Raw genomic sequence first — 68794 nt, 5'->3', positions numbered from 1 at the left:
TTGCTTACGCCTCGCGTCCGTTTTTTTCCAAGGATACGAGAAGCTTAGGGTCGAGACGGAAATATTTTGAAAAAATATTGGCGACTTTTTGGGGACGTTAGGGGGTTCCCCCCGTAGTAGCCCCCGAGGGAGGCACGGCTTTGCCGAGGGTAAAGCCGAGCGTACCTCAATGTTCGTGTGCACCCGAGCCCTCGAGGGTCCGGAAGGTTCCCAAAAAGCAATAAGTAAAGCGTACTTCCTTATTATTTCGGGAAATTGAAAATGCGAGTACGAACAATATACAAATAGCTTGAAATGCTAAGGATAGAAGCGACGTAGCTGTTGTATGTTCCAAGCGTTGGTGAGGACTTCGCCGTTTTCGTTCGCCAGCTTGTATGTGCCGGGTTTGAGCACCTCGACGATTATGTATGGCCCTTCCCATGGAGGTGAGAGCTTGTGGCGGCCCCTGTTGTCCTGTCGGAGCCTAAGCACCAAGTCCCCTTCGTTGAGGTCTTGGCGCCGGACCCTCTGTGCTTGATACCTTCGCAAGGACTGCTGGTAGCGTGCAGAGTGAAGGAGCGCCATGTCTCGAGCCTCGTCCACTTGGTCCAGCTAGTCTTCGCGAGCTCGCTGGTTTTGTTGCTCTTGGTATGCCTTGAGCCTTGGCGATCCGTATTCCAAGTCAATGGGGAGAATGGCCTCGGCGCCGTAGACGAGGAAGAACGGGGAAAAGCCCGTGGCTCTGCTTGGGGTCGTCCTCAGGCTACAAATGACCGAGGGTAGCTCCGTGAGCCACCTCCGGCCGAACTTGTTTAGCTTGTTGAAGATTCTCGGCTTCAGTCCCTGGAGGATCATGCCGTTGGCACACTCCACTTGCCCGTTCGTCTGTGGGTGTGCCACAGCCGATCAGTCCACACATATGTGGAAACTATCGCAGAACGCCAAGAACTTCTTGCCTGTGAACTGGGTGCCGTTGTCGGTGATAATCGAGTTCGGGACCCCAAACCTGAAGACGATGTCGGTGAAGAACAGAACTGCTTGCTCGGATTTGATCTTGCCGATGGGTCGAGCCTCGATTCACTTGGAAAACTTGTCGACCGCCACCAGCAAGTGGGTGAAGCCACCGGGCGCCTTCTTCAGCGGACTGACGAGGTCTAGTCCCCACACGGCGAACGGCCACGTGATGGGGATGGTCTGCAGAGCATGGGCCGGGAGGTGTGTTTTTCGAGCATAGAACTGGCAACCCTCGCAGGTCCGCACAACGTCGGTGGCGTCGGCGACCGCGGTGGGCCAGTAAAAGCCTTACCGGAACGCGTTACCCACTAGGGTGCGCGGCGCAGCGTGATGGCCGTATATGCCGGCGTGGATGTCGTGGATCAGCTCCTTGCCCTCGGGGACGGGGATGCATCGCTGCATGACGCCCGAGGGACTGCGCTTGTATAGCTCGTCGTCGATTAGAACGAAGGACTTGGCCCTCCGGGCGAGGCGCCGCACCTGAGCGCGGTTCGAGGGTAGGACCCATCGAGTCATCCAGTCAATGTACTGGACGCGCCAGTCTCGCGAAGTGGGGGCCTCATCGACTTCCATTGCTTCGGCCTCGTCAGCGGAGGTGGTCCCGAAGTCAATGTCCATGGGCTCGACCTCGTCCGCCGAGGAGTTCCCGCCGGAGGGTCCAGCGGACGAGGGGCCTGGCTCCGTCAGATCTTTGAACTCGACGGAGGGTTTGGTGATGTCGCGAGCGAAGATGTTCGGGGGGATGGTGGTTCGCCCCGACACGATCTTGGCTAATTCGTCGGCGTCCTCGTTGTACTTGCGCGGGACATGATTGAGCTCTAGGCCGTCGAACTTGTCTTCGAGGCGGCGCACTGCATTGCAGTACGCCTCCATCTTCGGGTCGTGACAGCTAGACTCCTTCATTACTTGATTGACGACGAGTTGAGAGTCACCGCGTACGTCGAGGCGTTTGACGCCGAGCTCGATGGCGATGCGGAGGCCACTAAGGAGGTCCTCATACTCCGCCATGTTGTTCGACACAGGGAAGTGTAGGCGTATCACGTATCGCATATGTTCTCCGAGGGGTGAGATGAAAAGGGGGCCGGCACCGGCGCCAGTTTTCATCACCGATCCGTCGAAGTACATAGTCCAGCATTCGCCCTGGATTTGTGGTTGGGGTAGCTGAGTGTCCGTCCACTCAGCCACGAAGTCAGCCAAGATTTGGGAATTGATCGCCTTGCGGGGGGTGTAGGTGAGTGTTTCTCCCATCAGCTCCACAGACCATTTGACAATTCTACCCTCGGCTTCCCGGTTGCGGCTATCTCTCCCAAGGGGAAAGACGAGACCACGGTGACGGGGTGAGCCTCGAAGTAGTGGCGCAGCTTGCGCCGAGCCAAAACCACTGCATAGAGCAGCTTTTGAATCTGCGGATAGCGTGTCTTAGTTTCAGACAACACCTCGCTGATGTAATATACCGGTCGTTGGACGGGCAAAGTATGATCCTCCTCTTGTCTTTCGACCACGATCACCGCGCTGACCACTTGGGTCGTCGCAGCTACGTACAGATAGAGGGGCTCGCCGTCCGTAGGTGGTGTGAGAATGGGGGCGCGAGTGAGCGACGCCTTCAGCCTTTCGAGGGCTTCTTGGGCTTCGGGGGTCCACGTGAAGCGCTCGGTTTTCCTCAAGAGTCGATACAGGGGTAAGCCTTTCTCGCCGAGACGCGAGATGAAACGGCTAAGGGATGCTAGTCATCCCATGACCCTCTGTACCCCCTTTAGGTCTCGGATTGGTCCCATCCAAGTGATGGCCGAGACTTTGTCAGGGTTGGGTTCGAGGCCCCGCTGGGAGACAATGAAGCCCAAGAGCATGCCTCGAGGCACCCCGAACACGCACTTTTCGGGGTTGAGTTTCACCCCTTTGGCCCGTAGGCAATCGAACGCGATTTTGAGATCGGCAACCAGGTCGTCCGCCTTCCTGGATTTTACAACGATATCATCGACATATGCCTCTACGCTCCGCCCGAGATGGTCTCCGAAAACGTGGAGCATACACCGCTGGTATGTGGCTCCGGCGTTTCTGAGGCCAAAGGGCATCGTAACGTAGCAGTACATGCCGAAGGGTGTGATAAAAGAAGTCGCGAGCTGGTCGGACTCTTTCATCTTGATTTGGTGGTAACCGGAATAGGCATCAAGAAAGGATAGGAGTTCACATCCCGCAGTAGTATCTACAATCTAATCAATTCGAGGCAAAGGAAAGGGAACCTTCGGACAGGTCTTATTTAAACTAGTGTAATCTACACACATCCTCCAGCTTCCACTCTTTTTCTTAACTAATACTGGATTAGCTAGCCACTCGGGATGGAATACCTCTTTGATGAATCCAGCCGCTAGAAGTTTCTGCAACTCCTCGCCGATCGCCCGGCGCTTGAGCTCGTCGAAGCGTCGCAGGCGCTGCTTCACCGGCTTGGAGTTGGGTCGGACATCAAGGGAGTGCTCGGCGACCTCCCTCGGTATGCCAGGCATGTCCAAGGGGCTCCACGCAAAGATGTCTGCGTTGGCGTGGAGGAAATCGACGAGCACCACTTCCTATTTGCCGTCGAGGTTGGCGCTGATCTGCAACGCCTTGTCGTCGGAGTGGTTCGGATCGAGGGGCACCTTCTTGATACCCTCGGCGGGTTCGAAGCTCCCGGCGTGTCGGTGCGTGGAGTCCAAGGCCTCGCTTGCCATTTTGTCGAGGGTGGCTGCGAGGGCCTCGTCCTCCGCTTGAGCCTCCGCGCACTCAACGCACTCAACGTCGCACTCGTAGGCGTGCTCGAACGAAGAGCCGATGGGGATCATGCCCTTTGGACCCGGCATCTTGAGCTTGAGGTAGGTGTAGTTGGGGACGGCCATGAACTTGGCGTAACAAGGACGGCCCAGGATGGCATGGTAGGATCCTCGAAACCCCACCACCTCGAAAGTGAGTACCTCCTTGCGGAAGTTGGCTGCTGTGCCGAAGCACACAGGCAGATCGATCTGGCCGAGGGGTTGGACTCGCTTCCCCGGCGCGACGCCGTGGAATGGCGACTTGCTAGGGCGAAGCTTGTCCAGTCCGATCCCCATGAGCTCCAAGGTAGGGGCGTACATGATGTTGAGGTTGCTGCCTCTGTCCATGAGCACCTTGTAGAAGCGAGTGTTGCCGATGATGGGGTCGACAACGAGCGGATACCGCCCCGGATGCGGGACGTAGTCGGGGTGGTCCTCGCGGCCAAAGGTGATGGTATCCTTTGACCAGTCGAGGTAGGATGGCGTGGCTTTGGTGACGGAAAAGACTTCGCGTCGCTCATGCTTGCGCTGTCGAGAAGTCATATTCGTCGTTGCTCCTCCAAAGATGAAGAAGGTGTTCTCCACTGGGGGGAACTCGTCATCTCCACCTTTGTCGCCAGCATCCTTCTTCTTGTCCTCGTCGCGATGTGCGACGCGGTTGTAGTATTTCTTGAGCATTTCGCATTGCTCGAGGGTATGATTGACCGGGCCCTTGTGGTAAGGGCACGGCTTCTTGAGCATGTCGTCGAATTGGCCACCACTGCCTCGAGGGGGGCCTCGAGGTCCTTTGCGGTCTGGGGCGGCGGCGAAGGCCTCCTCGGAGTCCTCTGCCTGCCCCGACCCACGCTGGTTCGGTGGGACCGGCTTCTTTCCCTTCCTCCCCCGCTTCTGTTTCTTGGCGGGGCGTTGGGCTTGGCGTTGCTGCCCTCCGCGGGCGCATCGTCCTTGCGCTTGCTCAATTTGTTGTCGAAGATGGCACCAACGGCCTCCTCGCCGGCGGCGTAGTTGGTGTCAGCGTCGAACAGCTCATTGGTGTTGACGGGTCGGCTTCTTGCGAGCTCATGCACCAGGTTCCTGCAGGTCGTACCCTCGAGGAAAGCGTTGATGACCTCGACGTGGGTGACGCTAGGGAGCTCGGTGCATTGCTTGGAGAAGCGTCGCACGTAGTCACGCAGGGACTCGCGGGGCTTCTGGCGACACCCTTTGAGATCCCAGGAGTTCCCAGGGAGCACGTACGTGCCCTGGAAATTGCCCACGAAGATGTGGACCAAGTCAGCCTAGTTGTGGATCTGATCCGCAGGCAGGTGCTCGAGCCACGTTCGTGTGGCGTCAGCAAGATGAAGGGGAAGGTTGCGGATGATGACCGCGTCCTCCGTCGCGCCGCCTAGCTGGCACGCTAGGCGGTAGTCATTGAGCCAGACTGTAGGATCAGTCTCGCCCGAGTATTTGACGAGGGTGTTGGGTTGTCGAAAGCGCGGGGGAAAAGATGCAGTTCGAATCTCCCGGCTGAACACCCGGGTGCCCGGAGGCTCCGGTGACTCACCCCTATCGTGCTCAGGGTCAAAGCGTCCACCCCGTCGAGGGGTGTACCTCCTGCCGTCGATGACGTTGCGGGCGTCGCCGTCACCAGCGTGCCCGCGAGTGTCACGGATTCGCTCCCTTACGGGAACTCTCCCGATGCGCTCATGCACCGAGGGCGCCTTCGCACCGGGCGCTACGGCTGCCTTGCCCTTCCCCACTGGGGGTGTGTGCACAGAAACCTCGCGGTCCTGATGCGCAGTCCCATCACGCTGCTCGGGGCCTTCGAGCGCATACGAGACGCAGAACTCGGCCTGCTGCACGGCAGCTTGCTCGATGAGCTCCTGTGCCTCGTGGCGCAGGTTGCGGCCCGAAGGTGTCGATGGCTCGGGCATAGCTTGGAGTAGGTAAGCCGTAGCGACGAGCTTCTCGCCCGCCGACTTCAGCTCCGGAGATTTGTCGACGTTGTGGTCGGCCAGGATGCGCTCCCGTGCAACAAGTCCCGCCGCCTGGGCGTGTGCACCACGCGCGGTACGCTGCTGCTCGAGTGCGGCGCGCAGCTCCTGGGTTTGTTGACGCTGCTCGTCGAGCTTGGCTTGAAGCTCATTGAGCTGTGCCAGCTGAGCTTGTCGCGCCGCCGAGCTTGACGAAGAAGGGGAAGCAAGCGGTACTACCAGTGGGTTTGCCTGCGCGTCCGCCCCGCCGTCCTCGTGGTTGCTCGGGGCGTTGTCGTTTTGCTCGTCCGCGAGGTCCGCCATGAAGCACTCTCGGGAAGGATCAAAATCCCCCTCGCTGGAGTCTTCGAAGCAGGTGAGGCAGTAAGCTGTCGCCAGCTGGAACGTGCGGAGAGCGTCGAGGTCGCGGACCCTGGAGTAGTCCTCGGCCTTCTCGGCCGTAAAGTTCTTCATGAAGAAGCTGACGTCGTCGGCGATCGAGCTCGCCGTCTCGGGGTAGGATTCGTCAGAAGACGACGCGATGAGGCTATGGATCGACAGAAGATGATGACCCGGCAGATCCTCATGCTCGATGAAGTTAGCGCTGGTTGATGAGGCGTGGGCGGCAGCGTTGCGCATCCCAAAGGGGAAGGGCGACGCCGAAGTCGAGCCCCCCCTAGGAGGCACTAGTGCCGCAGCAGGTGACGATGTCGGCGCAGATGACGCCGAGGTACGTGATGACGAGGCGGTGGCCCCGCTAGTCGTGATGCTGAGCAGCGACATGCCAGCCTCGACCCACGCGGGGGAGTTGTGGCGTGCCGCGCGACGCCGCTCCGCCCGCGCCTGTCGCGAACGTTGGCCCGAGCGCCTGTTGCGCCGGGCTGGTGAAGTCGGGGTGACGGGGTTGCATCCGGGCGAGAGGAGCTGCATGAGGTAACCGTTGACGGTTGCCCTAAACTCGAGACTCCCAAACGAGATCACGCGTCCCGCTGGAAACGGATCAAAAACGCCCATGGGGTATGGGTTGGATCTGCCCGCCATCCCTGGAGATCAAATGGGAAAAAGAGAGAAAAATGTCACGCCGTGTCCCCTACCTGGCGCGCCAACTGTCGGTGTCCCGACCCAGTGGGCCCGGATCCCAACTAGTAAATGCGGCGTGCTTCCTCGTCCCAGATGATGATGCAAGAGACAACACAGTAACGCGCGGTTTATCCTAGTTCCGGCCGCGGGGCCATACGTCCAGCAAAGGGGGTGTGCGAGGGCACTGTATTATCTTGCACCCGGAGTGCTTGTAGCAAGGGGTACAAGCAAGGCGAGAGAGGGAGGAAAGCCCACAAGTCTCTGCTAGAAGTGGAGTCGGCTCAGATGAGTGCTCAGTAGTCACTGAACGTCCTCTTGGAAAAGAGAAGCCAGAGAGAGAGACTAACCAGCCAGCCGCCCCTGGCTAAAGGAAGCCCGCCCCCTCCTTTTATAGTCACAAGGAGGGGCGGGGTACATGAGTGGGGGCATAGAAGTCGTCGTTTTCCCCTGAATCGCGGGGTACAGTGGTTGGATACTGTAGGAAGTACACTGTGGGAAGGCGGCGCGCGTCGCTGTCGTCCTGGATTTCGTCCTTGGTTCTGCGAGGATCGCGCCGGTTGTCCTGCAGTGTCCCTGTAGGCGGCGTGGTCGTCGCTGATGTATGGTCTCCGATATACAGCGCGGTGGCATTTGGTGGGCCCTACGGATTAGGGTCCTGCATGCACCAGTGGTAGTGGTAGCGGGGCGCGTGGCGGCCCTGGACCCCTTGGTCGGTGTGCGAGCGTGCACACTAGTAGGTCCGGGGGACGCGCGGAGGTCCCGGATTCCACAAGGGGGGAGGTCCGGGGCCCCGCCCGTGCGTGCTGAGCGCCCCTCTCGAAAGGACACGTGACATCGCCGACCCCTTCCCCAGCGGGGAGGTGAGTCCGGATGGTCGGTGTCGGCAGAATGGTACGTGAGCAGTGCCGGGCCTGTCTTGTCCCGTATCACTGGTCCCACAGTGTTGCTATAGCAACTGGGATGGCGGAATGGTGACCGGAGTCAGCGGATGGGACGTCGGTCACATCCACTGTGGAAGTGGCAGTCTGACGCCGCCCGCCCTTGGTGCCGTGGCGGAGTGGCTGGCCTTCAATGCTTTCGTACGGCGAGCGGTTGGGCGGCGGGGTTATTTGTCCCTTGTGCCGAGAGACGGCCTCGAGCGAGGCGGAGATGAGTCACCCGCTCGAGGGTAGATCCGCTACCCTCGAGCGAGGCGGAGGTGTGTTGCGCGGTCGAGGGTCCCGAGGGGGGCCCTCGAGCGAGACGGAGATTGTCCGGCGGGCCCGAGAGGGACCCTCGAGCGCGGCGGAGATCGTTTTCGCGGGTCCGAGGGGGATGCGAATGGGCCGCATGCTGGGCTTCTTTGAGTCCTTTCCTTTCTTCCGGATGGGAAGCAGGCCGTGTGCCTTCGTGGGCCCAGTTGCCTTAACAGGTGTTTGTGTTTTTAAAGTGATCTTAGTACCCCGATTAGGGTGCCTCTAATCGTGGTACCCGACAGGTAGGTATCCTAATGATTACTAATGCTAACAGATAACAACGAGCCATTCGACGGCCGAAATTTTTGCCATGTGCTTCAAGTTGCAAAGTAGGAAAAACAAAAGACTCGCCTCACTGGTCTGCAGGGCTACAATTTAAATGAAGTGATTCTGATTGTAGAGATCCATTCTCTACGGGAGCTAATTTTTTGAGAGAAATGATTATGTGGCCGAAAGTGATTTTTAGCACAAACTTTTAAAATGAGGATGAAGAATCACTTCACAAAATTAGAAGAAGTTATTTTCCAGTTCTCAGCCTCTTAGTCATTTCACATAATCACTAAAATCAGCAGAGATCACTTCTCTCTAAAAAAATTGTTTGACAGATCTTCTATTTGATTTAGCAGAGAATCAACTCTAAGAGCTTTGCCAAAGGTACCCTAAATATTTATGTAAAATTAGGGCTACCATTTAAATGCATTGATAACCCTCTTGTACAATACAAGTATGCAATTACATATCACCAAATAAATATTTAGCCACACAAGAAATTAAAACGCTGTTGATAAAAGCAAGATAAAGATCGGGCCCTAAAAAAATGCAGTATGTGCTACTCAAAGCAGTGTACAGTGTACACCGAGAATTGTGCTCTTGACCAGCCGTGGATATCCAATGGACTCTTTGACTTGTCGGTCTGCTCTTTCCGCGTAAGCTGGACCGGATCGTAATAACCGGAAACTCCCAGGGACTAAAAGCCCAAAATGCTGCACCGCAGAGGACGCTCGGTTTATAAGCGAAGGCCAAGAACGCCTACAAGATGCGCAGGTGGGGAAGCAAGCCAGCGGCGGCCGGAGCATCCTGGAGAGAGGAAGGGGTGGTGGTAGGTGAAACCAGAGGCAACAGGAGTGGGGAAGAGGGAGGCGGGGCCACGTCACCTCGACAGCAGCGCCCGTGCGGTCGGCGGCTGCGGCGGCGGCGGCGGGGATGGGCGACTCCGGCGGCTCCGTCCTGTCAGTGGACGTCGAGCGCATCTCCTTCGGCGGCAAGGTTCGGGCATCCCTTCTACCTCCCATTCCTTTCTTCCCTGCTATAGTTGATTTCTGCTCTCCGTGAGGGGGAGGACACGGTTGGGGTGCGCGGATTGAGAGGTTTGGATTGGATGGCCGGAAGAAGCCAAGTTGGTAATCTTGGGGTTTAGTTTCGCTTTGATGTAGTTCCTTGCGTGGTAGGGTTAGCGGTTCCAATGGAAGCTGCGTTTCTTGAATTTCCTCCCTACTAGCTGAGCTTGCTTGTTCTGGGTGCATTGTAGTATGGGTTTCAGATTCAAGCCTTGTTTTCTTGTAGGATTTATCGAATCAGGTTTGTGGTATATTGTAGATTGAATTTGAAGTTGGACCATGCATGAGTTCGACCACCTAAATTATAATTTTGGGGCGGACTTGCTTCTAAATTAAATTTGGCGGTCCTTCCTGCTTTGCCCTCTTTGCGCTGCCCCTTCCCCACATCCGTATTGTTGTTTGCTACCACTAGCCTGTCACTTGCTTCATGCGCCTCGGTGTATGCTGAATTGGCAGCCGTCGTGTAGCATCGGTGAGGTGAAATTTTTTGGGTTGCGTCCTCAAGTGGGTGTTGGCCTCTACCTGCCTTTGCCCATGCTGATTTCTTTTCTCTGGTATATGGTCCTCGTTTAGTCATGTGGTCCTACACTCCTACATGATTTTGTGTACCTTGCTGATTCGATTTGAGTAATCAGTTGCCTGCTATGTCCGTGCTTATCGCCAGAAGAAAAGAAACCATAAAGATGTGATCTTGATGCTTTTGGGGTGTAGCTTGGGTGTCCCAATGCCCCTTTTATTTCTCTATAACCAATCATGTTATCTCCGATTCTTTAGTTGGGCTTTCGAGCACAAACTTCCACTAAATATCCCATCGCTTTCTTGAAGCAACTTAAGCTCTGGCCTCTAGGCATGTCTGCAAATTGAGTGGAAACAAGGTCTAATGGATTTAAGGTACCCTGTTTTCTGTATGGATGCTACTCGAACATTATTTGTTGATTGGGGGATGCAGAGTTTATACATGGTCTGTGAAATCTAATGCAGTTGAATTTGATCTTCCATATAGCTATAAAACTGTGATGTCAATATTTTATGATGAACTACTCATCCTTTGCTTGTACAGAAATAATTCTCGACAAAATCAGTAGAAAGGGACTTGGGAAAGAAACTAGGTTAGTGCAGAGGGGCCAAAAGGTTGTCTAAGAAAATCTATATGGTTGGCTAGGGATACTAAATTTATGGTTAGCTAAGTTTTTCCTATACCCAATTCTGGATTAGTGACTAGTGCACTGAGCAGACAAATCTAAAACTTGGTTTCATTCCACACACATAGATATGTCCATAGCAGATGCCTTCTCTTCTCTGCCAACTGGACTTTCTCCCAAACAACTGCCCAGGGCGGCCAGGCCAAAACATGATAACTATAGGATTATGATCCAATGGTTTGGGTTGAAGTTGCACTCAGGGTTACCTGAAAATCTTTTTAGCTCTGTTATTAGGAAAAATGGCTAATTTAGTGTACTAATCTCTTTCATTATAGGTTATTGTTATGCATCAAAATTGGATGGGTGTGGCGTTGTTGAATCATTACTTCACAACCACTTCTCGACATGCATATCCTTCCTTCGATGGAAAAGAACAGCTAATAATGTTGTCCTAGCATGTGCTTTTCTTGATAAGTATTGTTTTTAGCTATTTGCTTGGTGGACAGGGGCGGACCCAGTGGGTGGGCCGAATATGCCCCGGCATACCTAAAATATCGAGCCCTGCTTAATAAAAAACTCTCAATCATCAAAGACCCAAATCAGTCGTTGGTCGTGGCTGCACCCTCACACAGGCATAGCAGCGGAGCAGCTTGACGGCGTGACTCCGCGTCGGCACGTCCGTGGGGCAGCTGAGCGGCTCTGTCTGGACTTGAGCATCTGCCGCCGTTTGGCGCGCTGCGCGCGGCCAGTGGGCGGTGGGCTGCTGGCTGCTGCAGACCTAGCTGTGCCGCATGCATCCGCCGACCAACGGTGCCTCGGCCCTCTCCCGCTAGCTCGGCAGCTCCATTGCCTCACAAACACATCCTCTAGTATGAAATTTGTGAAACTCTAACCGTAGCTCGCTAATTTTTTATAGAGATTGAACAATTGGACAATTGCAAATTAGTGTAGGATATAGGAATAGAATGAGTGATGCTCTTTTTTTTATGATTGTCTTGTCACATTCATTAAGCGGGATATTTTCTTTGAGGTGGATGAAAATGACATAATCGAGACTTTTATGAAGTTTAGAAATCGTAGACCAGACAAGAAGTAGCTTCTTTTATTCATTTGAATTAGTATGTTTGAACTATTTGTCTTAACATCGGTATTTAACTCTTGAATTTAAAACTTGGAATGTAATTTTTATTCTTTGTACCGAATTTTTCGGTGAAATTTAAATTCTATTACCGACTTATATATGGATTATACCGAATTGGAAGTGGAAAAAATATTGCGGCATACCCTCTGTGAAATCCTAGGTACGCCACTGTTGGTGGAGGAATCACTTCCTGTTGGTACTTAGTGCTAGCTCCCCCTTTTTTCTTGTCCCTAGGAGATGTGGTCTAGGAAGCATCACTGCAGCATGTCATGTTTTAGTGGAGCTTTTACGCTTTTCTTTATCAGCACTCTGCAAGCTTTTAGGGTAAACGCATAGGAAACAAATGAACTTTGGTTCTGATTCACAGACTTTGCTTCAGTTCTGGTATACTCCTTCGTAGAATCATAGATTTAATTGCAGGACGTGCACATGGATTTTATTATCTGGTGTGAACTACAACTTTGTGGTTTAATAATTTTGTTCTTGCCATATTTTCTCCTAGTATTTACACTTTCCTCTTGATTCCTTCAGGAACATCATATACAAACAAACCATGGATCTGTATCTGTTGCCATATATGGTGACCATGATAAGCCTGCTCTTATTACCTATCCAGATCTTGCCCTGAACCGTAAGTTTTATAACATGCTTAACTTATGTTGGATTATTTAAGAATTCTGTTGTAATGTGACTGAAGTCCACTATTGTTGATCAGATATGTCTTGTTTCCAAGGACTGCTCTTCTGTCCTGAAGCAGCTTCATTGCTGCTTCATAATTTTTGCATTTACCATATCAGCCCCCCAGGACATGAGGTCAGTGGAACTTGCTGTTACCGTGAATGTATTGTTTTTTCATTTATCTTGGCACGATGCATCTGGCAATTTTGGAAGAATTTTTTCATGATTGCATGGTTTACTATACTTTGGGAAATCATGCAGTTAGGAGCTGCTTCGATTTTGCCGAGCACACCGGTGGCATCTGTTGATGACTTAGCGGATCAAGTCGCAGATGTACTTGATTTCTTTGGGTAAGGCCTTCTCATATTCTTTGATAAAGTGGTAGTGCTTGGAGATTTTCTTGAGATTTGTGAAGTAACTTCTTTTCCTTTTTTTATTTTACAGATTGGATTCTGTTATGTGTTTAGGTGTCACTGCGGGCGCATACATTCTTACTCTATTTGCAGTATGTATTTTCTTCCAAGCTATTGGCTTATATGCTGCTTGCACAAATGCTTAGTAATTTTGTTCTTTATTGCAGACCAAGTACAGAGAGCGAGTACTAGGACTTATCCTTGTTTCACCTCTATGTAAAACTCCCTCATGGTCAGAGTGGTTTTATAATAAGGTAGCTATTCAATTTTAGCTTCAAAAAGACCTTTTCCCTGCAGAATAATAATGTTGTGCTGATAGATCTATTTTTTCAGGTTATGTCAAATTTGTTATATTATTATGGCATGTGCAATGTGGTGAAGGATATTTTGTTGCAGCGCTACTTCGGCAAGGTAATATAGTGACCTTAGGTTATGTCATGTGATATTTGCGTAGCTGTCTGTTGAACCTTTTTGTTTGAATTTTCTCCACAGGGAGTACGTGGATGCTCTAATGAACCTGAATCAGATATTGTGCAAGCTTGTAGAAGTGTATGCCCTATGACTTTTCATCCTCCATTATCAATTGCCATGTATTTGTTTAAATTTATGGTGCTTAACTCTCTTTTAATTCATGAAGTTTCTAGATCAACGGCAAGGCATGAACGTGTGGCGGTTTATTCAGACTATCAATGAGTATGTCAATTTCCTTGTCCAATTCTTATATGATGAACTCATACCTGGATATGTACAATAAATATCTTGCCATGATTTATACAGGAGAAAAGACTTGACAGAAAACCTGAAGCAGCTGCAGTGCAGAACTCTTATTTTTGTTGGTGAGAATTCCCAGTTCCATGCTGAGGCTGTTCACATGACTGCAAAGCTTGATAGCCGATATAGTGCTCTTGTGGAGGTATCTATTTGCCCGCACATTAACGTCTCCGCACATTGATTTTGGGGGTTACATTCCAAGTTTGGTATCTTTACAGGTACAAGCTTGCGGGTCAGTTGTGACCGAGGAACAGCCACATGCAATGCTTATACCAATGGAATACTTCCTCATGGGATACGGCTTGTACAGGCCAAGCCAGATAAACTGTAGCCCTCGCAGCCCTCTGAACCTGTTCTGCGTATCGCCGGAGCTCCTCTCCCCCGAGAGCATGGGAATGAAGCTAAAGCCAATCAAGACTCGAGCCAACCTCAAATCGTAGGAACATGAGAAGATGTAGGAACTGATGTGTATTTCTTTTTTTTTTTGTGGTGGAATGACATAGCTGTTGTTATCATGATGTACATAGCCAAGAGTTAGGTCGTTGAGGGTTGGGTGGGGGGTTCAATTCCATTGATTGGTAGCCTTAAACAGCTGTAAATTTTCACAGATTATTCGTTGAAGAAAGAGAATAATAAGGGGAGATGAATTGTTGCCAAAAGTTGGGTCTTCGCTTTCGTCAGTGCCATGGTTTCCTTTTCATCAGCGTGTGAGCTAGACTGATGAACCATTTCAGCCTCCTAAATGATATTCAGACCTCAGGGCGTTGTTGCAGGACCCTCCAGTGTTGGTGGTTCTCTATTATATTGCTGGTGGTGCATTTTTTTTTTTTGAAAATGGTTTTTTGCATTAACTCAAACAAAGTACAGATATTGGGGAGAAGATGTCCCACTCAAAGTGATCCAGAACTTCCTTCACATTACACGATGGGACATGTGCTAAAGCCTGGCAAAAAAAGAGACAAGTATCTGGAATGGTAGCATGTCTAGCTCGCTTAGCAAGATTGTCTGCAACCCTATTTGCTTCTCTTCTAATCTTGATTCTGCAAGAACAGGCCGAAGCAACCAGTGTCCAGGTTGTAGGCGGCATGATCTTGTTTGGGCAGCCGAGGCTACGACCTGGTTGTCGGTGTGCAGTGTAGCAACCTGCAAGTTCAGAGCAGCAGCCAGTCTGGCACCAAGAAGGAGGGCATGAGCTTCAGCCTCCAAGGATTCCAAGACCTATGATGTTGCCACCTGAAATATCCGATGCGTGCAGCAGATCAGATGCAAGTTGGTTCGAAGAATGCTGAACTGGTTTTGTCATGTTGCTGCTCGTCCTCAATTATCCAACTCGTGGGTGATGTGTATATCCTTTGTCAGATTTGGTGATTTTCATGCAACCCAAGCGATGCAAAACTTGCTTGACAGTGCAGCTCTTAGCTATTTAAATCATGTTTGGTTCCAAATAAGTCACATATTTATAAGTCAGGTGACTACCAGTGACTTATAAGTTAGGGATGTTTGGTTGTTAAGTGACTTAAAAAATGTAGACCCCACGCAGAAAAGAGGGATTTATAAGTTTTAAGCTGGGTAGATCTGCTTAAAACTTATAAGTTGAGGTAACTTATAAGTTAGGATTGTTTGGCAAATTAAGCCACTTTTTTTACTTTTTAGCTTATAAGTAAGTGAATTATTTGGAACACATCGACTGTCTTTGCGTTGTCACAGTGAAAAGCACTTCGTATACTACGAGCAGGATTTGAAATTGAAAAATACTCACGCACCATGTGGTTCAGAAGTCACGAGTTGATAGATTTAGAGCCCTCCTATCCTTAAACTATTTTCCCTATTACACGTGCCTATAGTTTATAGTAATGAAAAATGTCAGTTATGAAGAATGCGGGTGTAGCATCTCTGAGGAAAATTTTATACTATTTTACAAAGGGCCCCTAATGCATATAAGTTTTATGGAGGCACTAGTATAGGCTCATAGAACACGCATGTATAATGATACCAGGTCGCATTGTTTGGATGCCATTCGCATAATCATAACTCATGGTGTTACATGTGTATGTATGCCTATGAGACTAATTTGCCACGGTAAGTTGCCTAGCTAGTTTTACAATTTTTTGAAAGACGAGATGCATGGTGTCTAAGTAAAGTCTCAAATCTCCCATTCCACACTTGTATGTAAAATTGTACTAATTTTATCCTAAGGGTTAGACATGAGTTAGATGGTCGTAGACCAATGCCTAAAAACTTAACTTTACATTTTTAGCAAATAAAGTGGCTAGGTTTCGAGGCGGCTGCCTAGCAGAAGATTATATGAACTGAATCTATTTTAAATAAATAATGGATATAAAGATTGCATCATACTAACACTTCGAATTATATATCCATATATGTTGCCATAATGACCATTGCATTTATTGGAGCACCAAATGTGTTTTGTTTTCTCTTAAACTAGGTGAATTCCCAGCGTGTGGCTGCGGGAATAATTGGATCATTTCAAATAAATGCTGGAACAATTGTTAAGTAAGTACACAAATATAAAGAGAGCCGTGCATACATGTCAAGAAGTGAAAGATGGATCTCTTAGTACTATGTTGAACATAGAAAAAAAACAGTGACAAAATAATTGGAATTCATGTGAAACCTTAAAGTTGTTCACTACAGAGAGGCATGCTAATAAATCAGGCACTGGATGTAAAGAAAATATAAGTAAAAGGTCTATTAAATGCTATCATATGAAATTCCTAACTTTATGTAATTCTACCTTCTTTTGGTTTTTCAGTATGGCCTAGAAAAAGAGAGTTGGTTCTCGTGCTCAAGAGCTACAACTTGCCAATTCAAAAAATAAGAATTTCAGGCAAATAATGGTTTTTTGTAGCTGCAGCGACATAAGGAGGGTCATCAGGTGATTAAAAAAAATCCCCTGCCAAAATTACAATAAGGATAGATGAAGAAGTACATACATTGGAAAGAACTGTCATAGGAATATTTAGATGGATAACCTGGGTATAAGGAACTACCTCAATGCGGTAGATCGTGCTTCTGCATGCCTAGTGAATCGACCAAGCGAGCATCCGTCAATCCCATCATCAAGGCCATTGGAGAATTAGAAAATGATGAAAGGGTCCGGAGGCTAATCTTAGACGCATGTGCTAGGAGAACAGAGAAATACTCAGTAATTATATACTACTATAATTCTTAGTAGCTACAGCCTGTGGCTTTACTGAAAATTGGAATGGATGAGAAGATGGAGAGATGTGGTGGCTGACTATTTGATTCGTTCTCCATGGAAGGCACCCAGGAGACAAATGACGTGAGTGGGAAAGAGGGCATTTTTGGGGGGTGTCTATTCATCGCTCTCTGAGATTGGATTTCCTCCCATTGCAGAGGCCAAGCGCCCCCGCCCCCGCCGTCGACCGCCTCCCCCGGCTCCGCCGCCCTCCACCACCACCACCACGCTAACCAATCTCGCCGCCGTGCCGTCCATCCACCACTGCCGCCACCTTCTCTCGCTCTCGCCGCCGCTCGCCACCCACCGCCCACCGGTTGTCAGGTCTCGGCCGGCCGCCGGCGCTCCCGCGCCGCCTTGCCCTCCGCCGGCCGAACCGCCACCGCCGCCCCCGGCCCCCTCCTCTTCTATAGCCGGAGGCCATGGGGCAGCCCCGGACCCGTATCAGGCCGAAACCTAGAGGCCGCTGTCGCCCGCCACCACCCCGGCCGCCAGCGACCTCGCCGGCGGCCGCTCCCCCCACCCACCACCCCCGGACCCCGGCCACCGCCCTCCCCCGACCCCGCGGCCATCACCATCGCGAGATCGAGAGGAAGAAGAAGCATAGTGCCGCGCGAGCCCACCTGCAGCGCTGCAGCGCCTCTTCTGCGACGCGTCGCGTCCAACTCACGCGCGCGATGAATAGAATCCCCGGCATTTTTGTGCCTTTAAATGTTGGTAGTCAAGAGCATGTACGTCAAGACACGAAGGAGTGGGAACGTGGATGATTGATGGGGGACTAATGCCATTAGTGCCATCAGCTGTGGTAGTCTCTTGATCTACCATGGTGCTGAGTAAAGAAGAGGGGAGGCTCTTGATCTGCCAATGAGGTGAGTAAAGAATAGGGACTGAGAAAATAATCGGATGGTTGAGGATTGGAACCCCCAGCACGGGGGCGAATCTAGAGATGAACCGAGGTGGATGGTGAATTCATGAATTTGCTGCTAGCATTATTAGGCCCTGTTTGGATTGGAGGATTTCCTAAGGAATTTTACATGAATCTGAATTCTACATTTTGCTTATGTCACATGTTGTTTGGAATCAGAAAATTGCAATTATAGGACACCAAACAATGTGCTTCGCAATTATAGGACATCAAACATCGACTTCGCTAAAATGAACTTTGAAACATTGACGCTTTATTATACATGACATTGGCGCTAAAATTGCATTATGGAGTATAATGGACGAAATTGCATAGTTTAGGGGGTAAATTAAACCAAGTTATAGTTTAGAGGGTTATCCAGACTTTGGGTATAGTTCAGGGAGTAATTTAGACTTTTTCCTTCTATTTATATTCTAGTTTGTATTTGTGACCCTGTGTTCTGGTTTACACTTGTGACCTTATTTAAGCGACAACACATCATGTATATATGTTTCAGTTTGTACTTATTAGTCATGATATGTTTTTGAGCGGTTTGTACTCGTAACTTTACTTGTGGTCTTATGTGGTTGAATTGCACTTAGGCTAAAATTTTCATCTATTGGAATTTTTTTATCTACAATCCTATATAATATTCCTTCAACAAAAACCACAATATCTATTTATATTCTGGTTTGTATTTAAGTCCCCTATTCTGGTTTATACTTGTGACCTTATTTAAGCGACCAACACATCATGTATATATGTTTCAGTTTGTACTTATCAGTCATGATATGTTTTCGAGCAGTTTGTACATGTAACTTTACTTGTGGTCTTATGTGGTTGAATTGCGCTTAGGCTAAAATTTTCATCTACTAGATTTTTAATTTGAAAGTATATCCTTGACGCACGTATATCTTTGGTATAAGTATAAAATTGTAAGGTACTAGATATTTATAAATATAAATATTTATTCAGTAGATTTTTGAAAACACGTGATATGAATATTTATTTTCATCACAGCTGAAACCTCATTGCTTATTTTCACTATATATAGTTTTTTGGGTCATTTGCAAAACTGCCCTTGTTTTGAGGTCCAATTGCACGTTTGCCCCTGTTTTTTAACTTTGCATGTTTGCCTTGTTTTTAGTATTCCAGTTGCTTGGTTGCCCATATTTTATTGCAAAACTATCCCTGTTTTGAGGTCGAATTGCATGTTTTAGGGGCAACTATGCAACTGGAAGACTAAAAGTATGGGCAAATATGCAAAGTTAAAAAAACAGGGGCAAACGTGTAGTTGGACTTCAAAATAACATCATCTTTGTAATTTTTCCTAGTTTTTTTAAATGCTTCTTACGACTAAAATTTAATGTGGTTATTTTTTCCCACCACTGTTCTGCCACGAGGGCGTGCATCCTACTAGTTTGATGAATGTATACTAGTTTGGTAGGCGCGCCTATATAGGAAATTGCTAACTCGAAGTGATATTTTTTTTACTGTTCTCGAAAGAGGATAATACGATGTTTTAAATTATATAATAAAATATATTATTGTGAAATACGAAATTAATTTTGTTGTATATAAATGTATATTTTTTATTTTACAATAGACTTGTAGTGTGTAATAATAGGTATTATTGTCTTTTATGGACATCATGGACTTATGAGATCGTATAGTACAGATAAGATGCTATGATATATTTTTTTAAGTTTGGTTTAGTACAATCAGTCAGTTGAATGGTAAATATTTTTAACGATCTAAAATTGTCAGTTGATGTAAAAGTATCACATAGGCTACCCCTTTATATGCTGGATCGTTCATATAAATAAATGTTGTTAGAACTTTAGTCTCAAGTGTATATTAGATAACTGGTGCTATAAATATTAGGAAGTCTCAAGTGTATATTAGATAATTGATGTTTTAAATATTAGAAAGCAAATATTGGGAAGTTTTTTCTTAAAAAAAAAAACAGAAGACGGACTTATATCGGAAAGGGTAAAAAAACCCTCACGAACAGTACTGAACAGTGTCGTGTGGGGCCCACTTGCGAACAGTGCGTGTGGGGCTCACTTGTGAACAGTCTAAACAGTGCATGTGGGGCCACTTGTGAACAGTACATAGGCCCACTGTGAATAGTGCTGTGTGGGCCCCACGTGGGGCCAGAACTCGCGGTGTTGCGCCGATTCTTGGCCCCTTAGGTATATGTACTCAATTCACGTAAGTTTTTTACCCATGCCATCTTTGCTGTTGCGTCGATTGTTGGCCCCTTAGGTATATGTACTCAATTCACGTAAGTTTTTTACCCATGCCATCTTTGCCACAGCCCATGGGTCAGTGGGCCGAGCAGGTTACTGTAGCATGTCGCTACTGTAGCGCCGCGGCACAGTGGTGCTTTAGTCATACTGGAAACGGGAAGGGAGCCGAACCAGTTTAAATAGCCGGTCTCTGGAAAGCTAATAACTCCGGTTCGAACCTTTTGCGCGAAGCGAGGACGAAAGCGCAAGAGAGTTATTTAGCAGGTGTAGAGTATATCTTAGCCGTCATCCCGGGCCGGGTCGTTATAGGGGTATCAGAGCCATACTCTCGCGGTTTCACGCCACGTACGGGTAGAAGTGCGCGTACATGAGCACGTTGTGTGCGCGTGGGAACACAGATGCCACCAGCATGTGGACGGGCACACATGGGCTGCTGCCAGTGAACCCACGGACGTGGCACATGGAATCGTTAGCACTAGACGTATGGGACATGGCCAAGAGAGGTGATCCTGCTCCTTTTGTCCCGTATGGGTAAGCTGGTTCGACGGTTCGACGAGGACGTCGAATCCTAACGGGGTGATTGTCACAGCCCAGGGGCCAGTGGGACGCACGGGTTACTGTAGCGTGTCGCTACTGTAGCGTGCGGCACAGTGATGCTTTAGTCCCGTACCGGAAACGGGAAGAGAGCCGAACCAGTTTAAATAGTCGGTCCCTGGGAAGCTAATAACTCCGGTTTGAACCTTTTGCGCGAAGCGAGAACGAAAGCGCAAGAGAATTATTTAACATGTATGTTTTACTCAACATGTAGAATAAATTTTAGCCGTTATCCCAGACCCGGTCGTTACCATCTCGGTCTTGCAGGCCCGGTCGTTACCATCTCGGTCTTGGAAACTACTTTTGCTCCGCCCCTGCGTGGTGGGCTGGTGGCGCCTCGAGGATCAAGGAACCAACGGTGGATCGTGGCTGCGGTGCTCGGAGTAACATGAGTTGTGTACCCAATCCAACGGCCAGGAATGATAGAATTATAACCACGTGGCTTTTGTAAAAAATCGGGCGAAATAAAACGGAGCCTCCTAGTCGTAGAGGCGCACCCCCCTATCTCTCGCTCGCCGAACCCCTAGCCCAAACCCTCGTGCGCCCTCACCGCCGCCGCCGACCCTCGCCGCTCTTCCGCCGGAGCGGCCCCCGCCTCCGGCCGCCGAGCTCGCTCTAGCCCGAAGACGCGGCGCACGGGGGACTCGCACCCCATCCGACGCCATCGGGCTTCTTCATCCTACATCCCGAAGGTAAACCCTAGACCTTGTTCGTGGGCAGCGGATCAAATCTGTTTGTTCCGGTGGCTGGATTGGATTGGATTCGTTCCAGCCTCGTTCTTCGTTGGTTCTGAAACATGTAGGATCTGCTTCTTTTCATCCCGCAGGCGCTCCGGAGCGGCCCTCGCCTCCGGCCGCCGAGCCCGCTCTAGCTCGAAGACGCGGCGCACGGGGGACTCGCCCCCCATCTGACGCCATCGGACTTCTTCATCCTACACCCCGAAGGTAAACCCTAGACCGTGTTCGTGGGCAGCGGATCGAATCTGTTAGTTCCGGTGGTTGGATTGGATTTCGTTCCAGCCTCGTTCTTCGTTGGTGCTGAAACATGTAGGCTTTGCTTCTTCTCATCCTGCAGGCGGTTGGTTCGGGGGTGCGGAGTGTTTCGGCCGGGTACTGTGCGCGGGCAGGAGCCCCTAGGCGGGCACAAGCGCCATGTTCCCCTCGAAAGGGCCCAGTCACTACGGCCAGCAGCCGCCATATGGCGGGCAGCAGCCTTACGGCCAAATCGTAAGGCTCTGTGAAGAATCCGTATATGTTTGCTTCTGTTTGTTGTTCAAAGCGGATTTCTTACTATTATCATTTGTGTTCCTGCCTTTTCGGTTGGGCTTTTCCTCCATTGCAGCCTGGTAGCACTGGATTTACAGCCCCGGCAGCGGCGGGTGGCGCCGATGGTGGTCGGTTCGGTGCCCGAGTTGGACAGGGGGCCACTGCACAGTACGGCGGGCCTTACGCTTCAGTTTATGGCACGCAACAGGTGGTTAACTATTACTGAAATTCGTTCCGGTATTCGTTTTTCTAAAATCGAAGTCTATGCAATTTATTAAATTTGCCTCATTAATGCGATTGGCGTGTTATTTCTTTCTCATTAATGCGATTGGCGTGTTACTTCTTTTTGCGACTTGTCGTTTGTGCTGCATGTATCAGTGAGGAACCTTTATTAAATAAAAATAGTAAAAGTTATTAGCTGTTAGTTCGATAATTTGGAATCTAGCGAGGATCAAAGCACCACGAAGCCACATGCTTTCTTGAATTAGAATATTCGGTGGATCAGTATGGACGTTTATGATACACAAAACTCTAAATTTGACCAGTGTTGAAGACTGGTTTGGATGGGGTTACTTCCAGGTTAAGTAGTTATGAACTATTTCTGTCTGAATTTCTATTGAGGTTTTCCTATCCTTCTTCCTATTCTGAATTGGAAATGCTCTGTTTTTTTATACACACACACACACACATTGAACAGTCAATATATTTTTTGGAAGTTAGGTGTAAAAGGTTGTCTACTTTTAGGAATCAGGCAAAGCAACTGCCTCCGTCATTTCCAGTGATCAATAATGCCTGGACAATCAGCGAACAGAAGTGAAATTGGTTAACCTACTGTGTCATTGTTCTCATTTCAGAGACTTAGTTTATTTGGTTCCCCTGTTCCAGAATACGCTAAGCTATGAAGACGTGTTTCTTAATTGAAAGCTCATTTTAGGTCCTGCTTGGGATTATTAAGTTCTAATTTTCAACTGCAAAAAAAATTAACTATCCTCTACTACTATCTTTTTTGTTTGCTTTTTTGTACTCGTTTTGCTCTTAAAATTTAGAAGTAGAATCTGGTGGGACTCGATGTTCTGTGCTTGTTCAGGTTGGGATCAGTATTTCAAAAATATCGTCATGTGAAGAAGCTTGGGTAGGGCAATATATAGGAGGTGTAGGGTAACAACCCTCAACAGAGGGATGTGTCGGAAAGGAGAGTTGGTGTCTGTTGATGCTGACTTGACTTCACCGACATGGCCTTCAAGCTGCCTAATTGGTCGCCTGGCCTTGCTGTTTGGGCCCTATTCACAGTCTTTAACCACCTAGTGCTAAGGTGTTGTCTTGGTAGAGTGATTTTTTTTATAACAATGGTTTGATGGGTCTCAACTTTGAAGTTACCATTATTTACATATTTTGTACCAGCTATAAAATGAAAACCCTGCCCCTAGCTCCCATGCCCCCACCCGAACTATCCTCTATTTTCTGGCGGCTTCAATTTCTTCTCTATCTTGTCCAGTTTCAGATCTGGGTGATTAAAAGTTACTTTGTTCCATCTCTCTTTTCCCTGCTGCGATTTGGTCATTGAAAATTTGTTTTTGTTGGGAATCAGGACCTTGAGGTATTTTGGAGCCTGAAAAATATGTCTGCTTCCCCATCCTCATGTAGTACAAATTTCATCTTCTTGTTGCTTAATTTAACCATTTGTATGGATCTTTCATGATTGTCCACATTTTTGCAATGTAAAGTACTAGGTCTCCTGAATATTTCTCCCTGTTCTTCTAATTTTATGGCCCTACGCATGTTGTTCCTTGTGACCTTGCCTGACCTTTGGTTTGTGACATGAAACCATATATGTCACAGTTTATGATCTGCCTCCACTTCTTTTTTTTGGTGGGGGGGGGGGGGGGGGCTCATTTCACATCTTTTGCTTTCAACAACCATCAAATAGCTTTTCTACTTTTTTGTGCAGATTATTTGACTTTTATATTGCATATGATCAAAACATGATTTCTATCTAAATACGCTGCACCACCAATAGCAGCGTATATCACGCAGCTATAGCTAGCTTTTTAAAACCATGAAAACCAAGTTTGTAGCATGAAGAATGGGCTGTGAAGGGATTTGTGCTATTGATTTATACTTTTATTATTTCTGAATTATTGAACTGTGTTTTTGTTTAGCCCCCTGTTTAGTCATGTCAATCCCTGCTGGATCACTTGATTCAGCTGTTTCAGTCACTCGGACGGTTAAAAGTCATTTCATGTAGTTCCCAGAATTTTGTTGCTGAATATATCAATTAAACATCCTCATTCTTTTCAATAGGTTGGTGGACTTGGTGGAAAAGGTCCAGCTTCTTCAACTCTTCCTAGCTTGCCAACTCGTCCAACTGCGCTCACTGAGTCATCTAAGTTCTCGTCTACACCTGTGGGGTCAAGCCTGGCAAGACCAAATGATGACTATATGGCTGTGCGTGGATATGCACAGAAGCTAGAACAGTATGGTACTGATTATCCTCTAGAGAGAAGGATTTATGGTGAACACTCAGCTAATCTTGGTAGGAGAGATGGTCTCAGTGATTTGGATAGAAGGTATCCTGATCATATGCCTGCTGGTCACCAGGTATCTTTCTCTCTGTTTTTCTTTTGCCTTCCCCTCTAGATTGTAAATAACCAGAGCATTGTTGTAACCCTTCTTTTATTTTATCTCAGGTTCATGACCATATGGAGCAGGTAGAGTTTTATCTCCCTACTTATGGAACACTATTTTGTTCTTTGTGATAACATGTTGTTCATTGTATCCTGTTAATTTTCTAGGGTTCATCTATGCGCCACCAGCAGCTCCTGAAAGGCCAGCTGCAGCCTGGATCCGATACAAGGTACACTATCACAGTTGGGTTCTATGAAATGAATATAAAATGTTGTTGATTTATAGACTTTTACCCTTGTGCATGAACAGGATAGGGCATCAATGAATGACCATGTGTTAAATAATCTCTGGCATTGCCCCTGTTCCTATTAGTTGTGTTTGGTACTTCTCATTGATATTGTTGGAAAACTAAATCAGTAGCAATGAATTGTGTGTTTATCCCTGCAACAGAACATAGCCCATGCACTGAGTATAGTATGCATTTCTGGCAGACAAGCCGATTACTTTGCAGGAAGGTCCGCTCCAATCCATCAAGCATCCCAGGAAATTGGTGCATATGGAAGAGTCGAAGCTGAGAGTCGCAACATGTCCATTCTTGGGACTGCTCCATACGGAAGACAACAGGCAGCTTCATTGTTGGAAGGAGCTCCAAGGACAAACATTGACAGCCTCTATGGACAAGGATCATCAAGTACTGGATATGGTGCAGGTCTGCCTCCTGGACGTGATTATTCCTCGGGGAAAAGCCTGCTCCACCCTTCTTCGGATCCTGATTACCGAGAAAGCATCTTACCCCGCGTACATCCAGGCATCTCCATGGTCGATGAACGTAGAGTTGATCGGATTGGGTATCGCCGCGAACTGGATATAAGAGATGAAGAGCGCAGAAGGGACCTAATGCTGGAAAGAGAGAAGGAGCTTGAATGGGAGCGGGAACGCGAGTTACGAGACTTGCGAGATCGTGAAAGAGAAAGAGAGCGTGAAAGGGAAAGGGACCGTGAAAGACTACTAAGAGAACGCGAAAGAGAACGGGAACGCGAACGCGATCGTGAAAGAGAAAGGGAACGCGAACGTGAAAGAGAACGCCTACGTGAGCGGCGGGAGAAGGAGAGAGAACGGGATAGAAAGCACGGAGCTGATCCAAGGCGGGAGCACACTCCTCCTAGAGTACCTGGTGATCGACGACGTTCTTCTTCTGTTAGATCTGAGAAGCCTGTTCGCCGAGTTTCCCCTCGACGTGAAGCTGTGCATAGGTGGACCTCCATGCTTCTTCTGCAGCTTTGTGGATGCAATAGGTTGCTGCTTCGTCTTTGGTGCAGCTTTTTAAACTAACATTTTTATTTGTTGTCCTGAAGGCATCGTTCACCTGTTAAAGAAATAAAGAGAGAATATATTTGCAAGGTAAATAGACAACTGTGTTTGTCAGTGTTATTGCAGAAATCACTTGACATTTTTAGTTCTTCCCTAGCCTCCTTGATGCATTCCAATCTTAAGGTCCCCTGGTTCTTGTCCATCTAAAGCCGATTCTTTGTCGCTCCTTGGGTCCTTGCATCCATCGTCACCTATCCTTCCTTTTGCCTTTCCAGTAGGCTCCTCCCTTCCTGGTACAAGATCTTTGCTGTCGTTTTGTTGTGATACTCATGACTTATTTGAGTTTGAAGAGCATTCAGGCCATGCCTTGATCATTAATCGCACAAGAATACATGATCATGCAGCCATGAATAATTGTCTTTCTCTGTTCTCTGTTCCCTTTTTATAGTCATTACACCTGTCGCAGGGGTTATTGCAGTTTGCCCCCTGTTATGAACTTAATACTAACTGTGATGTTATTGCTAGGTTCTACCATTTCGTTTCGTGGATGATCAGAGGGATTATCTGTCCTTGACAAAACGATATCCCAGACTTGCAATTACTCCAGAATTTTCTAAGGTCTGGCATTATGTGCCTGCTGCTGATCAATATTCAGTGTGGAATTCAGCATTCTCTCTCCTTTCTAATTTGTTATTTACTGGTGTGCAGATTGTCTTGAACTGGGCAAAAGAAAACTTAAATCTTTCTCTGCATACACCAGTAAGGTATGCCTTTTATTGGGAATGCATGCATACATACTGTTGTAGATGCTTTCCTTCTTGAAGTTCTCATGTTTCCTAAATTATGTAGTTCTTACTATGTTGTAATTGCTGCAAAACAGTCTGGAGCATGATATCCATGATGCTGATGATTGTGCTGATGAAGGAGCAATGATCTCTTCTGAGAAAACATCAAGCTACGATACTCAAGCAACCATTTGGAATGCAAAGGTTTCCACCTATAATTCTATGTTTGTTTCAATATATAAGCTGTACATGTTGCAAGTTGTTGCTCAGGTGATTAGCAGATAAACGCTGATTTCGAGTAACTCATGCTACTGTACGTGGTATATTGAGTCTGCTATATTACTATTGATGTTTTTAGAAACTGAGAACCATCTGTTGTCACATGCAAATACATAGGTGCATAACTTTGCGTGCTGGTCTTAAAATGCCATTCCCTTTTTTGGGTGTTGGTATGCTTGACTTGTGCATATCTCACTTTTGATGATAGGCATCATGTGGAATAGCAAATTTTGCAGTTTGCGATAGCAATATTTTCCAAGTTACTATCCTGCAGCTGTGCTGCTTATACATGTGACTGTGTGTAGGTACTATTGATGAGTGGCATGAGTAAAGGTGCCTTTGCTGAAATAACTTCATTGAGAAATACTGAGGAACGAGTTTTTCACTTGAACAATATCTTAAAATTTGCTGTGTTCAAGAAGGATCGTTCTCTTTTTGCAATTGGGGGACCTTGGAATGCAGCAATAGATGGTGGTGATCCATCAGTTGACTGCTCTTGCTTGATTCGAACTGCCATCAGGTATGCCATTATCAGACAAGACAAGGTATGATGAACAACTTACAGTTGTACTGATATTTATCTTATTTGGTTATCTAACTTGGACAGATGCGTGAAGGAACTGGTTCAAGTTGATCTTTCTAATTGCACCCACTGGAATCGTTTTGTTGAGGTACATGTGAAGTTATTTCTTAGCACTTTCAAGAAACTTGTATGTAGTGCATACTATCTTTTCAAGGAAGATATGCTTCTACCACCCACTACTCTTTCACCTTGCCTGTCTCTTTCAAATTGTGAAATGAATGTTCCTTTGTTTAGTAAGACAAACATGCCTATTTATGTTATTGCTGCCTCATATAATGTTGCCAGTTCAATTACAATCTCAAACCCAGAACGATTTCTTCACTGCATCATATTCTGGATTCAGAATACCATTGATGTACAATAAACTTGTCAATACTCAACACGATTATCTACATTATACTCCCTATGTCATCGTATATAGGAGCGGATGTATATTGTGGTTCAAACTTTGTAAGTTTTGACCAACAATCAGACAGTATATGTAGATTTTTTTTTGAGCAGCAGTGTATATAGATTTAACAATGGGAAAGTAGTACCAGTGGATTTTTATTTCATTCTGCATTTGCACTGATATATTCGACTTACCAAGCGATTCCATGTCAAATCGTGCATAAAATTTAGCACTTTGATTTATTCAGCTAATTTGCACTTTCCTACTCTCTGTTCTTAAATATATGATGTTTAGGACAATCAAAATTGTTTAACTTTTAGAACTAATTAGCTTGTCCTAAATGCCATATATTTAAGATGAAGGCATTATTAGTTAATATATACTCTCTCCGCCCCAAAATACAAGTCATTCTAGGAATTCTATGACAGATTAATAAAGAGGTAAAATGACCATGTTTGCCCCTATTTATTACCCATTATTTGACAGTATTTGATTCTTGCATGCACATGCACTTTCTGAATAGGGTAAAATGACTTGTTTTCTGGGACAAATTTTGAATCCTAGAGTGACTTTTTTTTTGGGGGGGGGGGGGGGGATGGAGTACTCTCCAACAGTTTTGCTTTCTTTCTTTACCTGATATGAACATCCTTGAGAGTTTTTGCTGAATTTCATCCGAAAAAACCCGCTGTGTTCATATTTTAGTATGATTTGTAACTTGTGTGTTGCAACTGGCCAGGATATTGTACTTTGTATCTGGTGTAGTCCATGTACTTCTCACTACATGCTTGATGGAATATTAGCTGATCACATAGTTAAACATGCAGGTCCATTACAATAGAATCGGCAAAGATGGACTCTTCAGTCATAAAGAAATTACTGTACTGTTTGTGCCTAATCTGTCGGAATGCCTGCCTTCAGTTGATATATGGAAGAATAACTGGATTGCATATAAAAAATCAAAGGCAGAAAGGGAGCAGCTCACTATGAAAAAGGAAAAGGTACTTTGTCCTATTATTGTCCTTCAATTATGTGAATGAATATATTTTGTTTCTTTCTCTGGAGTTCTTACTAAAAGTATTGTATCCTTTGTCGCCTTGTTTCAGAGCCCTGGTGAATCAAAAGAGCAGAAGCAAGGTTTGGAAGATTCATTTTGAATTTCACTGAATTCTTTTACATGTCTTTTAGAGCAAAATGTAAGTCGCATTTGTTAACAATTTCAGGGGAACTGAACAAGGGTAAAAGTATAGATGGTGGCCTTTTAAAAGAGGGTGATGTTGGCACCAGTGATACGAAAAATGATAAAGTTGATGCTGATATGGATCAGAAAGATATGGATGTGGAAGGTAAGGTTGATAAAGTTGAGGAACCCACTGAGAAGATGGGTGGGGATGTTGAAGCAAAAACTACAGAGGGCTCCTCTGTTGGCCATGCAGCTGGGGATAAAAAGCCCATAAAAAAGAAAGTAATAAAAAAAGTTATGAAAGTTGTTCGGAAAAAACCAACCGCTGGAGCTTCAGCTGATAAATCTTGTACTGAGGACAAGAATGTTGCAGCAGAATCTGCAAGCAAAACTGCAGAAGGTGGGCAGAGTCAACTAATCAGTGAGGATGCTGGAAAAGAACAGGAGGGAGCTGGTAGCAATCAGCAGCCTGAAGCAAAGAAAACCGGTAAGAAGAGAATAATTCGAAGGGTTGTTAAAAGAAAAGTTTCTGCTTCAGGGTCTCAGTTGACTGCTCCTGCTACTCCTGCCGAGACGAGTAAGAAAGAAGCAGAAGTTCAGCCAGAGAAAAATGTCGAGAGTTCAACCGATGCTGGAAATTCTCAGACTAAGCTACAAGAAGGGTCCAAAACTTCTGCTGAAGATGTCTCAAGTCAGAAGGATCAGAAGGAAGAAGAGAAACCAGAGGAGAAGGAGCACACATTGACTGATGGCAGAAGTCCAAATGGTGATAAGGCTAATCACAAGGAAGCTGTGGAACAAAAAGATATGAAAAAGGATGGAAAGAAAGAGAAGACAAAGGATGATAAAGAGAAGAAGAATAGAGACATCAAGGTGGATCCAAAGCTAAAACCACTAAATGACTTGAAAGAAAAGAAGAAGTCTGATGAACCTCCGAAATATCCAGGATTCATTCTTCAGGCAAAAAGGAGTAAAGAATCTAAAGTATGGATTGCCCAGGAAATTTCCTTTTTGTTCCATATTTTTCTTCTATTCAATCATGCTCATATGAAAATGAATTGCCCAGGAGATGTTTATCATTTTCAAAGCTTTCTGTTTTTCAGCTCCGTTCGACATCCCTTTCTTTGGACGGCCTCCTAGATTATACTGCCAAGGATATAGAGGAATCAGTGTTTGAGGTATTCTGTAATTATTTGATGCTTGTTAGTATTTCAACAGAGACTAACATGTGAACCTTTATATCTTTTGCTGCTACGTTGTTGGCAGATGCTTGTTAGTATTTCAACAGAGACTAACATTTGATCTGTTGTTTCAATTCCTTTTCAGCTTTCTTTGTTTGCTGAATCGTTCAGTGAAATGCTTCAACACAGAATGGGTTGTGTTATCCTGTCTTTTCTTGAGGTACATTCTTCAGCTCTGCAAATGATTCAGTCTGAATAATTCTCTTGTTTTTTAATTCATCTGATGACACCTCTTCTGAGGCTTATTGTACCGTAGTATTATGTATGAAGGTCCTGGTGCTAAAATTTATACAAATATTTTGATTAACATCTTTTGGTGGTTTATCAGTATCAATTCTGGGATGCTTTGAGCACCCTAAATCTGTATTGATATCTTCTGAACCTACTGTTTCTATGCTTTGCTCCAATCATGATGCCACCTATGGCATAGTCTTCCTTACTTAGTTGCTGCCTTATTCAATAACTCAGTGTCAGGGCTGCCTTCATTCTTTTTTTCATGAGTTGTTGACTAATCTCACTTTGCGGGTACAAGTGAGACTAAAGCTGCCCTTTTCGAGATAGCAACTCACTTTAGTGTTAGTTGGACCCAGACATAAAGTATATAACTTGGAATATCCAAATATAACTCGAAACTTGGATCAGGTGTGGAGAGTCCAACTTGGTTAAGTTTTTAGTTCTCAAGTGCCTGGGTACACTGGGTTTTTTTTTCACTGTGTGGCTCATGGTCAACCTTGGCATTTAGTGATGGTGCATTTTGTTTTCTAGTGGGAGTTTGAAATTTTCTAATGTAAACTACTAGAGGCTGTAATATTGATAAACTTAGGGTTACATACCATGCAATACCATGAAAGCATGAAAGTAGGTGTACCCATCCACGCTAAATGCTGTTATTGTAACCATGACCACATCCCTATGTTTTTAGCCTTTTGGCACATCGATATGTTTCAACACTTGGTTTGTTTTTTCTCCACAGAAACTGTCCAAGCGTTATGTTTTGAAGAGGAATCAACGTAAACGCCAGAGAGAGGAAGATCTAAAGAAAGAAGAGAAGAAATCCTTAGAGAAGCGACCCAAGACAGCTCATGAGACCATAACTGAAAGTGCTGATGGGGATGTTAAAATGACAAAAGAAGGTGAAGAAAAGATGAGCACAGATCATTCAGCAAGTGTCCATGATGAACAGTCAAAAGTGGGTCAGGTAAAATTAGGCACTGATCATCTGGTCGCTAACCATGATAAACCAGCAAAAGAGGGTGTGGAAAAGATGAACACTGAACATTCAGAAGCTGCCGCCAATGAAGCTGAAGCTGGTACAAAGATGGACGAGGAAGATCCTGAGTACGAGGAAGATCCTGAAGAAATAGAAATATATGAAGATGATGAGGACATGGATGATGCTCATGCTGAAGAGCCAACTGCAGAATTGGTATTATTATATTTTCTCATCATTTTTTTGCAAAATATGTTGAGTCAGCTCTTCATGATTGTGAACTGGAATGCCATTTATCACTGTTTGTTTTCTTAGAATATGATGCTTTACCATGTGATTCCAGTCAAATCCTGGGCTTAAATGGCTAATGGCAAGCACTGACACTCAATGTCATCTGGGCTATTACCATACTTCAAATGCCTCTAGTGCTTGATGCTGCCATTTTGGAAATCTTACATGTTAAGGTCTTACCAAGTAGTACTTTTAGCTTCAGAAACAAAACGATCTTGTATTTTTTTGTATGTTGAGTTTCAACTTTATGCAAGAGGTATATAAAGCTAGTGCAAGTATTTCTAATCTGTGTCTGTGGCACCTCATTTTCTTGTGACAGAATGAGGATGACAGAGAGGCTAAGCCAGAAGTAGCTGCAGAAGATGGTGGAAATAACAAAATTATGAAGGAGCCTGAATTGGAAAATGTTGCTAATATCCATGACAAAGCTGCTTCAGTGGAGGAAAAGCAGTCTATAGCAGAGAAAGGAGACTCGGTGGAAGGTGGAGAGAAGGTAGTTAGTAAGGAGGTGAAGCCAGCAAAAGATGAGGTGGTTGATAAGGAACTATTGCAGGTAATGCTTTTTCGCCTGATGCTAAGAGTTAGTATAAAACGTACAATAATCTAATTTGTTTGGCCTAGATCATGTTGTCATTATTGTTTCTCTCCATCTTATAGGCCTTTAGGTACTTCGACCAAAACAGAGCAGGATATCTGAAGGTAACATACAAACCCTGCATTATTATTCCAAATTCAATTCAGCTATTTTGATTCCAGTGGTTACTGTTGCACCATCGTTATTTCACAATTGCAGTTGGATGATTTAAGATGTATTCTTCACAACTTGGGGAAGTTTTTATCAAGCAAGGATGTGAAGGTCAGTTACAATTCTGTTATTTGATACAATTCTGTTATTTAGAACCCCCTCCCCAGCCTTTTAAACTCTTTACCATGGTTGAACACAACAAATCTTTTGACAGTTGAATGTAGCTTCCTCGGGAGAAGCATTTAGGATATTATTCTATTTGTTGGCGTTGGTATTCTCAATTTGTCATGGCTGTCTAACGATGGCTCGCTGTTTGCTGTCTGCAGGACTTGGTCCAAATTGCTCTTATTGAGAGCAATTCTGCAAGGGACAACCGCATAATCTATCCAAAGCTTGTGAAGATAGTCGACCTATGATCTGGAGTTGCGTTGATCCCTGTTAGCATTTTCAAGTCAACTATGATGAACTCTTTGCATTAGTTATAAAGGGATTGAGTACCTGTTTGCAGAGGAGCAGTTTTTTGTTTATGGTTCGATGTTTTTTTCTTACTCTTTTTTTTAATCATATCATAAACTTGGCAACCCTATTGTGCTGCATCAAGGAAAATTGCTGTTCATAAATGCTTGCACCCTAGGGAAAAAAAAAGAACTTTGAACTAATGCTTATTGGTGCCATGATCTTGCTTTTGATTGTTTTAGCTTTGTATAAATTTGACTGGGAAGTTATTTCGAGTTTCGATGCCCTCTGATTCTAGTGGAGCGGAACAAGAAACTGTTTTCCTTCGAGGCTTTGACCATTCTCCAAAGCAAATCGTTGAGGTGGTTTCACGAGCACTGAATTCGCCGCGCGCTCTATTTTCCAACCCGAGAGAAAAAAGAAAAAGGTGCTGTTTTGTCTTAGCGTTTCAGGAGCAGACCGGGGGGGGGGGGGGGGGGGGGCGGGGTGCTCTTCTACTCCATTTGATTTTTTAAATTCTAAGTTTGATCACTCGTTTTATTCAAAAATTTGTGTAATGTATCATTTTATTGTTGGGGTTTGCTTTATCAATACAAGTTTTTCATGGATGATGAATAAAAATTTGTGTAATATTTCATTTCATTGTTGGGGTTTGCTTTATCAATACAAGTTTTTCATGATTGACTTAAATTTGATTATGTCTGTATAAGTATTTTTGAATGTGATAAGATGATTGGTTAAACTTGACGCTAAAAAAAATCAAATGTTATATAATTTGAAATGGAGAGTATTTTTGAACAGGAGAGGTGTGGTTTGATAATTACAAAAAAGATTTTGTATAGGATTGGTAGTTTGGTTGAACATCTCCCATTGCTGAGGAAAGTGTTTTGTTTTTATCTACTGGAGATGCCCTAGGAATTTAGAACTTTAGATGGAGCGGTGATATTTGAAATAGTACAAAAATTACGCAATATTATGAACCTGAGTAAATTTCACTGTGGTCCTTAGATTTGTTCCGGGCTCACTCCAATTCTGATACTCTTAAAATGCATATGATATAAAGGTAAAGATTTCTTACTGGCTGGTCGTATTTTAATGCATATATAGACAGCAGTTCACGAAGAAGCATTTATTCTTTTACTCTTTTAAAAAAGGTGTAATTTTCGAACAGTCCATCAAATTCAAATTATAACAGCACAGCTGTATTTTTTTAAAGACTTTGAGAACAAGACATCACTTGCATATGTTTCAACAATATTTTTAAATACATAAATAAGGATGGATTCGGATGTTTATTCGAATGTCAGATTTTTGGTCATTTTTCTTCGATTATGGACAAATAAGATATAGAATTTACTATGTAAATTCATAGCCTTGTATTTAACATTGATATTGTAAAGATTCATAAAAACTAAACCTCAAATTTATCATATATATTCTTAAATAATAGATATAAAAATTCGAATACGGATCGAATACGGATTCGATTTTTTTTCACCTTTTTAATTGTAGGGAGCAAATAATACATAAAAAAATCTATACAAAATTTTATTCTTATGTGTAATAATATGCTTGATAATATAAAAAAAGATTAGCATAAAATTTTAAGCATATCTATTTTAAAATATCAAATTTGTTCAAAGAATTCGGATGTCTAGATCCATCCTTGCACATAAATAGCTTACGTATATTAGAAAAATACCAACACAAATTAGTAAAATACTCAATTGACTCACTAAAGCTACCTATCACGGATCATGCAATAAACATAATTATCTTCTAAATATCAACATAATATCCACTTAACTAAACATAGATGAGTTAAGCAATATTTTGTAAAGCGATGATTAACTTTTGCAGACTTCATAAGCAAATTAGAATGCACTAAAAATCATTTTCTCACTCGAAAAAAATATATCTTTGAAACATAGTGGTGTGGAATCTTGTTCTGAAGTTCTTGTCGAAACGAGTGCAACTGTGTAATCGGATTTCGATTTGGACACTCAATATTGAAACTACAGTCTTTTTTTAAGCGGAAAGATTACCAAAATAGAAATTGTGATTAGTGACTCTCCCTAAAAGAAGCGACCGGGACGACGAGCCTTACTTACGGCAGGCCGTACGTTAGTCTGCTTCTAGTGCATATAATATTTCACTATGCCAAGCTCTTATCCTGATTTTAAAACTTATCTCGAGTTCTCATTCCAGTCCTCGTACTCTCAAAATATACATAATAGTTCGTAAACTTATCCCGTGCTCTCAAACAAAACCTTATACTTCTAAAATTTAGAAAAGACTATTACAAATTATTTCAAACTTTCAAAATTTCAAATCAAGTTCGTATCTCACTCAAAATTGAAAAAAAAATCCTGAACCAGTTGTCTTAATATAATATTTGATGATTTCTAGAGTTGTTATTTGTGGAGTTGATTTTACTTTAGCATTCAAAATAATATTAAAATTATTTATCCTTTGCTCTAAAAATTATGAGAAAATCACAAAAAACAATTAAAATATAGGTTATTTAAAGATTTTAATATTTCACATCGAATCCTATGTAGAGTATAGGACAAGTTTAAAGACGGAGATAATAACACGGAATAAATTTAGGGACAATTATGCATTTTGAGAGTACTAGGACGGAGCTGAGAACTCGGGAGCGGGATGAGAGCGTGAGATAAGAACTATTATGTACGTTTTAAGTGTATGGAGATCGAGATGAGAACTCAAAATAAATTTAAGGCCCGTTGATGAAATTTACTCTACGAACATCTTCATTGAGCCGGTATACGGACCCATTAGGAGAAGTATGTTGTGCCGAATTCTCGATGGAGACTCGAACTTCATGTTAGGTTTCCTTGTATAGTACGAATCCACAATGCAAGCAGCATTCGTATTCGTTGCGAGTTGTGAGGGGCATGTCAAATACTACTGAGCCATCACATCTGATCTTCGAGCCTATTTTTTTTTAATTTTTTTGAGAATATCTTTGAGCTTTATTTTTGCTGCCAAACAAAACGTGAGATGGCGAGCGACGTCAAACGCCAGCCGCCTCCAAAGCGACGTCAGACTCACGGTCACGGAAGGCCGCCGGCAGCTGGTGACCCCACCCGCCAGTAGCATCGGACGATGGAAGAAGGGCGGGCGCCGTGCTGCTCCAAGAGGCGAGAGCGTAACGATCCAACGGCGCAGGAGTTATCTGACAGCGGAGGGCCCCACGACCTTCCTTCTAGCAGCATCCACGACTAGAAGGAAGTGGCGGCCGGCGGCGAGGCGAAGGAGCGAGGAGCGGAGCAATGGCGACCGCCTCAGGTGAGCACTCGGTGTCCGACCTGAGACCCTCCCTCCCCTCCGTCCTTCTAGTCCGCCCCGCCGTCCCGTGGCGCCGTGCCCGACGGGCGCCGAGGAACGCGGCGGAGGTTGTCGTCGCTCCCCGTGCCCGCGTGCTCGGTTCATGTGGTTCCTGGTCCTGTTCAGCGGCTCGATCAGTCGATCGAGTGGCGGGTAGCGCGTTGCTTCGTAAGAGATTTCGATTAATGCCCGTGGCGTTGGTTCGCTCTGTTACCTGCGTTTTGTTGATCAAAGGCTCAAATGTGAACCCCGAAACAGAGCGTACCAAAACATGGAATGATGTTTCCTTTTCTCCATGAAATCAAGGTGCCGTTTGCTGCCAAATGTTGCCAAATCCATGTTAAATCTTTGGTTTGTGCTACCAATATGGAAGAATCACATTACACAATAACTAGAAAACATATCCTGTGCGGTACAAAGGGATTCTCTAAGAATTTATATACATTTTCTGCAGTCTCTTTCAAGTCGCGAGAGGATCACAGGAAGCAACTTGAATTGGAGGAAGCACGGAAAGCTGGTCTTGCTCCTGCAGAGGTGGATGAAGATGGAAAGGAGATTAATCCTCACATCCCACAGTATATGTCCTCTGCCCCATGGTATCTTAATTCAGAGAAGCCTGTAAGTTTCTCAACTTGGTTGTTTGTTTATCTTCTGCTGTGGAGTAGGATTTGGAAGTTTCTCACTTTTCTTTTCTCACTTGTTCAGAGTTTGAAACATCAACGGAAATGGAAATCAGATCCAAACTACACCAAGTCATGGTACGATAGGGGTGCAAAAATATTCCACGCCAATAAATACAGAAAAGGTGCTTGCGAAAAGTAAGTTAAATCTGATGCACTCTAGTCAAACAAGGATTTTTTTTTGGGTACCTGTGCAATGTTTATCCTTTTTTGTAGGAGAAAACATCATCTTTAGTCACGCCATATCATATACGCTAACTTGGTTTTGGACCCATAAATTTATAAGGTCTATTGTAGTTTTATTTTCTTTTTTGGCCAGACTTACTTTCCTTAAATTATTTTTGTAACCCTGTATCCATTTTGTTGCTGTAGCTGCGGGGCCATGACTCATAATAAGAAATCATGCATGGAACGGCCTCGAACTGTGGGAGCTAAGTGGACTAATATGCAAATAGCTCCTGATGAAAAGGTGGAGTCATTTGAACTGGATTATGATGGCAAACGTGACCGGTGGAATGGTTACGATCCATCAACCTACACCCATGTTATTGCGGAGTATGAAGCCAGAGAAGAGGCACGAAAAAAATACCTAAAAGAACAGCAACTCAAAAAACTTGAAGAAAAGAATGGTAACCAGGATGACAATGATGTGGGCAGCGATGAGGATACAGAGGATGGCCTGAAGATAGATGAGGCTAAAGTTGATGAGAGCAATCAAATGGATTTTGCTAAGGTAGAGAAGCGTGTGCGTACAACAGGTGGTGGAAGCACCGGAACTGTGAGGTAAATATGCTCGAGGACAGAGGAAAAAGAGCTTGCATATCACTAGGATATCTGTAAATGCAAAAGATTCGGTAATCTGAGAAATCAAGGTGATGCTATAATGCTATATGGGATAGTATACTCTCATCTTGTTACCTCTGTTGTTATTTCTTCACCCTATTTGAATTAGAGGATTGCTCCAGAAGTTTGTAGGATCTAGCTTAAATATAAACTAAACCTGCTATACTTTTCCTATCACCAATTATAATTTTCAGGTATCTCAAAAGAAGGGGATGACGATTCTGACCTGACATACATATTTTAGTAAAAATCAAGTACATAAGTTGTGTAAATTCTATGTTCTTATGCTGTAAATATTCCATCCAGGAACTTGCGTATCAGAGAAGACACAGCCAAATACCTTCTAAACCTCGATGTAAATTCTGCATATTATGATCCAAAGACTCGTTCAATGCGTGAAGATCCTTTGCCAGATATGGACCCCAATGAAAAATTCTATGTGGTAAGTATTGCATAATATGGGTCAGCAAATACTCTGCACCAAACCAAACCTTAACATGCCATACCATTTGCTCACTCAGATTTATAATTAATGCTGTTGCCATGATTTACTGTAACGCAGGGAGACAACCAAAACAGGCTTAGTGGACAAGCTCTGGAGTTCAAGCAACTCAACCTTCATGCTTGGGAAGCTTTTGAAAAGGGACAGGACATCCACATGCAGGCAGCACCATCCCAGGCTGAATTACTGTACAAGAGTTTCAAGATTAAGAAAGAGAAATTGAAGTCTGAAACCAAGGAGAAAATTATGGAAAAGTATGGGAATGCTGCTTCTGAAGAACCACTACCCCGGGAGCTTCTTCTTGGACAAAGCGAGAGAGAGATTGAATATGATCGGACTGGACGTATAATTAAAGGGCAGGTTTGTTTTATCCATATGTAATCATATTGGACCATATTGTTTTTTTAAGGACTCTTGGGACCATATTCTCTAATGATGTGTGGAAATTGCTTAGGTTATTCATTGTCATTGTATACTGTTTATCTGCAGGATACATCTGTTCCTAAGAGCAAGTATGAAGAAGATGTGTACATTAATAACCACACGAGTGTTTGGGGTTCATGGTGGAAGGATCATCAGTGGGGCTATAAATGCTGCAAGCAGACTATTAAAAACAGTTACTGCACAGGTTTGGCTGGAATTGAGGCTGCTGAAGCTTCAGCAGATTTGATGAAAGCAAACATGGCCCGCAAGGAGGCTGCAGAAGGTATGACACTATTACTTCATTGTATTTTTCTGGAAGGGTAACATGCCTTTATGGGGTTCTTTTTTCTTGACACATTCGAAGATCTAACTATCAGATTTCTCATGGAAGAAGTTTGTGTGCCTTCTTCATACATTTCTTTCCTCCTTTATCTTTCTTTGGTGCACTGAGATCCTTGGAGAACGCTTTAATACTCAGCAGCAATAATGACATGGGAAGATGGAAACGTGTAAACAAATATTGAATTTTACTGTTAATTGTTTTCACCGAACAATGAATTTGGATATTCAGGAATCTCGTGTTGCTTGATGTACCTTCTTTGAGAACCTGTTCCAACTTACTGTTAAAGAATACAGATAATAAATGAATATATTGTGATGATCATACTGCTTTTATCCCAGTTTGATGATAGCAATCCAACTATTTGTAGTGAGATGATCTCTATTTATTTAAGCGATTGGCTATCTTAACATATTTGTGCATGCGTGCTACATCTGAAAAATTGTAATAATGCAGAGGAATCTGTACAACATGAAGAGAAACGGCTTGCCACTTGGGGAACTGATGTCCCTGATGATCTTGTTCTTGACAAGAAGAAGCTTGCTGAGTCTTTAAAGAAGGTAAGCATTACTTCCTAGTCACTGTAGAGTTGTGTGCCACTGGACATTTCAGTACCTGTTGTTTTTTCGACGTTCATCTGTAACTCTAATATGATTTCATGTGTAGGAGGATGAAAGGAGGCGAGAGGAAAGGGATGAAAGGAAGAGAAAATATAATGTCAAGTGGAATGATGAGGTACTCATTTTTTGTATCACCTATTGTTGGTCACATAACAGTACAGCACCTCTGCACTTGCCTGTCTTCTATGCAAAGTGCCTTAGTTACTGATCGAGTTGCCTATGTAGGTCACTGCGGAGGACATGGAAGCCTACCGTATGAAGAAAATTCACCATGACGATCCAATGAAAGATTTCCTGCATTGAACAACACGTTTGTGGATGTTATAACTAATAAGCATGTTGCTGTTGCCTATCATGATTGTGCATGGGCATATCTGCATGTCAGCATCGTGTTTTTGGTGGTCTGAGTCTGAGCTCTGTTTGTCCTGTTTCTGTCACTGGAAATTAGAGACGTGGTACTGTGATGCATGGGGCTGCAATATGGAATTCGCACATGATGTTAATGATACTTTTGAGCATGAAAATACTAGGTATTTACTCTATTTGACTCAATTATTCAGTTTTGAATTATAATAGATTATGTCTCTGCATTTCAGATGGGACAGCAAGACTAGCGCTTGGATATTTGTTGGTGATTAGTATGCGGCCTGCCTGGACCTGCAACGTCATTGTAATTTTTTTGCATCAACATTTGCCTTCTCATTTAAATTGGATGAAATTATGATTCACGAGCATATAAGTTAATGACATCAGAAAGCTTGTTGAGAAAAAACCCAAGCTAGCAATTTCAGGAGGCTATACGAAAGGACATTTCAAAAAAGTAATGATTAGTAATAATAGTACAAAATAAATAAAACATAGTTATCACTGCACGCACAAAGCGTGGAGGTGCTGGCACTGCTTAGAGCCTGCTTGTTTGAGCTTTCTAGCAGCTTGTCAACGAAGATCAAACAAACAACGAACTTGCGAACTTCTCGTGTAGCTTTTGGAAAGCTGGTAGTCTAGAAAAACTGAGTTTATATGGAAAGCTCAGTTTATAAGTTTTTCTAGCCTTTTGAGCTTAGAAACATAAACACGTCTTCTAAAAGCTAGCGTTGGATTTTCAGGAAAAAAAAAACTAGCAGCAGCTTTTCAGAAAAGTTTAAAATCTACCGTCAAACAAAGAGACCCTTAAAATAAAACTGAAAAGCTCGGCGTTGCATATTTGTGACGGCTCGTGGGCCCGTGGCCACCATCATTGAGAAAATAATCATGCGTGCCCGTGTCCCAAATCAATTGAATCTCAATCTATATTAGATATTGTTGAACATAAAAGTACTAGGGTTCAGGCGGGACTATGCGAGGATCTGGACACGGTTGTGGTTGCACCCTTTCCGCTGATCGCTTATATTAACCCAGATGCCTGGGTGCCAACCGGAGTAAACAACAGCGATGGCATGGCAACATCGTCCGGGTTCACATCATCCGAAGAACCTGTGTTCGCATTTCGTCACATGATGACAATATTGATGGTATAGCAACAACCCGTTAAATTTACCATAACATAACCATCAATTTCTGATAACCTCAATAAATTCTTACAGATTTTTAATTTGGGTCTGGAATAAGCTCGATGAAACAGCATAAACTGAAAATGACCCGTACAGCATGGGGAATGGTTCTTTTGGTCGGTGGCACTTGCAGTGCAGCTCCGCCTGCACCCTGCACAAAACGACTCGCCTAACAACCCCTCTTGGCACAGACCACATACTGGCAATCCTCTCAACATGAAGCATGTCCTTAGTCTTGATGTCCTGCAACTTATGGCCCTCTCGTATCCAGCAAGACTTCTCAAAAATAGGCTCAATGAAGATCAGCACATCAGCCTACTGCTCCCCTTCTTTCTTAGGCTTACTTCATCAGTACTCGGATGGCGAGATCACGTCATCGATCTTGAGGATCATCTTCACCACCTGTGTGGCAAGCAAGATTTGCTGCTGCTTGCCAATCAGAGTCTCAAAGACATTCTGCTCCTTCATGTCGTTCGTGCCAACATCATTGCAGTCTATGCCGCAGTGGGGGTTGCTCTCCTGGAAAGGTGCAGTCAAGCATATCACTACGATTTACAAACAATATATCTAAGCACAGCAAGAATACCATACGCTAAAACTAAAAGGAGCATAGCTTCTGATCGCACAAGTGCTGAAACGACAACACTAGGCTATCTGACTGTACAAGTGCATCCCCTTAATGATACAAGAACAAGAACCAACGTTAATCACTAGCCGTACACAAACTACGAACTGGGCAAGATCTGCCTGACAAGTAAAGGATATGAAGAGCAGATGCTATTAAAAATTAATTAATAGACTTTTAGGGGGAGGACCATGGGATAGAGAACTCCAATACCTTAACTTGTTGTGCTTTCACTGCAGTTAACGTATCAATAGGCGGCAAACCACTATTTTCCGCTAAAGCTAGTGGAACAGCATCTAATGCATCAGCAAATGATCTGATAGCATACTGCACAACAAAGAAACAGTCAGAAGGTATAGCATCGCATAGTTTTTGCAACTACGAGCTCCAAAGTCGACAAACACCTGCTCAACTCCAGGGTGTCGATCCGCAGCAGTTTCAACAGCAATCGAGCAAGATATCTCTGCTGAGCCTCCACCATACACGATTGAGTTATTGCGGATAAGATTCCTTGCCACACAAAGAGCATCATGAAGACTGCGCTTGGTCTCCTCAATCATCATTTTGTTTCCTGTACAGCAGCAGTTAGTTTTGTCGCAGAAACTAAATAGAAAATATCATCAAGCATAGGTGATTACTGAAATGAGTTCAGTGCATGATATCAGTAAGAACCGGAAAAGGTTTATTGTCATCTAAAATGAATTGCATATTCTATGTTTCACAGCACAAATTTAAACAATCTGGATTCCTGATGTAGGATTAGCACCAAGAGGCAACAGTTAGTTGAGACAATCTTTGGCAAGACAGTTCAATCAGAATAGTGATATAACTATATAGCATCCCCTCTAACTAAAATATATAATCAATTCCACTTTATTCAGTACAAGCTGTGTAGTGCCCGAATCATATGAAATTTTAAGGAGGTAGACACATGTAATGGTATATGAACAAAAGGAGGTAAGATCATCAGAACATACCACCACGAATGAAAATAGTTACAGCTCTGGAATTGGCACACTGCTCAATGTAAAGCATCCGGTCCTTGGTTGTTCCAAATGACTTCTCTCTGACTAATCCAGCCTATTGAAGCAGAGTATTGAAAAAAGATTTAACATGTAACTACTCGCAATACAATAAAGATAGGCAGTTTTTTTTTTGTATTGTAGAAGTGCATCGGTCATTTGAATGGTGTACTCGAAACAACAAGGTTACACCAAACAGCTAAGCTACCAAGAGTGCTATAATAACCACATTAAGGTTAATAAATATTCAATTTATTGGCCAGCGATAAATCAAATCACCTTCATAACTCGTATAAAACACTTAAAAGTCGGCACATATCCTAAAATTTCAGCAATGAAACAATATACCTTTACCATCGAATTAATGAAATTGTTAATTATACTTCCTGCCAGAAACAAGAAAGCAGTTTCTTTTTAGGTAAAGGAATATGTCAATTCAGTCCCTATGTCGACATATGATTTACCAGCTTTCCAGGTTCATGTACAATGAGCACTAAAAATGTGTAATTGAAAACCACATCCTTAACCCGTGCATATTCCTTATTACTCAAATAAAAATATGTGCAAAAGATTCATACCTTCCCGAGCTTTTCAGGACTCAGCTCTTGGAATCTCGGAACAATCCGGCCTCCTGCAGTCAGTTTTCAAATATTAATATTGTATGCACTAGTCATAGCCAGATAAGATTGAGATAAGCATGCAGACCTGTAGCAATGGCAATCAATTCCAATTCAACACCACCAACCCATCTGACAGCTGGCAGATTTCTGTGCATCAAAAGATGATTGGCTTCATCATCAAAACCCCATTGACATATAACCAGGGTCGCGCCAACATCCTACATAAAATAATATGTGATTAGTTACTAAGCAAAGCAGGCACACCAAATGAAACGAATACTTCCGACATGCATAATAATAACTAAATTAATAATTGCAAGAGGAAGTATTTCAAAATTTATTAGAATGCTTACAACAAAACCATGGGAAAGAAATGAAAACTAAGTAAAGTAACAACAAAAATTATATAATTTAAGGATCTCAAATACAGAACAATATGAAAATGTGCATGCACAAAATATTAACACCCAGATACTAAAACCAAGGATACTCCATATACTACAAAAATAGTCTAATGTTTACCTTGCATTTTTGAACCATTTCATCGAAGTACTTCTGCTCTTGCTCGCGCAGGGTCTGGAATTTCTCTACAGTGTCAATGTCAACCTTATGCTTTGTTTTAGGCTTCGGTGGCTCAAATGGGCAAGTCAGGATGGCTATCTTAGCATCCTCAATTCTCTTTGGCATTTGCGGGTGACTCATATCTTTGTCGACAACAATTCCGTATATGAGCTCCGTGTCCTCCAGCTTTCCACCAACCTTGCCTTCTACTTTAATTAAATCCAAGTTAACATCTTTCCTCTCCAAATCAGCAACCGCAAGAACTGCTTTGACAGCAATCTCTGCCAGTGCTCGCTTGAAACGGTTAACACTGTAGAATAAGAGGAATGGATACCATCAGATGACATGTTCAGTTTTTGAATCTAATGATAGGGAAATTACTCTAATGTAGTATATTTTCTGGTACATGAACAATGTAAAGAAATTTCATACAGCCATACAGGAGAAACTACAGAGTTGATAATGATGTACAACAAAAAGAGAAGTGTTCCTTTTTTTCAAACATTGGGCTGGATGCAAGATATCTATCCTACATAATGTGTTACGATGCATATGAATCAGTCAATAGTAGGATGTAGGAAACTGGGAATCAATGCAATCTATTATCTTGTTTCTGGTAGGCCAACACAGATAAAAGCAGAGGAAACCAGAAAAAGGTTTCATGTCACATCTTTGTACGCCAAAAGTTTTTTAATTTCAAGCAGAAACAATTTAAAATCCATGTTCCCTTAAGAACCTATTCAGATGCAGAAATTACTAAGCAATACCAATATGACAATAATTAAGAGAAGTTGTCTCATAAAATTGATTGATTGAACTGAATGCCCCATATTCATTCCGAGTGTCTGACTTACATCTTTGATGACAGTGTCGTCATGCAGGTCTGAACCAGGGGTTCTATATTGTCCGCACTGAACTCAAACTTTTGGGAGATGCGCTCAAGGTGATCAAAAGCTATCCTTGACGCCATCTCATAACCTTCAGCGACCCTTATCGGGTGAATACCACGTTCCAGAAGTTTTTCAGCCTGCTCTAGGAGAGCCCCTGCCATGACCACCACCCCAGTGGTACCGTCCCCGATTTCGTAGTCTTGACTGCGGGACAGCTCCACCATCAGCTTCGCAATCTGGTTGTCAACATCCATCTGCTCCAGGATTGTCGCACCATCATTTGCTGGCAATTTAGAAGGCAGCAATTTCAGTGAACAAAGTAACAGAAGTACCAATGAACAGCAAGATGGCTTATAATAAATGTATAACTGCAACATGAACTTCCAAAGCATGAAACTAGATCTCCAAATAAACGCGCCCTGTCCAAACCGATCCATGCGAATCTTACAGACTAAAAAGAAGGTAAACAGGGCACCTCACTTCAGCATTGCAGCAGCAAAAGGAGCACAGTTCACTACCAATTCCTAGATCAACCAACAATTTCCTTCCCCGGACGATTGAATCAGCAGCTCAACACGAGCAACGGTCCCGCGCAAAGGTAGATCTCAAGACATGGCCCCGCCACTCAGAAAACCCTAGGCCTCAAAACACTACCGCTTCCGCTTCACCTACGCAGACGATGGAAGGGCTCCCAGATCCCCGTACCCAACCCACACATTCACAACGAGGAAGCGGAGCAGATGCGCACTGATGGTGACGTCGCCGTCGGGGGACTGGAGCATCTTGTCCATGCCCTTGGGCCCGAGCGAGGTGCGCAGGATCCGCGAGACGGCCTTGCCTGAGGCGTTGTTGGCCTTCTGCGCGTCGAGCCCGCGCAGGCGCGTCTTCTTCTCCTGCTCCCTGATGATGATGAAGGGCCGCCCGAACTCGTCGAAGGCGAGCGCCATGGCCGCCGCTCGCGCGGAGCGCGCGCTCCCAGAAGGGCCCGGATCAGCGAGCGGATCGGACGGCGGAGCGGGGTGGAGTGCGGCGGCGGGGACGGGGAGGGAGCGGCGGGGCGTGGCGGTGTTTCTAGGCGGCGCGGGGCGAGGGTTCCGCTTCTTCTTCCTCCAAAACCCTCTTCCTCGCTAGTGGTTGGGCTGGCCCATTTACCATTTCGAGCCCAACAGAGAAGGCCCAAAAGCCCAACAGAGCCGGCCCAGCCCACACGCGGCCATCCGCGCGTGGCTGCGGCAAGCATGCAGCAACCGTTAAACCCTCCCGCCGCTCCCCGCGGCCGCCTCTCCGGTCTCCCTCGCTCCGGCCGGCGGCGGCGGCCTCGGACGAGCGGCCACCGTAAAGTCAAGCCCTCCTCGGCGGCGATCGCCTGGCCTTTTTCCCCCCTCCATGGTAGAATTTACCTGCCCTTTTCCTCAAAAAATTTACCTGCCGTGCTGTTTCTATTCGCATTTGGGTTGATGCGAGTCGGCGCTGCTCGCGTGATTATTTAGATTAATTGCTTGCCTTGCCTGCTGCCGAGGCATCCAGGTTGAACATTTGCCCGGAATTGGTTGATCCTATCGCCGCCGCTAAGGATGGCAATGGGTCGGGTTCGGATCGGGTGGAGTCTCCGTGCACCCAAAACCGAAACCCGAACCCGAAACCGATTCGGGTGGAAATCCATCACCAAAACCAAACCCGCGGATACCCGAAACCCGAATGGATACTCGAAATCTGCGGATAAATATACACATATTCACATGTATAAACAAGATGCAACAAATAATAAATATTTTCATGAGTCAACTTTCAATAAATTTAATAGTCTAAGTAAACAAGTTATCATTAAAATATTATAAAACATGAGTTTTAATTCTAAATGATTTATTTCGGATATCCATTGGATATCCACGGGTGGAAAACAAAACCCGAAACCAAACCCGAACCCGAACCTGAAAACCATGGGCGAAAAACCAACACCAAACCCGAAACCCGAAAAACCGAAACCCGCGGATACCCGCACCAAACCCGACCCGCTGCCATCTCTAGCCGCCGCCGATGGCAGTGCCGTGCCGATGGAGAGAGGAAGCGATCAACCTCGTAAGCACCGCTCCCCCCTTCTTCTCCGCTCGTCTCAATTCCGGGCAATGGCATATTTTTTTGTTGTTGTTGTTTTTTTTTATCGAACATACCTGTATTAAAGTTAGGGATACCGTACAAATACAGATACATCCAGAGAGGATACAGAGGACAGCTGTCCCACCCAAATTACACGGAGGCCCTTAAGAAACAAAGAAATTACAACGAAACCCATGGAACCAGTGGCGGAGGTAGGATTGGGGATTAGGGGGGCTGAATCAATGGAGTTAGGGATTGAGATGGATTTTTAATGGTGAATTAATGCTTTTGCTACAGTATTTTAAGTGTAATTATTTGCTTTAGGGGGGCTGGAGCCCCCCCAGGCCCCAGCCCCCCTGTGCATCCGCCGCTGCATGGAACCTCTGCAATCCGCCGCCGTCCGCCGGAGATCGCCGCCGACTCCAGTTGCCGCTCACCCCAGGCCAGAAGAAGCCCCATCGCACCAAGGCTTTGGAAAGAGCCGAAAAGGACACCCGACACCAGGGACGGGATGAAGCACACGCTGAACGACCAACGGCCGGAGACGCACCCCGAGCCCTCCTGGCCATGGATGGAAGCTCGCTGCCGACAACGACCGCCGCCGCACGGAACCGAGCCCAATCCATCCCCCAAGCTTCCACAACACCCGCAGCAACCTCCGCTCCCTCGCAACCAAAAGCTGGCGAACTCACCTCCCTCACGGGCCGAGAATCCACAGGCAGAGACCTCCTGTACACGAGCTCCACACTGGGAGCACCACCTCCACGCACTCGTCGCCGATGCCGGAGAGGAGCACCGCCGAGACAGGGATGAGCCACGCCGCCAAAAACCTAACCATAGACCTACTAAGACTACCACCGACCGACGAGGATCCAGCGGTCTCCATCACCTCGCGAAGCCCCACGGGCCATCGGAGGCGAGGAAGACCGTCGGCCTCGTCGGCGGAGACCGGAGCTCTCGGATTCGCCCTCTTCTACTGTTGGGGGAGGAGAAGTGGAGAGAAGTCTGGAGCTCTTCTATGTGTTCGCTGTTGTTGGATTTTTGTTGTTGTTGTTATTATAGAGAAAGAGGCGACTGGTTCATTGTTGAAATTGACTCATGACCAGTGACCATGGCCATAAATGCCGACGGGACGCTAGCAGAAAAAGGACAAACAAGGATTTGTGTCACTGCCCCTTGTTGTACCGTCAAAATATCTGTCTTGACACTTGCGTGGCGCTGCATTTTGTCGGGGGTCCTCCTCTTGACCATCATTAGCTTATATTGTTTACGGTGGCTCTCTTCTCAGAGCCTCAAAACATGAAACTGAATTCAAATCTTAAGTCTCCTGTGATTTGGACACAAATGACTAACCACTTCGAACTTCAATTTAGGTTAAACTACATAGAAGCATGGATAATGTGTTCAGCAAGGTAGCAATGGCTTTGATAATCCATCTATCTTGGTTGTTGGTTGTAGTTTTCTAGCACATGATTTTGGGTTATATAATCTATCTTTTTTGTGAGAGGATCTACAATCTAAAATGTTACACGATACTCAAACTGGGACATTTCTTGATGTGAGGCTTTGTAAAACATGGTACATGCAGAAATCATGGGTTAACGACTCAAGTATGCATTAACCGAGTTATTCATTTTCTAAGCCTTACTGGAGCATAATCTTGTCGTGCTGATTTCGTAGGAAACTCCACTTCAATGACAATGGTTATTATCTCTATTTGTTAAAAGATTAAACTGTTTTCAATCCTTGTGTTTGGACAAAATTTCCGAACTGTGCTAGCTCAAGGGTTCAACATAGTTCTCATAATACACTTAGGCCCCATTTAGTTTCAAAAAAAATTCTACAGTACCCGTCATATCGAATGTTTGTACACATGCATGGAGTATTAAATGTAGTTAAAAAAATAACTAATTACATAGTCTAACTGATTAGCATGAGATAAATCTTTTAAGCCTAATTAGTTTATAATTGGATATTAATTATCAAATAACAACGAAAATACTACAGTGTCAAGCCTAAAAATTTTCACGAACTAACCGGTGCCTTAATCAAATTGTGCCAGCATAGCCTCGGTCAAAGTTGAATTATGAACACGTCATTCTCAAAGCGTAGTGATTGGTAAGTGGAAAGAGCAAGTTTTATAATCCCAGCAGGCGGCTGGGAGCACGCCGCTCCCCACGTCGCAGCGCGCGCATTAATGCGTTGCAGTGAGAGCGTGAGAGTTTTCACCGGCTCCCAGCGGGCGATTCGTAGGTCGCCCGCTCCGGCTCTCTCTCCTCCCCACGTCCGATTCCAACCGGCTCTCTGTCGCTTATAATACCTGCTCTAACTGATCGGCAGTAAATTTTTACTGTCCAGGCACCAAATTTACAGCGAGAATTTACAGTCGCTGATGAACATGAAGCAATAATGCGGCACGGAGCCCCAAGTCCTTCAAATCTCTGCACAGATGCGAGGGAGCAGCCTAGGCTAGGACCCGTTGGCTGGTGGCAAACAGGTAATTCGCCTTCTTGCAGTGGATTACCTCCATGTGCTTGTGCTCCATCACAATGCCATCAGGTATACATGCCCTTGCATGCTCTTCGACTATTTCTGAATAGTCATCTAACAACAACTATTTCTAAATAGTGTTCCTTGCCCCATTTACAGTATGCAACTTCTCTCGAGTTCTTCCAGGCATATTCGCCTGGCAGAACAACAAATTTTTAAATATGCATACATGTCACAGTTTGATACTTGTTAAGGTCTTGTTTAGATGCAAAAAATTTTAGTATAAAACACTATAGCACTTTTGTTTGTATTTAGTAATCATTGTCCTGTCATAGATTAACTAGGTTTAAAAGATTCGTCTCGCAAATTATAGATAAACTGTATAATTAGTTATTTTGTTTAGCTACATTTAATACTTCAGGTATGTGTTAAAAAATTCGATGTGATGGGAAATCTTGTAAAGTTTTGGAATTTTGATGGGAACTAAACAAGGTCTAAATCAAAATCCATATGAAACAATTGCATTTTCGTACAGTTAAAAAAACAGTTGCATTTTCAGATAACACCATAGATAAAATGCCGTTTTAACCATCAGTTTGGCCGGCGGCATGCTGCCGGTGTCTGTTTGAGGACGGAGGAGAGTGATGCTGGGGAGAGAGAAGAAGCGGAATGGGGAGGGCGAGGACCCGAACGAACACTAACGGCTGCGTTTGCTGCTGCTGCTGCAGACCTGCAGCTGCAGAGAGAGCAGGACCCATTGTCTCTCTCTGGTCTCTACTGCTGCTCTCTTCCCAAGGAGAAAAGGGAGAACGGACTTCCTTGATTTTGGAGCTCATATCATAGGCTTCAAAGTTCCTCCTTTCACCCATCTTGGCACAGTGACATGCCAATCATTATTAGGGATGACAATTTTAATTTTACCGCGGGTGCGGCTACCCGACCCATGGGTGAAAGTATGGGTACGAAATTTTACCTGGGAGTATGAGAATGAGTATATAATTTCACCCGCACGTAGAGCGCGGGTAAAATTTTTACCCGCAAGTACCTAATGGGTATCCGAAATACAAAAAATAATCTAGTGAACTCATAGTGTTCACAAATTGTATGTCTTATTTTTTTATGATTGTATGAACTAAATAAACGGATAGTGAAATTGTGTGAAATAATAGATGTGAAAATGACTTTGACATTTTGCTTATTATTTGTAGTGAAGCGTATGATCATTGTTACATTTTTTAGATGAAATATATAACTAGAATTGAATGCATGTACTTACATACAACTACAAAATAGATGCTGAAAATAAGAAAAAAATGGTGCAAGATGATCCGTTTTGAGATGAAATATATAACTAGAATTGAATGCATGTACTTACATACAACTACAAAATAGATGCTGAAAATAAGAAAAAAATGGTGCAAGATGATCCGTTTAGTTCTCTATTTTTTACTAATGATCTGTGTTCGCTTATATGGATGATAAATTCAAAATATGCTTATCAATACATCAAAATGATAGGTTATTTATGCTATTATTAAAATACCCGATGGGTATCCGAAACCCGACTCGTACCCGGTGGGTACGAGTATAAAATTTTACCCGCTAGACTTCGCGGGTATAGGTATACCTTATAGTTTCGGGTATTGTCGTGAGCGGATATTTGCTCTACGCGTACCTTATCCAACCCGTTGCCATCCCTAATCATTATAGCCTCCATGCCTCCTAATCAATCTCACAGGAGCCTCATCATTCCCTAAAGTCCACTGCTACTACTAGTAGTATTTGGGTATCTCCAACTGATACTGCAAGTAGGATTGGTCGCCGTCTGGGCAGAGATCTCAGACTCGACCTGCGAGGGGCTAGCCGCCCCCCGAGCATTCTTATAAGAAGTAGGCCTTCTAACGCAGGCCGAGAAACCCCCCGAACCTCGGCTCTTTCTGACCTTGGGTCTAGTGCCATTTCCTGGAACCGTTACCCGGGCCGGGACCGTTACCCACTGGGCCGGGAAACCGTGACGCCAGGCCGGGCCAGTCTGACTACACAGCCCAAGCTATCAGGAGCACAGCGAGGAGGGTTTTCCCACAGGCGGAGAAATTCGCCCCGGTGGGGGTTCGAACCCCCCACCTGTGGAGTGCCGCCGGTTGCTTCGCACCACTCGGGCTAACAACTGGTTACCAGGAATTTCGAACTGCTGAGAAATCTTTTTGATGCTCACTTAGTCACTTTCACGAAGGCATCTACAGATACATTTTTCTTTGGGGCAAAAGCGTTTCTACCCCTGTTTGGAAGCAAAATGGTGATTTTGCCCTCATTTTTTAAACTTTGTGATTTTACCCTTACTCTTCACAAAACATGGGCAAAATCAACTAAGAAAACGGTCAAAACAGGGGTAAAACACGTTGACCAGGGGCAAACAGCAGCTTCGTTTGAAAATGACGAGGGTAAAATCACAAAGTTTAAAAATAAGGGGTAAAATCACCATTGATGTTTGGAGTAGGGGCAGAAACACATTATTCCCTTTTTCTTTTGTCCTCAAACACGTAGAAGAGTGTATATCTTTCATTAAAAAAATAGTTTAGAAAAATACACCCATACACAGACACCCATACTACAGGACTACAGGAGCCTTGCCACTGAAATCAAACTTGGACCTCCTATTAAAAAAAATCAAACTAGGACGACCGGAGCTGTAGATATGCTTTGATGCATCAGATGTTAACACTTGAAGCACGTGGTGTGTGTAAAACTTGTCCAAAATTTCTACTTATGTTCAGATTATGAATTCCATTTGTTGACAAATTAAAGCTGCCTGGATTTAATTAATTTCATTTTGATTTGTATGTAGCGCTAGTTGCATACAACAGCTTAGTATATATGATATGATTAAAAAAACCAAGGTAAATATGCACGTCGAGTTAGTTTGTGCCTCTGCATTTTGTAAATTTGCCCTATAAATGCTAATAGTTTGTGGAAGTTGTCACATCAAAATGCCATTAGGTCGTGAAAACTGTCTTAAAATTGACACTAAAAATACAACTAATGGCATGAAAGTATAATCATTAGTTGCGCAAACTGTCTGGTCTTCGTTACAGGCCTATTTGGTCCATTCCTAGCCACAAGGTAGCTTATTATGCAATTGTGGCATGCCACGCTTATTTTAGTGAAACAGATTAGCGAACCATAACTATCACAAACCTATAGAAGATGTGAGACATGTGCTTAAAAAGTATGAGCTTCACAGTGGAGTGAACGGAACAAACTATCTAAAACACTAAAACGTATGATATGATCGACTTAAATATGTGTTAAGCGATCTTTAACAATATATATATGCCACATGCTAATAACCATTTAGATTTACAGCTCTTAATTAACATGTAGGTGGGGCTGGAGTAGTGCATGCAATATATGAGCTGAACTTAAGGAAACCACTGTGTAAAAACCTGGGGTACTCTTTAACAGTTGTCAGATATCTACCCACTAGATTTTGCTGACCTTAGTCTGTCCACACCTCCCCAATGCTGCAAACATTTCTACTGTTTCAGAGAAAGGAACCCACTACCCATTTCTCCTGCCTTTTATTTAATTTTATATATGCACTTCATTCCAAAGTTCAGATGGGGAAATTAGTATACATGTAGGCTTAATTTCTTTTCTCATTAGCTATTCCTCTCAGACACGTGTGTGTGTGTGTGTGTGTATTATGTGAAAGCTTCCCTGTATGGCTATATATTTGATAGAACGAAACATAATTCTACACCCACCATATTACTGGAAAATACTCCGTGAAGAATATATTGAAGTTACATTATGTAAAATTTGAAGAGGCGCTCTTCGGTAGTGATTGTGATATGACACACCTTTTGGGTGACTATAGCTTCACATTAGGAGGTATAGAGCAGGACTTTCAATATATCTAGTTTGTTTATGTTTTTATTATATCATTGTCTGAAAATGTTGTAAGGCCTACCAAATCTGTCTTGTCTCTGCTATGTTCTTTTTCTTGTGGGAGTCTTTACTATATTCTACACTATGATTGGGGTATTGTTGCACATGTTGAAATACTATGGGGCAAGACAAAATTGTATAACACACAGTAGTAGTTAAAAGGCGGCATAGACAATTTTGCCTTCGAACTTTTAATGAAGGGTCAATTCCATCCCTAAATTGCCAAAATGAATGTTTCAGTTCTCAAACTTTTCCACGCAGCTAAATTGAGTTGGATGGAAAAGTTTGAGAACTGAAACGATGGAAAAGTTTGAGAACTGAAACGATGGAAAAGTTTGAGAACTGGAACATCTGTTTTGGAAGTTTATGGACTAGTTGAGCTTCGGCTAAAATTTAAGAATGAAATGGACTATTTCATCCAATAAAATTATTACATTAAAAACGCAGCATTATGCATTCATTGGAAACAATCTGAACATATATATAGACTTCAAACTGTTATATTATTGTTCACAAACGGCACAATTAATCATCGCAGGATGCTATCCCAAAAACAATAAGGAAGAAGAAAAACTTAGATCTTGCCGCAACAAGCGATGAAATGATGTCACGGCGTCATCATGCATCTAAGAACCTAGCAATCTAGCATATGTTTTGGGACGCTAAAAATGACATTTTGGCATCCTTGCCTTTACTGAACCTACTTGTTGGATTGTTGGAAGTGGGAACCAGTTTACTACTACTATTGGACTACAGGAGGCTAGTGCAGGGCAGGAGCGCTCATACATGAATTCCACCACCTGCCACCTATTTGTTTCAGGTGCCTGCCTGGCTGCCTGCTTTGGCACAGTGCCGCAGGAGGGCCGGACAGCCGGAGTGCCACTACTCGTTTGTCTGAAGGTGCATGTCCAGCTTCCTGCGGCGCGTAAGTAGACGTGAGGCTGGTGAGCTATGAGAGAAGGAGAGAGAGCAAGACTAGTAATCTCGCTAGCTGGCCGGCGACTCACGCGCCACCTCATCCAGCAGTAGTGGCGGGCCCCACTTCAATCAATGCAATTCTCTAGTACAAGGAGATGCAGCAGCCAATTGCAGCTGCATGCATCTTGCGCCCGCTTTTAGCTGGCGATTCGGGTCGGGAGACGGCGGCTTCATTCTCTCTCCAGTTTTCGAGTAAATTCTCTGTATGTTATTGTAAAATTGAGATGATCCCTTATGTGCTATTGAAAATTAGCTGATCCCTTCTATGCCATCGTTTTTAATTTTCCATCCCCTCAATGCCATTGCTGTTAACCCTCCCTAACAGATCCGTTAAAGCTTATGGCGAAAAGACCAAAATACCCCTCCGTCACCTAATCCCCCGCCGCAACCCACCAGAGGAGGAGGAGAGTGGGCTGCCGCCGCTAGTCCTCTCCGTCGTCGCCTTGGGCCGCGTCGAGGCCACCGCCGCCGGCCGCCGTGGTGCTCCCTCCCTTGCCTTCCTCCAGAGCGCGGCCCTGGCAGCTGCTGCTCTGCCTCGGCACCACGGACCGCGCCGCCGACGCCGCTGTCACCGTGGACCTCGGCCTCGCCCAGGGCCCGTCGAGGAGGCCCCCGCAGATGGCCGTCACCGGCGCTGCCACGAAGAAGTAGCCGAGCCGCCGCAGAGGGTGGAGCACCGCGGAGGAAGCGCGCCACGTAGTGAGGAGGGGCGCCGGTGGCCGAGCTCGAGCTCGAGCGCGCCGACGGAGGGAGCAGGGGCCTCCGCCGCCTAGCTGCGTTGGATCCGGCGAGGGGGAGGGAGGAGCCGCCGCCACATCTTCACCTCGTCGCTGCGGCCACGCGCCGCCCGCCCTCCGCCGCAGGCCGGCCGCCGCCGCGCAGGTCGTGCCGCGCCACGCAGGCGGGGCAGGCCGCCGCGAAGGCCACTACGCTGGCCATGGGAGGCGAGGCAGGCCGGGCCGCGAGCCGGAGAGGGGGGCGAGGAGCGCCGCGCGCCGGGAGCGGCGAGGACGTCGTCCGAGCGCGGCGAGGGAGGAGGGGAGGGGTTTGGGCGCGGCGAGGGAGGAGGAGGGAGGAGCTCGAGGTAGCGGCGAAGATCGATGCCGCCATGGGAGCCGCGCGCTCGCTGCTCGCGGCTCGCCGGCCGCCCGGCCCCCGCGCTCGCTCGCCGCCAGCCGCCGGCGCGTCGCCCCCGCGCGCACTCGCTGCCCCTGCACTCGCTCTCCGCCGGGCGCCGCCGGCCGCGCGTGCTCGGCGCCGCCGGCCGCGCGCGCTCGCCGTGGACGCCGCCCGCCTGCCCGCGAAGGGAGCAGAGGAGGGGCCGGCCGCCGCCGGTGCGGGCCGGTGCCGTCCGCGAGAGGCCGGCCGCCGCCGGTGCGGGCCGTGCGCACACCGGGGACGGGCGTGCGGCGAGACGGGGCGGAGGCGGAGCCGAGGCCGGGCGGAGAGGCGGCGCCGTGGCCGGCGCGGGACAGCTCCGCCACAGTCGGCGCGAGCCGAGGACGCGCGAGCCGAGGGGGGATTGGCGTCGGGGACGGGAGGGGGGTGTGCGCTCGGGGGATAAGGTGACGGAGGGGTATTTTGGTCTTTTCGCCATAAGCTTTAACGGATCTGTTAGGGAGAGTTAACAGCAATGGCATTGAGGGGATGGAAAATTAAAAACGATGGCATAGAAGGGATCAGCTAATTTTCAATGGCACATAAGGGATCATCTCAATTTTACAATGGCATACAGGGAATTTACTCCCAGTTTTCTCCCTCCTCCACGTTGGAATAAACTAACGTGGATGTGTGAGTCGCCTGCTGATTCACCCTCATTGTACTTGCTCTTAACCTGAGCCTGCCACCGGCAGCAGCCAGACTGCAAACAGATTCCAGATCTTTTGGCTGCCCCGATCATCCTCATGTACAGAGGGTGAGAGGGTTGCAGGTGGATGCGGGATGTGTGCAAAACCAAGCAGATAAGAGCATGCACACCACTGACATAAAGGAAGGGGTGAGAGAGAGGGAGGCAGGGACTGGGAGGAGGTGTCCTTCAAAAGTCTGCACCTGCACATTAGCACATACACACTCCCCTCTCCCCTCTACTCTCTACTCATATGTTGTGATCGTTTTCATTGGAGGAGAATGCATTCTCAACTGAGTTGAGTTTATGAATTCTTAAAATAATCGTTGACATTTCCAGTGCATGGTTCAATCTAAAGTTCACTTGAGGTCCGATTATAAACTTAGATTCGCACTTAGAATGAATCACCTGAAAAGTTAGCAAATACTGAGCCATCACTTTGAGAGTTTATGGACCCATATAGAAGTATATGAGAATCTAAGAATAGATAGCTGCACTTCACTCTTTTTTCTGAAACAACTTCTAACATTTTTCCTGTGCTAGATCAAAATGACAAAAATGTGCAAATGCTTTTTTTTTTTGAAGAAATGTGCAAATGCTGCATGTTTTTTTCCTTGCATGTTGCTGATTGATATGGCATATGTGTGCATGCATGTGGCTGCTGATGAAAACATGTGTGCATGCATGTGCATGCTGCTGATGAAAACCAGGCCCTTATTAAAGTTGCCTTGGACGCACTTGCCTTGGCATGTGGCCTCTCCCAGCCAGAGTTCTAAATAGCCGGCTATAGCTTCCGCTAAAGACGGCTATAGCCTTTAGAAAGGACAACCGCTATGGCATTTAGTCCGCTAAAACCAACTATAGCCCGCTAAATGCCGGCTATAGCCCGTTAAACACCGTAATGATGACCTTGCCGCTAAATGCCTTAGCCGGCGATTTAAAACCATGCTCCGAGCGCTGGCTTGGATTGCATGCCCGCTTGCGTAAAAAGCGAGCTGGTCTTATTATGCATGCTTTCATCCGGCCAGTAGCCCGGTAGGCAAGAGCAAGTGGCCTCCCTTGTCCCGAAAGAGCCCTTGTTTGCTTGCCACAATTGTAGATCTACACGTCCGTCCACATCCTCACAGTGCCTGGGATTTGGGATCGGAATGCAACCATGCATGATTGGTGCTGTTTGTTAGTGAGACCTTTTTTTTTTGAAAAGAAGTTAGTGAGACCTAATATGCATGAGGTCATTCATGATATTATATACATTTATAATAGATGCAGTGTGCATCGTGCTGCATGCTTTGGGTTGGAGGGATTAACAATTAAAATCTGGTGTGAGTGGCTCATGTTTTGTCCTACAAGGGGAGGCAATCATGAGGTGATAAGTCCCATAAAGCAGCCAGCATCTCCCATTCTAATCTATGCCCTTCACACCCTTCCTTCTCCCAAGCAACATCTATCGGCCATACCATGCTGGAGTTCATTGCTACATGATCCAAAGGATAGATCCCTGTCTTCTTTTGCTTTGCCGCCGCTAGCTGCGCGAGAGGCCGGGATTGTAGCCGCGTATGGGCATCGGCGCCATGGCATTTGCTGCTAGTAAGTCGTAGGACCCATGCTCGCTTGGAGGCTTGTGGCGAGGTCGAGCCCCCAAATCTCCCTCTGATCATGCATGGTCAGGGATCGGGGGCCAGCGGCCTCCTTTCCAAGTGGGGGCTAGCATTGGCTTGTTGCTGCTGAGATGTGCATGATTTGGTCCTCTCTCTTTCTCTCAGTGCTTTGATCATGGCGCCGGCCCGGCCACCTGCCTGGTCTGATAAAACCTCTCCCTGCCCGGCTTGTTTCCCTGCTGCCTCTCGGCTGGGGCTGGGGCTGTTAGGAATCACCTCAGGTTCAGGTTCAGGCCGGGTCGCCCACCACAGACCCCGCCCACGCGCGCGCGCGCCATCCTTGTTCTGGCATTCTCCTTGCAGCCGTTTTATTAGGAAACGCTCCTCTTTCCGTTTTAGTAGCCAGGCCAGCTTGAGAGTTTTCAGAGGAACTTGTGAGAGTGTGCGCATCAGAAGTTTGGTCCATCCTTTGTGTTCTTGCTCCCTCTGTCTATATACCTGTGCCGGCCTTTGATCTTTCAGGTTGCTGCGTCGTGGGGGCGAGAGGCTACCGCTACCAGGAGAGAGGGGCAACGCAGTGGTGGTTGGCGTTTCAGTAGGCTGTCAGTGTTCCTCCCCTTGATTTGATAAGGTTTGGGTCCTCACTCTCTTTGAGCCTCTCCAAGATTGCTTTGCTTCCAAGAAGCCGTCTATGCTTAGCTGTAGTGTTGTTGCCATGTCAGCTGAGCCTGCTCTACTGATCACCCCCAGTGTCTGGATTCTCAATGTTCTTCAGTATTCTTGGTTGGTGGCATACTAGTATTATGCAGAAGTTTCTTGTGAGAAAATCCACTGTATCTAATCCTCTAGCTTTTCCCCGTTTGAAATTTGAGTCTCACATTCCTTAGTGTTGACCAACATCCTGTTTTACTGTGTGCTTTAAACGAGTACTTCAAGACACAAGCCTACCAAATAGGATACCCTTTTTTTTCTCAATCCTATAGTGTAGTTTATTTTCTGGGAGAAGCTCTCCTATGGCCTAGTTTAGTCTCTCATGTGCATCTCTGTTGCAATGTCCATGACAGATTGTCAGGTTACCTTTGCATTCTTTTATGTGGTTGGAGCAATCTGCTATGTTCTGCTAACCTTGTTCTGAGCAGTGTTCATGTCGCCACCGTTTATTCATTTATTCCACTCGCACTGCTGCTTTCAGGTCCTTTTTAATTCGGTACAACGTTTGACACCTCCCCGAGCCTGGTGGGAAGATGACCGGCAACGCGTCTTATCAGCAGCTCGGACTCGGAGTCGACGCCATGATGAGCGGCTGCTTCGTCAGCAGCGGCGCCGACACGCAGGTCTTCCATGATGGCAGCTTCGGCTTCGGCGAACCGGCGGATGCCGCCGCGAGCTTCTTGGTGGACGGCGGCTCGATGCTCGCCGGCCAGCTGCAGCTGATCCGCGCCGCTGCCACGCAGAGCGTGTCGCCGGAGGAGATGCGCGGCGGCGGCGGCGCCTACGGCCCGTCGCCCTCGGATGTCACCGTTGCTCATCACGCGCCAAAGGTGGCCAAGCTCGCCGGGGAGATGGAGACCAGCTGGATCCACGAGCCGTACTACTGCGGCCCCACATGGTTCTCCGGCGATGGCCTCCGGGACCCGTTCGCCGCGGCGGCGAGCGAGCTGTCGCTCAGGCTACGCGCCGGGTCGTCGTTGCCAGCCGGCGCCGTGAACATCAGCCTGCCGGACCAGTCCTCGGAGGTGAGCTGCTCCGGCTTGACCCACGCGAGCAGCAGCGCCGCCGGCAGCGCGTTCCAGACTCCCTGCGGCGGCGGCGGAGACATGGCACGTCCTGGGCCCCTGCACTTCTCGCAGGTCCTGCCGCGGTGGTCGGGGTACGCGCACGTCACGCAGCAGACGCTGGACGAGTTCGTCGTCTGCCTGCTGCAAGACGTGGCAATGTTCGCCGGCTCGGTCGGCGGCGGCGGCGGCGAGGCGAGCTGCCCGCTGCCCGTGTCGAGCTCCACCAAGACGACGTCCTCCAACGCGTCGGCGTTTCTCGGCTCGGAAGAGCACGCGCACCAGCAGCTGAAGAACGATCTCCAGAAGCTGCTACAGCTGGTGAGTGAGTCCAAACTCTCTCTCTTTTTTTTAATATGCTTTCAACCTTTGTTTGCGCCAAGTACCATTTGCAATATTGGGATTTCTCTCGATTCCCCATGGGAAAACAGAAAACTGAATTGTTTCCTGCCAAACTTTGTTTTAAAATCCATGCAAACCAAACGATGCTTGAGACATGACAAAGCTGTTATAACATTTATTAATGGTGGCAACAACAACTTTGGCGCAGCTGGACCAACGGTGCAACCAGTGCGTGGACGAGATCCAGAGCGCGGCGTCCAAGTACGGCGGCATGGCCGGCGGCGGCGGCGCCCTCCTGGCGCCGTTCGCGCACGGCGCGGTGTCCGCGGCGCACCGGAGGCTCCGGGCCCGGATCACGGGCGAGATCGCGGCGGCCTCGCGGAGAGGCGCGCCGCCGACGCTGACGCTGGCCGACAGGGAGCGGAGCTGGGAGTCGGCCTTCATCCAGAAGCACTGGGCGCTGCGGCAGCTCAGGCGCGGCGACCAGCAGTCGTGGCGGCCGCAGCGCGGCCTGCCGGAGAAGTCCGTCGCCGTGCTCAAGGCCTGGATGTTCGAGAACTTCCTCCGCCCGTAAGTCCAGCGCCAGAGAATGCCAACGCTCTGCTTCTGACATCACGTCAGGCAATGCCAAAATCGCTCTTGCCGCTAGAAAAGAGCGGCGTCTCTAGCCCCTCTCCTCATCTTCAACTCGAACACTTGGCACGGCTCAGAATTGCAAGTAGTACCCACCTGGTCTTGATGCAATCCAGTGTCTCTGTCTCGTTCAGGTATCCCAAGGACAACGAGAAGGAGATGCTGGCGGCGAGGAGCGGCCTGAGCAGGAGCCAGGTGCAGTTTCTGGCTTTCAGCATGCATGCCATACCATCTGATTGTGTACAGTTTCAGGATTCAGATCATGGGCTGGCCTCAGCAACTTTAACAAGAAGATTGATGTCATCTGATTGTACTGGGTTTTCTCTGCATTTGGCGCTGTCTGTCAGGTCTCCAACTGGTTCATCAACGCCCGTGTGAGACTGTGGAAGCCGATGATAGAGGAGATGTACGAGGATCTCAAGAAGGCATCCGGAGGCGGCGAGGGCGTGGCCGCCTGAAGATCAGAGCAGCAGAGCTGGGTTTCCACGTCCAGGATGGGAGTTTCTGTAAAATCTCAGCACTGCTCTGGGACCTGTTGTACGAGCATTGATGCCACCCTGTTATCTATATTTGCATAACCGTACAACCTTCCTGGCGTATGTATGTATAAAATTGCTAGTATATATGCAGGTTGCATTGTAGACACTTTTTTGCCACATCCTATCCTCGAGTTCTTTTTTCTACCTGCAAATTGCAGTTGTTGGATCGGCTCTGAATGCCAGAAAGTGAAGTCTGAATCTCATGCAGGTAAGGCCAAATCGCCAGTTTAGTTTGCACTTATCACTGGTCAGGTGGGAGAACAAGACTTTCTTGAATGCATCGTGTCATTTGCAGATAGTTTGAAAGTTTAAACGATTGGGAATCAAAGTCTGTGCACATTCTTTTTGAAATCAAAGTCTGCACATTCTGTAGCTGAACTTGAAACATTCTCATTCAAAAAAAAAAGAAAAAAAAAGAGAAAGCCCCTGCAAGGCTGCAACATGAAAAGTGAAGCAACCATTTGCTGTTGTGTTTGGTTTGAGGGTGAAAAAAATTTCATCCTACTTTGACCACTAATTAGAGTATTAAATGAAGTCTAATTACAAAATCTCCTCCACAACTATGGGTACTGTAGCAGCAATGTACATAATGAGGTCTTTGACCGTGTGACTAGAGGAGGATTTGACCTTAGTTACTGTAGCATTACTGTATCTAATCATAGATTAATTAGGTTTATTAGATTCGGCGCGCAAAATTACACTCATTTCTGAAAAAGTTTTACAAACAGATTTTATTTAGTACTTCATGCATGTAAAATTCTGTTTTCGAAAAAACTTTTTGAGGTGGAACCAAACATAGCACAAGGATCCAATCAGCAACAGCGGCATGCTTGTACTTGCGGTCAATTTTCAGTCGATCGATGTTCAGGTGATGGAACGGCATTACAGTTACACTACCACCAGTCCACCACCACATGATTGCCGGTAACAGTGAAAGGCTTGGGCAGGCTTTGAAAGTGCCCGCAAGTACAAGCATGCCGCTGTTGCTGATTGGATCCTTGTGCCTGCATTCTACTGCTCCATGTTGCAGCCCAAGTTGTTGTTCACGGATTTCATCGGCTGCACCTGCACATGAAAAGTTTGGCACCTGCTTTGGCTTGTGCATCCAAACTGGAGACCTGGGTGTACAAAATGAACAGGTAGATGGTTTCCTACGAGGCTAGGCCCTATCTCGATGGGCTGTTTGTTTCGACAAATGAACAATTGGTTTGGCCCCTCTCAGCGCCCCCCCACCCCCCTGTTCAGAGCATTCTTACCGGAGCTTTTCTCATGTTGCTCCATTTTCAGGTTTTGTTTCCTAGTTTGCTCCTACACGTATCAACCGAGTTTGCATTGTAACCTACTTCTAAATTCATAGTTTTTGCTATACATCTGCATATATATTTATGTCTGGGTATATTACAAAGTCTATAAATCTTTAAAAATTAAAACGACTAATAATTTGGAATAGAGAGAGTATGACTCTACCTCGTAACACAGGCTTCCAAATTTGCACTGCACGTATCAACTAAACTAGGATGAGCAAGAAAGAGAGACATCAACCAAGTAGACTTGATATGATCTTCATGACATACTCGTGTGCTCTTCATATAATTTGTCAAAACTGTTATCCGCAAACGCACGTGGGCGGGGCCGGGAGCAGTGGCGAGCGGCACGACGGCTCAGCGAGGCGGGGCGTGCGGCGTGTCGCGGCGTGCGCGGCGAGGTCGTGCGCACGCTGCCACGGCTCGCGCGGCATGGGTAGCGGGCGGCAGCAGCGGTGCTCGCGCGTGTGCGTGTGCGCGGGCCGCGCGTGGGGTCGGCCGGGGGTGGTGCGCGCGCACAGGTGCGCGAGCGTGGTCGGGGCGGCGTGCGGGCGTGGTCGGGCTGGGTGCGCGCGGGGCTCGTTAGCAGAGGAAGGAGAGAGGAGAAGGGAGGAGGGAAAAAGAAAAAGAAAAGGAAAAAGAAAAAGGGGAGGGAAAAAGAAAAGAGAGAGAGGAAGAGAAAGAGAGAGAAAGGGGGAGGGGGATCGCGCCGGTGCCGATCGCGGCGGGCGGTCGCGCGTGGCCGACAGGCAGCCAAGCGGCACGAGATGAGACGACGGCGAGGAAAAAGAGAAGTAAAGGTGGAACGACGCTTGAAATCGGGTGTCGGGACGGAGATCTGACGAGACGGTTTCGGGGAAAGGGGCTCAGAGATTTAGGAAGGTTTGAACTCAACGATAAAAACTTTGAAAAGAAATATTTTAGCGCGTGGTTTAATTCGGTAAATTTTTGGGATGTCACAAACCTACCCCACTTAAAATGAATCTCGTCCTCGAGATTCGCCTGGCTCCTGAATAGATGGGGAAACTCCTTCAGAGCGTCTTCGCGTTCCCATGTATCTTCTTCTACTCCGTGTCTGCTCCACTGAACTCTGCAAATCCGTACTTCGGAGTTTCTTGTCCTCCTAGTGACCGTGTCCAGAATCTTGAATGGTATTTCCTGGTATCGCAGGTCTGGCTGCAGATCTATCGTTTCTATTGGCACGTGTTCTACCTCGGGTACTCTCAAACACCTTCTTAATTGTGAGACATGAAACACTAGGTGTATATCCGACATTTCTTCTGGTAGCTCTAGATGGTACGCTACTGCTCCAACCTTCTTCAGAACTTGGTACGGTCCAATGTACCGAGGGGTCAACTTTCCTTGTACCTGAAACCTTCGGGTTCCTCGAATGGGTGAAAGCTTGAGATAGACGAAATCTCCTGGGTTGAAACTTATTTCCCGTCTTTCCTTGTCCGCGTAGCTCTTCTGTCGAGACTGGGCTGCTTTCAGCTTTTCTCTAATCTCGGCAACTCTTTCTTCTACTTCCTTTATGAGTGCGGGTCTGACTAGGGCACATTCTCCAACCTCTGACCACATCAGGGGAGTCCTGCATTTTCTGCCATAAAGAGCTTCAAATGGTGACATTCCTAAACTCGCTTGATAACTGTTGTTGTATGAAAATTCCGCATAGGGTAAACTTTGCTCCCAATCCTTGCCATAGGTAAGGACACATGCTCTCAACATATCCTCCATGATCTGATTCACCCTTTCTGTCTGGCCATCCGTTTGCGGGTGATAAGCGGAGCTGAAATCCAACTTGTTGCCCATGGCTTTATGCAGACTTTTCCAAAACCTAGAGGTGAACTGGGTCCCTCTATCTGAAACAATTTTGCTAGGCACACCATGCAACTTTACTATGTTTTCCACATAAAGCTTTGCTAGCTTTTCTCCACCGTAATTTGTCCGTACGGGTATGAAATGAGCCGATTTAGTGAGTCGGTCCACAATTACCCATATGGAGTCGTGTCCTTTCTGTGTTTTGGGCAAACCCACTACAAAGTCCATTCCTATCTCATCCCATTTCCAAACCGTGATGGGTAGGGGTTGCCCAAACTGTGATGGGTAGTTTGAGCCTTGATCCTTTGACAAGTATCGCAATGGGCGACAAACCGTGCAATATCCGCCTTCATTCCTTTCCACCAATATTTTTGTTTTAAGTCCATATACATCTTGGTGGATCCTGGGTGGATGGAGTAGACCGAGTTATGGGCTTCATCCATGATTATTTGTCGGATGTCTCCTTTCCGGGGCACACAAATTCTATCTTTATACCATAAGGTTCCCTCATTATCCACTCTAAAATCTGGCGCCTTATTTTCTCCAGTTTGTGTTCGGATTCCCATCAAGTCCTTGTTCGAACTTTGAGCCTTTCTGATTCTGTCTTCTATTGTTGATTGGACGTTCAGCACGTGGCTGGAGCATCGAGGGACAATGTGCACATTCAATCGTGTCAATTCCTCTCGCAGATGATCATCCTTGGGTCCATAGGATTTCCGGCTTAAGGCATCGGCCACTACGTTCGCCTTGCCGGGGTGGTAATGGATTTCCAAATTATAATCCTTAACCAATTCCAATCATCTTCTTTGCCTTAAGTTCAAATCCGGCTGGGTGAAGATATACTTCAAACTCTTATGGTCGGTGTAAATCTCACACTTATTTCCAATTAAATAATGTCTCCAAATCTTAAGGGCATGCACTACGGCTGCAAATTCTAAATCATGGGTTGGATAATTCAACTCGTGAGGCCTGAGTTGGCGGGAAGCATATGCAACAACTTTCCCATCTTGCATTAGTACACAACCCAATCATTGTCGGAATGCATCACAATAGATGACAAAATCCCGATGAATATCCGGTAGGGTCAGCATTGGGGCAGTTGTCAATCTTCTCTTCAATTCTTGGAAACTTCTTTCACATGACTCTGTCCAGTTGAATTTCTTATTCTTCTTGAGCAGCTCTGTCATGGGCCGGGCTATCTTGGAAAATCCTTCAATGAACCTCCGATAATACCCAGCTAATCCAAGAAAGCTTCTGATTTCACTAACATTGGTCGGTTGCTGCCAGTTGAAAACTGCTTCGACCTTCTCGGGGTCCACTGCTACTCCTTCTGCGGTTAGAATATGTCCAAGAAAAGCTACTTTCTCAAGCCAAAATTCACACTTACTGAATTTTGCATAGAGTTTATTTGCTCTCAACTTTTCCATAACTACCCTCAGGTGTTGCTCATGCTCCTGGACACTCTTCGAGTAAATAAGTATGTCATCGATGAAGACTACGACAAACTTATCTAACTCTTCCATAAACACCTTGTTCATGAGGTTCATGAAATAAGCAGGTGCACTGGTGAGTCCAAAAGACATCACGGTGAACTCAAACTGCCCGTATCGGTTAACAAAGGGTGTCTTTGGGATGTCGCTTTCTCTTATCTTGAGCTGGAAATATCCTGACCTCAGATCAATCTTGGAGAAGTATTTGGCTCATTTTAGTTGATCGAAAAGGTCATCAATCCTGGGAAGGGGGTACTTATTCTTGATTGTAACTTCGTTCAGTGCCCGGTAATCTACACACAACCTCATACTCCCATCCTTCTTCTTGACAAATAGGACTGGGGCTCCCCAAAGCGACGAGCTTGGTCTGATGAAGCTAATTCGTTGTAATTCTTCCAGTTGCTTCTTTAATTCTGCCAATTTGGAGGCTGCCATCCTATAGGGTCTCTTGGCTATAGGGGCAGTTCCAGGGACAAGGTCGATAACAAACTCTATATCCATATCTGGTGTCATCCCAAGAAGTTCTTCCGGGAAAACATCTGGGTACTCATTTACTACTGGGACTTCTTCCGAGGATTTGGCTTCCATTCTAAACATCATTGGGTTATGAGACCATTGTGTCGGCTTAACCAGTCCATTCCAAGGATCACGTCTATTCCCTTAGACTTAAGTACTACTAGGTCTGCTAAAAATTCTACCCCACTTAAATTGATCCTTACCCGTAGACAACCCAGTTGACACTTGATGTCACCTCCAGTCGTCCGGGTTAATAGGGGTGTTTTAGTAGTATTGTAGGTATATTGTGCTTTTCTACAAAACTCGAGGATATGAACGAGTGTGATGCTCCAAAATCAAATAGTACTGTTGCAAGAGCTGAGCTGACTAGGTACTCACCAAGCACTACGCCCTGAGCTCCTTGAGCCTCCTGCGCGTTGATGTGGTTGACGCAGGCTCGTCCAAATGACTGCTGGGGCTACCTCATCTGCTGACTGTTGTTGTTGGTGTTGTTGTTGTTGTGGATGGGCACTCGGTTGGCACCTGACAAAACTGGCCTTGGTCCATTCACCGTGTTGGAGAAGGCTGATGTAGCAGGCTTGTTCTTGGCATATGGGCAGTTAGCAATGAAATGCCCTATCTCTCAGTAGTTGAAACAGACCCTAGCATTGGTGTTGTTGGTGATGACTTGACTGGCATTGCTCTGCGGGGCCCTCATGGTGTTCTGGCTCCTGAGCTGTGTGTTAGGGGCCTGTGGGCTTGTCACCTGAGATTGAGTCCTATACTGCATTGGGGCCTGGGATCTTGGTGCTGTGTAGCTGAAGCTTCTTGGTTTCTGGAAACTTGCGCTTGTTATCCTTCCTTTCTTCAATTTTGGCCCTTTCTGTAAGAATCGCCTTGTTCATCAGAGTATTGAAGTCGGGGTAGATCTGAGGGGTAAGCAAGGTCCGGAGTTCTGGGTTTAGTCCCTTCTTGAACATGTCCTACTTCTTTTCATCATCGTTCAACTCTTCTGGTGCATATCGGGCCAACTCCGTGAACTGATGGGTGTACTCTTCCACCGACATGCTTCCTTGCTGCAGTGCGCGGAACTCATCCGCCTTGCGCTTCATGGTGGCCAAAGGGATATGATAGCGGCGGAATTCCTTCACAAATTCCTTCCATGTGATGGTGGAGGCATCTTCGGCAGCGGCACAGTAATTCTCCCACCAGGCTAGAGCAGTCCCGGTGAGTTGGTGTGCTGCCAGAAGAACTTTGTTCCGATCTTGGCATTCAAACGGCTCGAGCTTCCTCTGGATCACACGAAGCCAGTCGTCTGCATCCAAGGGGTTGCTGGATCCGGCAAAGGTGGGCGGCTTGGTCCTCAGAAAAGCTGTCAGCTTGTCGTTCATGGTTTGCTCTCGAGGCCGCTTGTTGATGAGTGCATTGGCCAGTGTTTCCAATATGAGGGTCTGGTTGTGGATTATCTGTGCCAGGTCCCCGAGGGGTGGTGGTGGTGGCAGTGGCACTTCTCCTTGATTTTCTCCGTGGTTCTGGCTCACTTCCTGTTCTTCCTGAGGAGGGTTCTGTCCATTAGGCTGCACTCCCGTACCAGCGACTGCAGGGTTTCGAATGCGGGAGGCCCTCGTAACGCTTCGGGAAGCCATCTGTAGAATTGGTAGAGTTTTTGAGAGATTGGGATTAAGTGATGTTTAAGTTGTTTAATTCGTATATTTGAAAAGGCAGAATCTACCTTCTGCCGATAAACACACAACTAACAAGCACACAAACATAAACAACAAGCACACACTACTTCATTACCGCAAGGGAGGGTACAACATGGGAACAAGACTAAAACGCGTACTACACGTCCGGGTACAGGTTCACACTTCAGAGTACAACTTAAGCCAGTGGAGCTGGGAGGTACAACACTAGGGTGGCGTCAGGCATTCTACTCGCGGGGCGAGCCTTCTTCCAGGGCGGAGTGTGCGAGTAGTCCTTGCTCGCCGTCCTCTAGGTTTCTATTTTCCAAGGGTTGCGTAGCAGTTTCTCTTTCGATGGCGGCAGTAGGCCCTTCGGGGTTCTCGGGTGGGGCTTGTGGGGTTCCAAAGAGTGGTCCCCATCCTATGACGGGCGTCCCGAGTAGAATATGGTCTTCTCCTATTGCCGGGACTGGTTTTCCACTTCTGGTCCATTCTTGTATACACAGGTCTCGGGCTTGCCTGAGGCTTTCCTGAGCAACTGCTTCACTGCTGACCGCGGCTGCGGCTCTTGCCTTGGCTTGGGCTGCTCGGATCTGTTGCAGTCTTACCGCGAGCTCTGCTTGCTCGGCTCGATGGGTCTGCTCCCTCAGAATGTTGTCTTGCTCATCAAAGAGCTGATCCAAGGAGGCTAGGTAAGTAGCCACTTGGTATAGGGGGTCTTCTTCTTGGCGGCGCCATTACAGATTTCTCATGCGTGCTTCCCAAACTAGGGTTCTGATGGCCGGCGGAAAGAACCTCATTGGTGTGGAAGCGAGGTGTCTTTCAAAAATCCGGCATAGGTAACGGAGTGCCTTTCTGACGGCCAAGGGATAGGT

General features: G+C 46.1%; 5 protein-coding genes across 12 annotated transcripts; 4 read left to right on the top strand and 1 right to left on the bottom strand.

Annotated features, from left to right (window-relative positions):
* Positions 1-9078: 9078 nt before the first annotated feature.
* Positions 9079-14172, top strand: LOC120704875 (protein NDL1-like). Of its 3 annotated transcripts, none has more exons than XM_039989411.1 (11): positions 9079-9309; positions 12195-12294; positions 12379-12476; positions 12603-12691; positions 12786-12846; positions 12922-13008; positions 13088-13165; positions 13247-13303; positions 13392-13447; positions 13532-13667; positions 13744-14172. In XM_039989411.1, exons 1-11 carry the CDS (start codon positions 9247-9249, stop codon positions 13963-13965), a joined length of 1047 nt encoding a protein of 348 aa, XP_039845345.1. In that variant the 5' UTR covers positions 9079-9246; the 3' UTR covers positions 13966-14172. The 3 variants fall into 3 exon arrangements, with proteins under 3 accessions (XP_039845345.1, XP_039845347.1, XP_039845346.1); XM_039989413.1 differs by lacking the exon at positions 9079-9309 and adding an exon at positions 9345-10271; XM_039989412.1 differs by lacking the exon at positions 9079-9309 and adding an exon at positions 11378-12109.
* Positions 14173-20875: 6703 nt separating this feature from the next.
* LOC120704874 (protein SHORT ROOT IN SALT MEDIUM 1-like) lies at positions 20876-33088 on the top strand. The gene is made up of 24 exons (XM_039989410.1): positions 20876-21187; positions 21322-21439; positions 21570-21721; positions 21837-21968; positions 24062-24358; positions 24448-24468; positions 24553-24614; positions 24877-25638; positions 25741-25786; positions 26222-26314; positions 26405-26460; positions 26577-26685; positions 27066-27280; positions 27368-27431; positions 28559-28732; positions 28838-28868; positions 28955-29898; positions 30018-30092; positions 30241-30315; positions 31129-31581; positions 31976-32209; positions 32314-32355; positions 32450-32512; positions 32728-33088. The coding sequence occupies exons 3-24, from the start codon at positions 21647-21649 to the stop codon at positions 32815-32817; spliced, it is 4113 nt and encodes a 1370-aa protein (XP_039845344.1). The 5' UTR covers positions 20876-21187; positions 21322-21439; positions 21570-21646; the 3' UTR covers positions 32818-33088.
* Positions 33089-36032: 2944 nt separating this feature from the next.
* On the top strand, positions 36033-40388 carry LOC120704871 (pre-mRNA-splicing factor SLU7-like). Of its 4 annotated transcripts, none has more exons than XR_005687716.1 (11): positions 36033-36169; positions 36663-36826; positions 36914-37026; positions 37261-37671; positions 38038-38173; positions 38294-38593; positions 38723-38939; positions 39453-39556; positions 39663-39731; positions 39842-40146; positions 40213-40350. XR_005687716.1 is itself a non-coding variant. In XM_039989408.1 (10 exons), the coding sequence occupies exons 1-10, from the start codon at positions 36154-36156 to the stop codon at positions 39917-39919; spliced, it is 1608 nt and encodes a 535-aa protein (XP_039845342.1). In that variant the 5' UTR covers positions 36033-36153; the 3' UTR covers positions 39920-40388. The 4 variants fall into 4 exon arrangements, 2 of the variants coding, with proteins under 2 accessions (XP_039845342.1, XP_039845343.1); XR_005687717.1 differs by having other exon boundaries at positions 40193-40350; XM_039989408.1 differs by having other exon boundaries at positions 39842-40388.
* Positions 40389-41125: 737 nt separating this feature from the next.
* Positions 41126-45996, bottom strand: LOC120704870 (T-complex protein 1 subunit epsilon-like). The gene is made up of 9 exons (XM_039989407.1): positions 45633-45996; positions 44849-45167; positions 43956-44304; positions 43519-43651; positions 43392-43444; positions 42769-42871; positions 42196-42362; positions 42005-42118; positions 41126-41685 (listed from the first exon to the last, which is right to left on the bottom strand). The coding sequence occupies exons 1-9, from the start codon at positions 45829-45831 to the stop codon at positions 41515-41517; spliced, it is 1608 nt and encodes a 535-aa protein (XP_039845341.1). The 5' UTR covers positions 45832-45996; the 3' UTR covers positions 41126-41514.
* An 11679-nt stretch (positions 45997-57675) lies between these two features.
* On the top strand, positions 57676-61274 carry LOC120704869 (homeobox protein ATH1-like). 3 transcript variants are annotated; one of them, XM_039989405.1, is made up of 6 exons: positions 57676-58283; positions 58364-58472; positions 59034-59937; positions 60167-60528; positions 60726-60786; positions 60939-61274. In XM_039989405.1, exons 3-6 carry the CDS (start codon positions 59086-59088, stop codon positions 61047-61049), a joined length of 1386 nt encoding a protein of 461 aa, XP_039845339.1. In that variant the 5' UTR covers positions 57676-58283; positions 58364-58472; positions 59034-59085; the 3' UTR covers positions 61050-61274. The 3 variants fall into 3 exon arrangements, with proteins under 3 accessions (XP_039845339.1, XP_039845338.1, XP_039845340.1); XM_039989404.1 differs by having other exon boundaries at positions 57676-58472; XM_039989406.1 differs by lacking the exons at positions 57676-58283; positions 58364-58472 and adding an exon at positions 58511-58913.
* The last annotated feature ends 7520 nt before the right edge of the window (positions 61275-68794 follow it).

The sequence above is a fragment of the Panicum virgatum genome, chromosome 4K, assembly GCF_016808335.1.
Source record: "Panicum virgatum strain AP13 chromosome 4K, P.virgatum_v5, whole genome shotgun sequence".
Taxonomy (NCBI): Eukaryota; Viridiplantae; Streptophyta; class Magnoliopsida; order Poales; family Poaceae; genus Panicum; species Panicum virgatum.
This window is presented reverse-complemented; position numbering and strand designations above follow the sequence as displayed.

Excerpts from the sequence above, each read along its gene's own strand:
- LOC120704875 (XM_039989411.1), top strand. The coding sequence starts at position 9,247 with ATGGGCGACTCCGGCGGCTCCGTCCTGTCAGTGGACGTCGAGCGCATC. Across the intron at positions 12,295-12,378 it reads TCCAGATCTTGCCCTGAACC|ATATGTCTTGTTTCCAAGGA; the intron begins GTAAGTTTTATA and ends ATTGTTGATCAG. Across the intron at positions 13,448-13,531 it reads TTTATTCAGACTATCAATGA|GAGAAAAGACTTGACAGAAA; the intron begins GTATGTCAATTT and ends TGATTTATACAG.
- LOC120704874 (XM_039989410.1), top strand. The coding sequence starts at position 21,647 with ATGTTCCCCTCGAAAGGGCCCAGTCACTACGGCCAGCAGCCGCCATAT. Across the intron at positions 21,722-21,836 it reads AGCAGCCTTACGGCCAAATC|CCTGGTAGCACTGGATTTAC; the intron begins GTAAGGCTCTGT and ends CCTCCATTGCAG. Across the intron at positions 24,469-24,552 it reads TTCATGACCATATGGAGCAG|GGTTCATCTATGCGCCACCA; the intron begins GTAGAGTTTTAT and ends TTAATTTTCTAG.
- LOC120704871 (XM_039989408.1), top strand. Across the intron at positions 37,027-37,260 it reads AGAAAAGGTGCTTGCGAAAA|CTGCGGGGCCATGACTCATA; the intron begins GTAAGTTAAATC and ends TTGTTGCTGTAG. Across the intron at positions 39,557-39,662 it reads TTGCTGAGTCTTTAAAGAAG|GAGGATGAAAGGAGGCGAGA; the intron begins GTAAGCATTACT and ends TTTCATGTGTAG.
- LOC120704870 (XM_039989407.1), bottom strand. The coding sequence starts at position 45,831 with ATGGCGCTCGCCTTCGACGAGTTCGGGCGGCCCTTCATCATCATCAGG. Across the intron at positions 44,305-44,848 it reads ACGACACTGTCATCAAAGAT|TGTTAACCGTTTCAAGCGAG; the intron begins GTAAGTCAGACA and ends CTTATTCTACAG. Across the intron at positions 42,363-42,768 it reads AACTATTTTCATTCGTGGTG|GAAACAAAATGATGATTGAG; the intron begins GTATGTTCTGAT and ends GCTGCTGTACAG.
- LOC120704869 (XM_039989405.1), top strand. The coding sequence starts at position 59,086 with ATGACCGGCAACGCGTCTTATCAGCAGCTCGGACTCGGAGTCGACGCC. Across the intron at positions 59,938-60,166 it reads TCCAGAAGCTGCTACAGCTG|CTGGACCAACGGTGCAACCA; the intron begins GTGAGTGAGTCC and ends ACTTTGGCGCAG. Across the intron at positions 60,787-60,938 it reads GCGGCCTGAGCAGGAGCCAG|GTCTCCAACTGGTTCATCAA; the intron begins GTGCAGTTTCTG and ends GCTGTCTGTCAG.